Here is a 72,089-nt window from a genome sequence, read left to right on the forward strand (position 1 = left end):
TAATTTTTAATAAAAATTTATTACGTTACGTTGTGTGCTGCCAGAAGCACGTTAAAAAAATCTAACATTTTAAAATGAAGTCGTATATTATTTATATTCAGTTTAGTCAATCCAGAAAGAGAAGACCATTCACATTACGTACGCGTCTCTTTACGCGCCACGTAGAAAGCAATCACTTTCTACACAAAGTGCTATTATATGTATCTGCCGCCTCTCCAATCCCAAATCTCAACTTTCACTGTTTCCCTTCCTTATCTAAGTGGTTCCTCTTCTTTTGTTTCCACTTTCTAAGGTTTGTGTCTGTCATATATTGCTCTTCCTCTTTTAGGGTATTTGTCTTAAGCCTCTCTTATTTTCTTATTTTTATTCTTTGAACTGCGAAAAACACCACTAACTGAACCAAAATGTAGAGGTCAACGCTCACAGTTCATGTTTGATAAGAGGCAAGGAGAAGAATGAGCTTTTAGATTAGAAAATAAATTTTATAAACTCTTCAAATTTCATATTTTTAAGTCCTTTTCTCCTTCAACTCTCAAATTCTTATCTTTATTTTCTCTCCAAATTTCTAAAATTAGACTTTGTTTGAGAGTAAATTTTCAAGAAAAAAGGTAAAGATTTATTTGATAATAATTTCCTTTAGGAGTGTAAAGACAAGAATGAGATATTTTATAAATCTGTTAAAAAAAATTTAAATTCATATTTTTAAGTCTAAATTGGAGGATTTTTAATTAACCCTCCTTTTTATCTTTTTTTTTTTTCTGTTTTCTTATTCATCAAACTCTTTCTTTTTATCTCTCCGCAGATTGCTAAACAAAAGGCTAAATAACTTGAACTAAACCATTAAAAGCTCTGTGTTAGATAAATTTCATTAGTTTGTTTTTGGTCATGTGGCTGTGGGAACTACCAAATATACTCATTTCTAGATCTTCATAAAATTTTCAAACTATTTTCATTATACAGAAAATATTGTCTATACGGTTGAATTTACATCACATAAACAGCAATATGATCCTGATACCTGTGTCTCATTGTAGTTTAGTTTGACAGAACCCTCTGTTGATATCATTGGCATATCGGTGAAAAACAAAGTAGCTATAATATTAGTCATTACTTTTTATATGTCTCATTTGATATGGAAATTAAAATACTGGCAATGTAGTTTGTCTGCTCTTGTAATATAAGAATTGCAGTTTTTGCGTTATTATTATGTTCGTTATATTGACCTTCTGCTATATTATTCTTAAAGGCATTAACATTGAGACTCTTGTATGGTTCATACAGGTGAACTTGGAAGAACCAGTTTCATTTGAAAATTTCTAACTCTGTTTGACTTGAAACTCCGTGTTCCAATACTGCACTAAGTGATGACTTGTTTTACTTTCTTATTTGGTGGTAAGAAAGTGTCTTCTTCAAAACAAGATCCAGATATCGATGAAGGTAACTTAACAACAATTGATTAACTTTTAAGTATATGGTTGCATTATTGAATTAAGATGCCTATGAAAAGAAACATGAAAAAAAAGAATGCTCACAGAGCTTGATTTTAATCGAATATGCTTGTGAACAGAACTCTCAGGCATTCGAAATGTAAGAATCTATACCTACAAAGAACTAAAAGTTGGCTCTGACAATTTCAGTCCAGCCAATAAAATTGGAGAGGGAGGTTTTGGTTCGGTTTATAAGGTAACTAAATAACTTTCAAGTATTTCTTACATATCATATCAATTCGCATGATCATTATCTTTTCCTTCCTTTCCTTGTTGATGAAATGTTAACAGTATTATTGTGGATGGTTAGGGACTGTTAAAAGATGGAAAAGTAGTTGCTATAAAAGTTCTTTCAGCTGAATCAAGACAAGGGGTGAAGGAATTCATGACAGAGATTAATGTGATATCTGAAATAGAGCATGAAAATTTGGTTAAGCTATATGGTTGTTGTGTGGAAGGAAATCACCGAATTTTAGTCTACAATTACCTTGAGAACAATAGCCTTGCACAAACCCTTCTAGGTAAACACATTATAATTTTCTTATCATGTTTTCTGGTAAATACGTTTAAAATATCATATAGTTGTTATATTAATTTGTCTTTGACACTCAGCCTTACCCTAATTATTTGTGAATGAATTGTTTTCTCTTCACTTGCAGGTTCAGGTCACTGTAATATCAACTTTGATTGGAAAACACGATCTAGGATATGCATTGGGGTTGCATGTGGGCTGGCCTTTCTTCATGAGGAAGTGAGGCCACATATTGTTCACAGGGATATAAAAGCTAGCAATATTCTTCTTGACGAAAGCCTTACACCCAAGATTTCTGATTTTGGCCTTGCAAAGCTTATTCCATCATACATGACTCATGTCAGCACACGTGTAGCAGGAACAATGTAAGTGTTTTAATTTACAATCAGTACAGAAATTGGAAAGGTTACATTTTTGCTTTTCCTGTTGAAAGATTTGGGTAGTCTTCCCAAAAGTAAGACTTGATCCCTTCAATATACGAGTTTTATACTGAAAATTTTGATCTCTTATATGGAATTTAATGCTACTGTAATATGTTGAATGGTCAGAATTATATGCAATAATACAGCGAATTAGTACCTAATTGACTTATTGATTTTATTCCATATTTTATATCAATTATTCAATTCAGTTTGCTATGAAAAAATGGCTTTGAAGTTTATATTCATATTACTTTAGATCATCTTTTATTACTTCGTTTTAATGCTGACATAAGAGACTCCTTTGGTTGAATCAGTGTTATGGAAGGAGTTTTTACTCCATTAAATGTATTACACATTTACACCCAAATTCTTGCTGGTTTAAATTCTTATGTCAACTAAAACTGTGAGATCATTGACTATTTTTGATAGGGATAAGGGACGTAGTATTCAAATATATGGAAATTGGTTAATAACTTAATAGAAGTTCTTGAGCAGTTCTCTTTCTCATGGAAGATGACTCTTCTCAGGCCTTAGAAAATTTCAAAAAGCAAGATGTTACCCTCACATGCTATGCTCCCTTTTTAACAACCCACATGACCATACATTATGTGTGCAACTAACAACCTAGTTAATGATGAGAGGACATCTTATCTTATCCTTTCCAATTACCTCTCTGAATTGTACTTTCTACAATAGATATAAATTCCCGGGTCTAGCAAATATGTACTAAATTGGATTACCTCCATCCTATGTCTCGCCCTGGACAGTAGTACTAACAGTGATGACTAACTGCACTTATGTTTTAATGGAAGCATGAATATTTTCTTCAGGATGATATTGTATATTATGTCCAATCTATTCATTTATCACTTTTCCACTTACATGAGAAAGAGGAAAGCTTCTCTTTTGCAGTTTATGTTATTATCTCTGTTTTCTCACCAACTATTTATAGGACAAGGTGCTTTTGGTATTTGTTCTCTAATCAAGATTGGAGTTTCACTTTGTTACACATTAGCGTCGCAAAACTCCTATCTTAATTGGAGAACAACACCAAAAGCACCTGTAATACTGCACTTAAGTTTTATCCTTGTCTATATTAGGAATTTATTGCTTCATGTTTAATTTCAGAGGTTATTTGGCACCAGAGTATGCAATAAGGGGTCAGCTGACACGTAAAGCAGATATTTACAGCTTTGGTGTCCTTCTTATGGAGATAGTTAGCGGAAGATGCCATACAAATGCACGATTACCGATAGGAGAGCAATATATTTTAGAAACGGTATGTTCTCAGTTGTATTGATGTACCTCTTGCTGTTTAAAAACACATCTTAAAAGAGGAAAGAAAAAAGTAGTTTCTTGTGCTTGTCTTCCTATTAATAAGCAATTCAGGCATCATACATTTAAGTTACTTTCTCTTCCAAGACTTTGATAACATAACCTTCTATCCATTGGTTCTTGTTGCATGGAAAGAAATTTGGAATAACTAAAGTCTAGTGTTTGTAATGTTCTCACACCCTGTGATAATTTCCTTTTTCTCCTGCTGTAAAAGTTTTAATCATACAACTGTATATTGCATCTTTAACAAACAAGTTTGGTGAATTACTTTTAAAACATTCTCCTTGGTTAACTGCATGTATATATATGTTGTTTTGACTATGTACAGAAGATGGTGCTTTAAACAAGAAAATGATTGCAAGCCTTGGATCATTGCATAACAATACTCATTCTACAGCATTCTGAGAATTTTGGACCATCTCTTATTTTAGCTTCTGTCCTTTCAGGCGTGGGAACTTTATCAGCGAAGGGAATTGGTGGGGCTTGTAGACACATCACTAAACGGGGATTTTGATGCAGAGGAGGCTTGTAAATTTTTGAAGATTGGACTTCTTTGTGCTCAGGATACACCGAAGCTCCGGCCAACCATGTCTGCTGTGGTCAAGATGCTCACTGGAGAAATGGACATTGATGAAATTAAGATAACAAAACCAGGCCTGATTTCAGATTTGATGGACCTTAAAATCAGAGAACAAAAAGGTAATATTGGTATGAAGGCTTCATCTTCATACAATACTTCCTCTGCCTCAGACAGCCAGGGGACTACCACGTCATTAGCTGCTTCAAGCGTTGAAACTACAACCTTCACAATAAAGCACAATGAAACCGTGTAAACATCAGTCATCAATGATTTTCCTTTGGATTTAAAATTATTTTATTTCATTTTTCTGAGGCCTCTTTGCTCATGTAAATTTGCAAAGCTCCATAGATTTGTGTTAATTTTTTTACTTTTCTGCGTGTCCCTTGATTGGGAAGTTTTGAAGAATGTATATTATCTTGTAAATAGGGACCGTGGTTATGATTAAATGATGAATTTGAAGATCTTTCTATTTTCCTTAATACTTGAGTCTACGGTTACACATCTATAGTGTAAAATTTAACACATAATCCCTCAACTAATAAGACATGTAAGCATAGGCTTTCTAAATTGTAAACTGTTGGCGAGTACTTACAGAAATTGAATTACAGATGAAGTAATTGAACATAGCTTTGCAAGAAATATGAGAGTTAATTCATTTGCTATAGACTCAAGGTTTTTATCTACAAGGCTTACATGAGTTAATTCATCCGGTGTTGTTATTCTCATGTATTATCCCCCTCAAGCTGGAGAATCTATAGGATGCATCGTGAGCATGGATTGAATGACGTGGAAACTGGAAGATTGAAGGGATTTTGTTAGGATATCCGCAAGTTGGAACTTGATGGAGATTGAAAGAAGATGAATTGAGACCAGTTCTGATTTTGTCCCAAACAGTGTGACAATCCAATTCAATGTGTTTTGTCCTTTCATGGAAGGAAGGATTCTGTGTATTGCAAAGTTGTTTTCACAGTATAGAAGAATTGGTTTGGAGCAGAGCAGTTGATGTTAAGGTCATGTAATAAGTACTTTATCCATTGAATTTCACAAACAGAGGCTGCTAATGCTCTGCATTCTTCTTTGGAAGAGGATTTAGCAATTGTGGTCTTTATTTTAGCTTTCAAAGATATGAGAGAATCACCAATGTATATGCAGTATTCAGTTGTTGACTTTCTGATATCAGCACAACTAGCCTAATCACTATTGCTAAATGCCTTCAGTTGATGGTCTGATTTTGTTGGAAAGAACAGTCCTATAGAGCCGGGGAGTTTTTGATATAACTTGATATGCGAATAGCAGTTTGTAGGTGAAGATCAGTATGTGTTGAGAGGAATTGACTTAGCTATTGTATAGCATAGGTTATGTTGGGTCTAGTTGTGGTAATTTACAACAGTTTAACTGTTAGTCTGCAATACGAAGCAATCTCTGAGAGGTGTGCCATTGTCTCCTGTGAGTTTGAGTGAGTTGTTCATCAGAGTTTTAGCTGGTTTACATGCTAACAAGGATCACATCATCAACATAAACAAGAAAAGCTGTAAAATTGAAGTTGGTGGATTTTGTATAAAGGGTGTAATCGTCACTTTTTTTGTTGATACTGTATAGTTGTATATAAGGTTGGAACCATTGCTTCCAAGCTTGTTTGAGATCATATATGAATTTTTGAGAAGATAGACTTGATTTCGTTTAGTTGTTAAGATGCCTTGTGTAGGGATGTAAATGGGCGGGCCAATCTGACTTGAGTATTTAAAGCTTAAATTTGACTTGTGAAAAAAATAATAATTAAACTTAACTCATTATTTAAAGGAGATGGATTTAAAGCTTGAGTTTAGCCTTATTAATAATTTTAAAGTTTGCTTTTGAGTCTTTTGTTTATAATTTTTTATTAATATAGTATTTAATAAATATTTTATGTTATAAAATAAAGTAAAAAATAATAAAATATAATTTTATCATACTAAATGACTTCAGGTATATAAAAATAGTTTATTTCTTTTAAAAAATTATGGTTATATATTTAAAAATAAATCTCAAAAATTAAAATTAGATAAATAATATACATATAATAATAATAATAAATACTTAAATTTTTAATAAATATAATAAATAAAATTATAATTATTTGAGTACATATATATATATATATATATATATATATATATATGCTATCCACGAGCTATTATTAAGTTTATAAAACTTGAACTTGACTCATTTAAATAATTGAGCCAAACTTTAAACTTAAGTTTGTTTATTTAATAAAATAAACAAGCTTAGTGATGGCTTAATGAGTTGAGCTCAAAATACTATCTTTGGTCCTTTTTATAATAAACAAAAGACTAAATCTCTAGAATCAAGGAAAGCAATTAAGTCATTTATGTTTTCCATAAATATAAACTTTATTTCAAAAATATTCATGATATTAAATATTGTATTTAGTAATTTATACAATTAATAATACTAATAAAAGAATAGTATAAAAGATATTTAACAATTAATGCTTCTTGAATCTATCATTTGTTTCTTATAATAAGGATAAAGGAAATACTTTATTTTGTTTCTTATAAAAAGGACCGGAGGAAGTAGTTCACAAATAACTCATCTCATTTATATCCTTGGCCTTGAGGTACTTTCATATATACTTTTTCATCTAAATTGTTATGCAAGAATGCATTATTTATGTCTAGTTGATGGAGATACCAATTCTAAGCAACTACAAGGACAATGAATAATATGAGAGTTGTCATTTTGGCTATCGGTGATGAAAAGGTCTCCATATAGTTTATTTCTTCTATTTGTCTATATCTTTTTGTAATTAGCACAGTTTTGAATCTGTCACTTGTTTCGTTTGACTTGTGTTTAATTTATAAACTCATTTGCAGTTAATAGGTTTCTTGCCACAAGTTTTGAAGTTTTAGTCCTCTCTAATGCTTCAAGTTCTGCCTACATAGCTAATCTCCAACAACGATGCTTAACAACTTGAGAAAAAGTTTTGGTTTCAATGATAGGAGTAATATTCAAGGTAAAAATGATCCATATGTATGAGATAATTTATTATATGAAATAAAAGATGACAAGATGATGATAATCACGATCTGTGTTGTCGAATTAAACGATCTTGAATTGGATTACACATTACAAAAACATAATTATTAGGGTAAGAACAAGAATTGAAATAAGAAGAAAATAATAAAAGTAAAAAAAAAATAAAGATTGAAGATGACGTCACAACCTGCAAGATTAATAAATTAAAGGAACGATAATTACAAGAGTCTTGACCTTATGATAAAATCAAGAAAATTGGCTCACTCTAAAACTTAGAGTCATTCAATCTCAAATTGCATTCAAAATTAATAAAAAATACATTTACAAGAGCTTATATATGTCTAGCGTTCATAAACTAACATTAACACAAACGCTAATAGACTTCTTGTACTAACAAATCTAAATCTAAATAAATAAAATAAAACAACAAGCTTTTAATCTAAATAAAAGTTCAGATTAAGACATGGCTAACATTAAAATAACTAAACTATATATAGTAATTAAATTCTAATAAAATTCATTAGAGTCTAAGTTTTTTAAACATATATAATTGACCATCTTAAACTCTTCTAACTTCAAATTGAGCCTATTTTCAAATAGAACAACAATCATTTTCTCTAGGTTTCTTTATTTTTACCCTTGTCATTGTTTCTTAAAGTCCTTCAAATATTTTCAAGCTTTTATCTTCAATAAGTCTTCTTTGAAAAGGACATACTATTACTAACAAATTTATCTATTATTTGTTTAATAGTATGAAAAGGATATACATTCTCATAACAACATACATCTAAGAACTTGAATTTAAGGAAGAAATATTAAAAAAGTTAATGTAATGATTATCATTCAAAATGTGACCTTTTGTCATTTCATGACAATAGGTCACATCAGTTATCTTTGTTACTATTTTTATTTTATTTTTAGTCTCAAGACAAGTTTTTCTACAATATAATATTATTAAATATATTTAGAGTCTTGGCTCACAAATGAATTTTTTTTTTATTTGATAGTATAATCATGCATCATGCTAATTTACAAAATTAACAAAATAAATTCTTAAAATTTAGTTTTCTCTTAAAACTAATTTTGTAAAATCATTTTTTATTTCTAAAAATTTCTCACTAATTAAATAAATTAAACAAACATTGGTAAATTCTAGTTTGTCAAATGTAGAACTTTACTTAACAAATATGAGGACCGTTAGAGACAGTCTTAAATGAGGTTAAAATTATTTTAATCAATTTAAAATATCTTTATAATTAATCACTGAGGCAATTATTCTCTCCATTCGATTAATGTATCTACTTTATTGCAACATAGTTTACACTAATTGAGTCTGACAAATAAGTCTACATAAAAAAAAAAGTGTTACACTTGAGCATGATTGAGTGGAATGTGTCACATGATTGAGTGGAAGAACACATTTACACATCATGAATGTTTTGTTTTATTGTCAAATATTCAATAGTCCCTTGTTTGAACAAAAATTTTATTTATTTTATTTGAGATGGGCTAACCCCTAACTTTATTTTCTATTACTAATTATACTATACTAACAACTAAAGAGTTCTTTACTTTATTTTATCGCAACAAAACATAAATTTTACTTTCTGCAACTAACCTTTATTTTCTACAATTTCTAACTTCTAACGTTTATTTAAAGAAAAACTAACATTTTATATTATATTATTATACTAACTATATTATACTACACTAACTATATTTTCTGTAGGTAACCTTGTTTTTCTGTGCAAATTGTTTTATGCAAGATTTTACTGTTATTTTGGACTTGAACGAATTTTTCTTACTCATTGGATTAGGGAAGAGTAATCTCTTATTTATAGAAACATATTTTCAACAAAGTTATCTAATTTTTTGAAAATGAGTTTTGAAAAAGTCATTTGAAAAGTCAAAATAAGTTAATTTTGTCAAATTTGATTAAATTCTTGACCAAGACATTGGATGAGTCAAAATATAATCATTTTTTAAGTTCATATGAGCCATGGATGTGTTTACTAAGAATAAATATAGTTTGAAAGTCAAGTTTCAAAAAATTTAAAAAGATTCTTAAAAAATTATTTTTTGACGAAGATTTTTGTCCAAAAGTTTTAAAAGACTTCAAAATATTCCCAGGATTTTGGAACATGTAAAAAGGGACTTGATTGTAATTTTATAAAAGTTAAGGGGCTAAACTATAATTTTAAAATTCAACAGACTAGTTTACAAAGGGTTGAGAAAAATTTTTATATTCTGATTTATTTATTATATTACTTATATAAAATGATCTCATGGATCTTTGAGAAAGAAAGTGTTAAAAGTCAGTTTTATCTTTAACTACAAATTTTACTAGTATTTTAACATATAAAGATATTGTACGAAAGTAAGCAATTTTTTTGGCTGATTTTCGACAATGTAACCAATTGTTTTACTTAAAAATCAATATGATGAAGATATTAATACAAGGTTTGAAAATTTTAAATTGTATCATTATATTTGAATTGTCTTTAAAATGATATTACAACAATTCAAAATAAAATGAAATGTTGTGAAAAAAAAATATGATGAATCTTTCTTGAAAGAAAGATGAAAAGTGCACAATGATTTCCTTAGATTGAAGATGAATGAATTAGATATTACTGATAAGGTCCATATGTACTAAAAAAAATATACTCACAAGATTAATATGGATTAAAAAAACTTTAGTTTATTTATGCTTAGATACATGCGTAGAACAAATAGTGATTTGTCATGTGAATGTCTAATAAGGATAGTAAAGTATCAGATGCTAGTAAAAGATCAAGCAATGAATATAATGTTAGACTATACTGACTAGTACCAGAACATACCATAATTGATTGGAGTGTTGGCACTACTAAATGTGACCACAACAATTGTATACGTGCACAATGAAAAGTTTGATCTATATATTGAGATCAATGTTGAGACATCCCTCCTGCACTTCTCATTTTGAAAGATCTAATACTATCCATCATTATATTATTTCTTGCAACTCTATTTTTTCCTCCTTTATTCAAATATATACATTGAAAGAGATTATAAAAAAGGTTCTAAAACTAAGATACTAACAACCTATTTTACAAAATGTAGATTCATCAACCCGTCATCCTAATGGCCACCACCATAAGGACTAATCTATTTATCTGAAAACCAAATATTGCAAGGCACAATTTATAGGAAAGGAAATTTTCACCCTAAGTAAGTCAACCACGACCATAGGAGCAATAAAGGGTTTATACATTTTTTCTAGGTGTGTTGTACATTTTCTGTAAAGATAATAGTTTGATTAATTGGGTTAAAGTCTCGTTGACCCACCTTAAAAAAAAGACCATGCATTGCATGACTGGGCCTTAGTTATGCATTATGCTCTCAATTGTTTATGCAAAAGAGGCACAAAAAATAGAAGGGTGAGTATATCTAACACATAAAATATTTCGTAAGGAATATATTACTAAAGAACATAAGCGAGTAAATACTATCCCTTCTCAGACAATCAATACAAATCACCTAACAAGTTTTATGAGTTTTGATCAATTAGGTTAAAGTCTCATTTAATTTTATGTTTTGTAGTTAAGTGATTGGAAGTTTTATGCCCGTAATCTAGACAATACCACCTAGTACATCAATTCTCTCGAGATTCATTTTTGTTGTGCACATCAATATATGTGGTCACTTCTAAAGGTATACACTCAAATCAATCATGGTATACGCAAATGTAAGTTAGAATAATTTTTTGTTAAGACTTTATATTTTACTATCTCTTATGATCAAATGATAAATTTACAATTATAGTATATTTCTAGGATTTAGTATGTAGAAATTTAGATGAACTCAAATGAAAATGCATGAAAACGATGCAATGTTGCCTAATACTAATTAATAATTGACAGCAAAGATAAATTCTTTAATTTCTTTCATATTTTACCAGATATTCTTTACAATTCAAAATTATAGTTTTTTAATTTTTTTTCTTCTTTTACATCTTTTGAAGAAAAGTAATTATTTAAATATAATTTTTTTCTTAAAATGTATTAAATTTTAATTTGACTTTTATTATTTTTATTTTAGTTTTTATATTTTAAAAATGGTTAATTTTAGTCTTTCTTGTTAATATAATTTTAGAAAAAAAAGTGAACCATAGCATAGAATTGATACAAGACAACATCTGAATTAATCATATTATGTTTGATAGTGATTAAGAACTAAAATTATTAAATTTTAAAAATATAAATATTATACCCAATAATAATAATAATAATTTTGTAAATATAAAATTAAACTATAATATATTTTAGGAGAACAAAAATATATTTAGTTCAAAAGTTTTCAATCGTTAACGAGCACAAGACAACATCTTTAACTAAAGTAACACATTGATTAATTAGTGTAAAATCAACAAAGATACCAACAATATTAATATTGGTGCTGTTTATTCACTTCTAATTTTGATTTTTAGCATATATTTGTTAAAATAACTATGAAAAGATTGCCTTATTTTTATTTCTTACTTCTAACAATTAAATTAATTTTTAATTATATTTTACCTTTCCATATATTTCATAATATTTAAATTTTAAATTTTACTTATTATTTAACCTTTTTAATATATTTAACATATGTCACACAATAAATAAATTTAAACTAAAAATTTAAAATAGAAAACAGCATGGACCAACTTTTAAACTAATGGTAAACAATGGTCGAGTTCGGTTAATAAAACTCAAAACTAAAACTAATCAACAATATTAATTTTTAGGCTGATTCTGCCTCTTAAATAACTTTAGTTTCGATTTAATTACTTTTATATATATATATATATATATATATATATATATATATATATATATATATATATGATTGGGTGGGTTGATAACTACTCAGCAAATATATCAAATCGTTTAAATAATAACTACGGTAAGTGAGTATCCTCTCACGAGGATTAACTTGTCAAACAATACTTTATTAATTAAATTTGTATTTAGATAATATCAATTATTTGAATAGAAAAAAAAGTCTTAACTTACGATTAGAACAAAGTAAAGATTGAAAACTTAATAAATTTTAACTTAACAAGTAAAAGTGTAATCTCAAAGTTCAAAACATTTAAAGTTAGAATGGTTTAAAATTTTTCTTAATTTTTGTTGAATTTCTAAAATAATTAAATTAAAAATTTTAGATTAATAAAATAATTTTAAGTGAATTGACTTTAATTCTTTCACTTGTGATAAAATATAACTTCCTTGACTATATCTTAATACAAATATAGATTAAGCATAGCAATCAGTCCATAAATCAAAAAAATCAAGAAATATTTTTAAACCTAAAAATTTATGTAGTTTATCATTTGAATTAATTCATACATGATTTTCCTAACTTAAGTAAGAATCCTAGTTCAATCATGAATAATAATTCATAATTTCTACGTATAAAAACAAAAGATAAACAATTAATTCAAAAAATTTAATATCAAAAAATTATAAAGTCAATCCTAATACTCTCATTTTCAGACTTAATCATTTCTTTTAACTATGTAATTTATTAACTCATTCTATGAAAATACAAAGAAGAAAAAGTACAAAAAAATTCACAAAAAATAAAGAATTAGAAACATGAATCTTCAATCTCTCATATTCCTGTTGTTCCAAAATTGTTCCTCGACCCATAGAGCTTCTTTCCTTCATTTTTTTTTTTCGAGTTCTCCCCCATTAATGCCCTAAACAGAATTTGACGGTATGTTGTGGGTGCCTAAGCGCTGAGTGTTGGATGCCTAGCGCCAAACCACTTGATAGCAAAATGAAATCAGCAAACTTGTAGTGAAAGTTTAACACAAATCCACAAAATGTTTAAAAAAAAAGTGCAATAACATAAATAACTAATAAAAAAACATTAAAAATACTTATCAAAAGTAATTTTAAAAATATTTTAAATGATTTTAGACTCTTAAACTCAACAACTTGACAGAAAATCATAGGTTTAAGAAGTTTTGTCTCAAATTTGCAAATATTTTTTTGTCTCCTTATGCTTGCCTTTCTACAGACTCTATTCGGCCAACCTTCTTTAGAAGATTAGGAAAAGACATATGGTAGTAGTTTACTAACGAAAATATTAGCTAAAAAAGTATAAACAATTGAGCACACATGCTAAGAATAACTTTGAATACAAATTTCTTTGTCAAAAAATACGTTAAAAAACAGAAGATAAAGAGAAAAAAAAAAGGAGAAGAAGAATAAAAACACAGATAAAATCATAAAATATATGAAAGTTGTTTAATAAGGAGCGTTTGTATGGTATCTATAATAACAAGGGTCGTGAACTCTTGGCCCAACAACAAAAGAAGACCATGGCAATGACTTGACAATAAAAAGTTACTGCTACATGAAAATAATGGTTTTGCTTTGAAGTCAACTTAAAATAGTCGTAGATATGTTTAGTATTTGATGTTGAAAAAGTTAATAAACATTAAATATTGCATCAACTTTACCATCATTTATTTAACGTGGAAGCTACACGTGCCCTATATATGCATTTATTCCTCTGTGCACCCTATCCCTCCACCACTATCCAAAATATCATAATTATTACCTTCTTTTTTTCACGGAAAATTAGAAATGCAGACAATTAAATTAAAGCCTACAACACTACCATGACCTGCACTTGCATTTTCATCGTTACTTGTGCATGCAGCAAGCAAGCAAATGAGCAATGACTGCAATGTGCCTTCAATTAGTTAAGAAAATGAGAACTCATATTCAACTGAACCAACCTTTTAAATCTGAATATCAGACCCAAATTTATCTGCACTCGATCCGTTTTTGCCCACCTCAACTTTAAAATTGAGATGATCTTATCTGATATTGGGGCTACTATTCAAAACCTGAAAATGTCTTACCACTGCCTACGTCTAAGAATCAAGATTTGATGTAAAATATAATAATAATTTTAGTTTATCTTATAACGTATAGGATTGTGCAGCTGCAATGCCTGTTATAATTTTGGCTAAACATATTAGGCGTAATTATAAATTTGATTCCAATATTTAATACATTTTTAAAAGTTTATATAAAGAGTTATGAATTTTTTTTAAAGAAAAATTATTTATAGTTCGATTTATGTAGTTTATCAAAATTAGAATAATATTCAACTTAGTCATAATACACAATATTATTTTCAATTTTAATTCTTGCACTTAATTTTTGGTTCTTTAGGTCCCTATATTAAAAGATTAAAATTACAATTTAATCATTATGTTACTCTCAGTATGAAATTTTTTTTTACCCAGATTTATATTTAATTATAAAGAAAAATGCTATCTGTACAATAAAGTTTAACAACAATTTATACGCACAAGAGGGAGCGAAGAGAAGAAAAAATAAGAATACAAAAATCTATAATAAAAAATTATTATAAGAATAACATGATAAAATAAAAAGAATTGCTAAACATCCAGGAGGAGAAATACAATAAACTCATTATTATGTCATGACAAACAACTTCTACATACATATATAGCATTGTAGAGCTTTATTATACAAAATCATGAACAACAGAATACTGAATCCGTATAACTTTATTAATTCCATCCCATAAAAATGGAATATTTTTGTTATTTAGTAGCAGAAAAAAGTGAAAATCTTGAAAATTCCAAATGAATTAATCTTTTTTCTGGAAGATTACTGGGAGCTGAGACCCATCCAAGGCCAAAATAATCCTTCCATTCTCACGCAAAATCCCAGCAGTTCCACAAATAAATCTACAAGTGGGGCAAACTTCTGTGGGACACCAACGAATATTATAGATACCAGAGGTTTGTGTTTGCACAATTCTAAAATAGTTACCGTATGATCCTCTTCCATCGTCTTGGCCAGTGATAATTAGCCTTCTTCCACTTCGTGTGTCATTCTCACCCAATCTCCATTCAGTGGATTGCACGCATGTTGAGGAAGCATCAAATGCCACTCTAAAGTCCCTATTCACCCTCACATCATCTTCATCTTCATCTTCGTTTTTGCTAAATGGGGTGAACTTCACTGGCAAGCCTTGTGGCAAATCGGTGTTTTCAAGACCAACGTACAAAGGGCATGACCCGTTTCTATTGATCAAGGTGAAACGCCCTCCATTGTCTGTTATGGCTGGCCTTATGTAATATTCTTCATCACTTTCTATGGGTTCACCGTTTGTGTCAAGAACATAGGGATTGGATTGGGCTAGTGATGTTGTCACCATGACAAGAATTAACAACACACCAGAATTCAGGGATCCAAGCATTCTCATTGACATGGTTCAAGTCAGGGATTTATGGGTTTTACAGTAAACAAACAATGTGCAGGTGTGTGTTTTTGTTGTTGCTCCGGCAAGGTATTTATAGGATATGGTATGGGCATGCCCTACATTGTGACTTGAAAAGTGGTAGGTTGATGAATGAAAGTCAAACATGACTTCTCCGTTTAACCCATTGCTTGTACCTTAAGGTTGTACCACTGATCTATGATAAGATAAACAATTCTTATATTTTTATATTTATTTTCATCTTTGCACGGTATCGGTAAATTTTAGAAAGTATTTTATATTTTTTAAATAAAATATTATTTCTTATTATCTATTATTTACAAGGTATTATAGAAATTTTTTTTTCTAACACATTATTTATTATATTTCATATTTTTTTTCTCTGTCATCATCCTCTGCCTATTTTAATACCTTAAACTTGGGTTTCAAACTATAGATCTTCCTAAGACAAATCTTGCCACCGGGATGGGTTTCCTGTCAAAGCTGTGTTTTGAATTTATTGTTACACCTGGAGAATGAAAACACCCCATATGGTTTAAAAATTGAAACTTTTGCGAGTAAAAAAAATATTCATTTTAGCTTTTAATATTTTAAGTTCCCTTTACTAATTTTAAATTTTATAAAATAATATTCATTTTAATTTCTTTAGTGTAAACGATAAAAAAAATATATTGATTACAAATATATGCTTTTATAACCATAATATGTGCTTTACTGCTTAAATAATAATAGATTAACTGTAAATAAAATAATAAGATAAAAGATACAACTGATTTACATAAATAACAATAAAAGATTGTTATTATTTTTATTTTTTACAGTATATATATGTTATTATTATTGTTGTTGTTATATAACAGTATAATAATATAAATTTAGTTAAAAATATTAACTGGGTAAATTTTTACAGTATTATTTAATAATGAATGATAAAATCTATAATATTCTTTGTAATTGTGAAAGTTTGATATTTTTTTATATGTAAAATAATTCTAACCGTTAATTTTATATAAATAAATAATAAATTAATAATGTAATTAAAAGATATTAATATCTTTTCTTTTTTTAACATTAGAAAAATTATAATTATTAATTTAAAAAGAATATAAAATATCTTCTCAAAACTACATATCCTACAACAAGTACCTGAATGAATTAATATTTTTCTAATAATTAATATAAAAACTATATTTACCTTATTATAAACTAATTGATTAAAAGTGTAACAACCGTTATATAACTGTACCAAAATTATATTAAAATGTATAAATAATCAATGTGATGTATCTCATTACATAACTATTGATATTATTACTGTATATTATAAAAATGATGAAATAGATTGTGTGAGAAAAATAAGTGTTATTTCCTATGGTGACTAGAGTAACCTACTAGAAGAACATTAATAGAATCTGATTATAATTTCTAATGATACTTTTCTGCGGTAGGAATAGGTAACGTTTGAAAGTTAGAAAGTAACAATCACATATAAATCAATGTAGAAATTGAAGGAAAGGCCGTGCCGGTCCGTCACGTGCTTTAACAAAGACCGATAACGGCAGAGACAAGGTCAAGTTTGAATTTTGCGCCATTGTTAAACAAACGTGTGCGCTTGAAACAACAGGTTTGTGATTTAGCCTGTTCAGTTTTGGGTGTAGTTTAAATGAATTTAAGAATAATATCACAATCAAATTAAATTCATCAAATTTTTTAGTCTTTGTTCTTATCTTTTTTCTTTTTTTTAAGAACATATCTTCAATTTTTATATTCAAAAATTAAAAAAATATATTAACTAGAGCATTAATAGATTTTGAAATTAGAATATTAATTTTTTAATAGCTAACTTTTTATTTAAAAGACAACAGTTAGTAAATGGAAAAGTTAAAATATAATACATATAAAAAATTGTGAAAAGTATTGAACTTCGTCATAAATTAGAATTTAGTTTAAATAATAAATTATAAATCAAAATAACCATTTTTAATAAAAACTACAAATACATTAAGTAAAAAATATTTTAAATTGAGGATATAATAAAAATATAAAACTAATATATTTATGTTTTAACCTAATATAAAAATTAAGAAAAAATAGTATTTTTATTTTTAAACTTTAAGGTAAGTTTTGATTTTGTCCTCTAATTTTTTTTTTCTATTTTAGTACATTAACTTATAAAAATATTTTAAATATGTCATTTTTTGTTAAAATTTTTTATTATTTTCTATCACATATATATCATTGTCTTTTTTATATATCTGATTGCATCTCTTTTAACTCTTTATTTTTCTTCTCCTTTTTAGTTTCATGTTTTTATCTATTTTTTTCTTTTCCTTTTTCATTTCTTCTTTATCTTTATAATATAACCCTTTTTAATTCAACATCACTTTTTTTCCTTCAAATAATTATTTTCATCCAGCATCTCACCTAAGTCAACCAAATTTATGATTGTCTAACAAATTTAAGAGACATGCATAAATCTTCAACAAAATGAAGGAAAACAAAAAGGCTGAAAATATCTAGGAAATCAATGTCTAAAACTCCCAACTTTAGGATAAAAATGAAAAGTTGAATAGTGAAATTTTAGCAACAATAAAGAAAAACAAACGGTTGAAAAAAAAAGTAATTAAGGACCTAAAATTATCAACTTTAAGATGAAAAATGAAGACCTAAATAATCAAATATTTATTAAAACATGTAAAATGAAAGGGGCCGGAAGAAGATGTAAAAATAGTGTCTTAAAAATTCAATATTTCAAACCCAAATACATTGAGATGCAGTAAAGAAAAAAAGAGAGGAGGAGGAATAAAAAAGGAAAAAAGAAAAAGAAAGATAAAAAAATGATAAAAAGAAAGAAAAGAAAAAGGTGAAAGAGACATATATAAAGATTTAAGGAAGACGATGAATAATATCCATATAATATATATAATAAAAATGACAAATTTTTTTAAAAAAATTAGTATTTTAATAAAAAAATCTATTTAAAATATTTTTACAAGTTAAAAGATTAAAATAAATAAAAAATTTAAAAATAAAATTAAAATTTACTATAAAATTACAATAAAGGTGAACAACAAAAACACTAACCTTATCTAATTTTAAACATAAAAGGTAAAAATTAAACTAAACTAAGAAAAGGTTATTTAGTTTATAAACATTTTGATTTAACTATTTATACAATTTTTATTTTTTTAATTGATTTAGAATTTTAAACAATTTAAATTATTTTTGTACACCTTTATGTTGATCTACGAAGGTTTATGATGTTATAAATCTAAAAAAAGTAAGAGTCAGATGTGATTTAAGTTTGTCAAAAATAGCTTTAAATTAATTATCCTTTTGATCTGGATTTGTATCATGAAACCCAAGACTAATTCTAAAAATTGAAAAGTAAAAGTATCAAAAGATTTTAAGAAAATAACTCTTATATAATTAGTTAATTAGTCACTATTTTTAAATAAAAAGATTTTTTTTATTATGTCACACTACTTCTTTTGACTATTTAATTTTATAATTTGTATAATTTTTATTTATTTTAAATATTTATTTTATTTATTTTTATTTTATATTTATATATTTATTTTAAAAATTAGTATCAAATATATTTCTAAAAATTTTATTTTAATTTAATGATTTTAAGTGGTACTTTGTTAATGGAAAGTATTAAATAACCAATATTTTTTTTTTTTTGTCTTCAATGAGTTTGATTTATATTTTATAGATATTTTTAGATTGAAATAAATTTTTAATAGAAAATAGTTATATTATACAATTTTCTATAATTACTAGAAAATAAATATTTTAAATATTATTGATAAATATTTTATTCTATTAAATAAGACTAAATTAAATTAAAATAATTTTTAAATTATAAAAAACTAACTTAAAAATTTAAATTAAATTAAATTAAATTAATAAATGTTCATTGTTTAATAAATAAATGAAAAGTCATTTGACACAACATGGAAATGGACAAAACTCTTCAAATTTTTCTCAATTAAAATAACTCATAAAAATATCTTATTAAATTTCTTAATAATACCTTTTGATTAGATTCTAATACAAGTATTCATATGTCACATGTTATAGAATAATTTTTTTCTTTGACTCAAAAAGAATTGAGAAGTTTTTAAGTATGGATAACACAATAAAAGTACAAACAGAAAGAATTAAGACATATAAATTAATTTTGAACAATGACTATTATTTAGATCTAGAAAAATGTCTTTGTATTCTTATATATGCTAGGAATTTAGTTTCTATTTTTTTTAACTTCAAGATTTACATGATGATTTTCTCTTTTATAAAAAATATGAACTAGCATAATTTTGGTGTTTTAATTTATACTTTATATCATTTCAATTTTAATATTAATTTTGTTAAATTTATGTTTTATATTGAACATAATATTAGTAGTAAATATAATGTGCACAATAAAAATTTTGTTATCTTCTAACAAGAAAAATTAGGTTATATATATATATATATATATATATATATATAATATGTTGAGTTTAGTTAAAAAAACAAATGAAATCTTATTTATTTCAATTGAATTTTTTTTTAATGAGATATGTTATGAATTATTTTAATCAAGTTACAGTCAATTTATAGACTTAAACAAGTTTATTAACAATGCTATCTTAAGTTTAACAATATTATTACATCGTGTAGTTTTATAAAAAAAAAAAGCTATTGTTGATCAGTATATCTACATAAAAGTGAATAGAAGTAAATTTATTATTTTGGTCTTATATTTTGAAGACATTATTCTTATTTCTATTGATGTTGGCTTATTATATAATATAAAAAAGTTTCTCTCTAAAAATTTTAAAATAAAAGATATGAAAAAAAATTTTATCTGATAAGAATAAATATTTGGTGATACATCATAAAGAGTTTTAGAATTTTATCCAAAATGTTATAGTAACAAAGTATTGAAAAGATTTAGAATAAAAAAGTGCTTATTAAAAATAGTTTTAATTCAAAAGAGAAATAAATTTAATAAAATATATTGCCCTAAAAATAATTTAAACGAATATAAAGGAGATTATTTTTTATGTATTAATAACTAAGAGTTTAATAGATAGTTGAATATCAACTATCACTAAAAAGTTGTAAAAATATTTATTAGGTGTTTATAATACATCAAAAATTACATACAAGATTATATTGTCTTGAAATGATTAGCTACATAAATTTAGACTATATTGAATGTTTCATTCTCATTGGATGGAGCTGTAATTTTTATGAAAGAATAAAAAATAGCTTATAATTACTATTTTTACTGTGGAGGTTAAATCTATGGTATTTTATCTTAGTGCAGGTATTGTTTGTAGTATAGTTATGCCATCAAGAATTTATTGAGACAAATTTGCATTCTTCTCCAAAACGAAAAGTACTTAACGAGGGCAAACACATCTTGAATTTCCGTGTTATGAGAAATCAATACAGTATTGCCCAAAAACAAAAGATTATTAATTTATTATTATACCTGAAGCTGAAACGATTGAAAAAGGAGCAAATTTAGAATTATACCGTGCAGAAAGGCGAACACAACAAAAAAATGAACTTCATATCAGTAATTTACTGCAACAGCATTACCAATGCTGCTAATGTTTGAGCACTTTGTAATGTAATTCCAACAGGAACAGTAGTTCCCCTGGTTTGGGCGGAATAAATTCAAACATATATGTGTTATTAATTCAACGATTTTTAAACTTAATTCAAGAAACAATAATGTAACAATTAAGCATTGACAATTTGTATAGACAAAAACTAACAGCTCAAGAAAATAAACAAACTTCAGAAAGAGACACATATAATGTTACCCTTGTCAATTTGAAAACTATCGTCTACACCCTTTTTTTTTCTTTTCTTTTTTTCCTGCTAACTCAATTTGGTCACAATAATGAACAATTATCACATACTGTCAAGAGTCTTCGTCCGAAGATTTAGAACACTAACGCAATGCATAAAAAGCTATGAAGAGTAAAAATACAACAAACCCAAATGATCTTCAAAAGTAGCTAACTCTGCAATTCCCTGATATGATTAATAAACGATCAGAGTTAAAAAAGAAATAGAAAAAAAGCACTAACTACCACTTCTACACTTTTTATCTTCAGAGGCAACAATTTTGTACTTCCCAGATTGCTGTTGCTGCACCCATAAAAAAGGGACAAATTTGGTTAAACACAGAATCTAATCCACCTGTAAACTTGTTTCACAAAATACCAATCTATCAAACAGAAAAAAAAATGTTTTGGATTGATTGAATTGACAAAAAAATTCTCATTTTCAAAAGTATAATGAAAAAGGGAAAGACTTGAATTGATTCATAAACTAATTTCCCGACTTAGCAATTTTATTTTCTCACCCTTAACTAATATAGGTAAAACAGGAAAATAAAATAGATGAAACTATGATTTAATTACAATTTTAGTTCCTATATTGTGCAATTTTAGTTTTCAAATCATTTATGTTGAGTCCATTTATTTTTTCAAATGCTCAAATTAAATCTTCTATTCCAAAATTAATATTTTTATTAATTTTTTTATATTTTTACTTAAATATTTTACACATGTATTTATTTATTTATATAAATTAATAAAATATCATGCTTGTAATACATACATGTAAAAGCGTCTAATTAAGAAACACTTAGAAGTAATATTAAATCAGCCTAAAACCACTTCAAAACCAAATTAATTAGGAAAATTTGCACTTCCAAGCATAAATGTTTAATCTAACAAGATGAACCTTTCAAGGAAAAAATACAAACACCAACGCATAATTCACTCACAATTTATAATACGAACACGAGTATTTCTCAAGTTAATACAGAACTTACGAACACAATCAAATAAAGGTTCAATAAACACTAAAATGGTAATAAAATTCTTAATTAAGATTTTTTAAAATTAACGTGATACTTTTTACTAATCATGTATGCTACTCTTAGAAATGCACTAGACTCAGCAGAACTATACCAAACCCAATTTTTAAAAAATAAACAAATAAATTCAAAAAGATGAAAAAAAAAAAGGAAACTGACGTTACCTTTTCCCACAGTTGAGAATGGGTTTTGCAGAAACCGGCAACGATGGTAGCACCATTCTTCCCTACCTTGTACTCAATGCAAAGCTCCTCCTTAAGACCACAAGTAGCATGAAAAGCCAAACCACACTTAGGCTCAGAGCACACCAAAGCACACCCATCACAACACCCACAAACGTAGCACTTCTCCAACCACCTCTTCTTAGGAACCTTAGAGCAATCTATCCTCTCTCTCCCTTCCGGGTCCCAGAAAAACACCTCCGGCACCAACACCGCACATACCACGTGCGCCCAACGCGCGTCCGTCGTGCGCTTCATGGCACCCTCCTTCACCGGACACAGAGCACAACAAACAACGTTGTTATTATTATCATTGCTGTTGGTATTACCCTTACTTTTCTCTCTCTGGATGAAACGACAGCGTTCGCAGAACCAGTCACCCTCGGGGATTCCCTTGGACAAGGGGTTACCGTAGCAGGAAGCGTGTACCATGAGGTCGCACCCGTCGCAGAAGACGATTGGGTCAGAAGGGTCACCGTCGGTGCTTTGGCACACGCAGCATAAGATCCCGTCGTCGTCGGTGTTTTCTTCTTGTTGGGCCGGGGAGTGGGCCTGGGCTTTTTCGTGGGGGGATGGGTTGTATTCGACGTTGAGGTCGAAGGGGGGAACGGCGTCGTTTTGGGGGTGGAGTGCGCATACTCTCTTTTTGGCGGGGAGTGAGTAAATGGTGGGAGAGGGATGAACGGGTGATGGTGGGTTTCGTGATTCTCTGCGTTTTTTGGCTGGTAAGGGAGAAGAAGCACTGTTTTCTTGTTGCTGTTGTTGTTGTTGAATGAGTCTGAGTCTCTTGTGAGGTGGTAGATCGTTGAGGAATGTGGTGGACTCCATTTCAGGGTGTGATTGAGGATTTGGGTTGGGACTGTGACTTATTGATTCAGAAGAAAAGAAAACATTAAAGAGCTGTGAGTGAGGGAAATCAAAATTTGGGGTTTGAATTGAATTTGGAAGCGGGTGAACTGAAAAGGGGAAGGTGGGAAAAAGATGAACGGAAAATTTTCGATACTTGAAAATAAGGCGGGAGATTGAAACGGCGGTCGTTTACTGCTTAATTGATTTCAGAACCCGCGCTTTGTTGAATTATTATTTTGTATAAAAATAATTAAAATAAATATTATTATGTAAAGTCAATTTAAAATATTATTTTTTATTTATTAGTTAATCAAATAAAGTCGCACACGTGTTTTTGGCGGCGTTGTGTCATCAGCATCAAGTGAGAGCTGGCAAAGCAGAAGATGGGAATTAGGATATATGAAAATATAATTAGCCTTGAGCCCGGATTTTGTGGGAACCTAATTTTACATGAACACGAGACTCAATTTATAACTAGTTAATCAATTTTTTTATTCTGTGTACCATTAAATAATTATTTTATTTTTAAGTAGGACAACCTTAACTTAAAATATGAATAATATTTATTAAAAAATTCTATAAATAATAGTAACCAAATATGTATTTAATTCCTATAATGTCTTTATTTAAAGTAAAATATAATTAAGTTAAATTAATGATTAAGAAAATGCTAAAATATTTTTAATATAATATAAAATTAAAATTAAAACTAAGACAAGTATTATGCATAAATATATACATTTTATAAACCTTGAGTTAATTAGTCACAATCTTAATTTATGTTACAAATTTTAAAATCCTTATAAGTTGGTTTGTAAACTTTGCGAAGTGCATTCTAAGAGATATTTTTTTAGTGAAGTTTTAATTTTACCTTTTAATCTTCCTCCTCTTTTGATTTTATTTCTCGACATGATATAATAGTCATTAATTGTGATAATAGCTTTTACTACCTCTCTTTCTTAATTCTTAATTATTTATGACACTGCTACAATGTATATCAACTTTCACATACCTATTTTAAGAATTTTAAGTGGAAGATAATGTATATTTGTGATGGATAGAAACTCTCCTTAGCCTTATCTCTCGTAGTCTTTGTTTTAATATTTGTTGACAAGATAAGACTTTGTATCTTCCTGTCTATGAACATAGGTTAAAAACTTATGTTGATTTGTGTTTTCTTTCTTTAAGAACTTTCTTTCTTTTTAGGGTTAATAGAGAAAAAAGGAATTCTCAAATACATTTAAAGTGTTTATTGATTTGCATTGTCTTTCTTTGAGAGTGCTCAATAGTAAATCTGGATCTTCTACAATTTTAGCAAATTGTAGAACCTACTATGCATTTTCACTTAAACAAATCTACATGCAATTACACATAATGTTTGTGTTGCCTTTGGCATCATCCAATGCCTAAATAAGAGCTTTTGTTATTCTTTTTTCTAATCATGAACGCTCAACCTTATTCTCTGGCATAGGTTGAGCATTCACTTATCATGCCATGCACTTAGTTATATGGCCTCCAATCCACTTTTCTAAATTTTTTATTATTATTTTTTCCAATGCTTGCCTTTTATCATTTTTTCCAACAATACCCCTTTATGCTTGACCATTAGATTTATGCTTAAGTCCACTAATTTCATAACTTCCTCCTAAGATTTTATTTATTTTCTTCCTCCTTTCCATTACCTATCTCTTCAAGCCATTAGGAAAGGTGCACTTTAAATTCATGTCATAATTGCTTCATTTTGAATTCAAATTTCATCTAATGGTTGGCCTCGTGCACTTATTTAAGGCTACAATATTGAGTCTTTCTTTATTTGTCTTATTACTTCTTTTCCTATTATTTGTGCATTTGATTGTACCACCCTTTAATCTTCTCCCTCATAACTCACACTAAACCTACCAAAGTCACTGGTAGTTCTAGGCCTTTAAAATCTCATTGAGATTTTGTAACCAACTCTGCTAGTTCTTCTCACGATCTCCAACCTCGCAATATCTTTTTTAATGTTTAGGACTCTTCCTTCCTTAAAAACTACTAGGAAGCTGCTTAAGGATGTTTATTCCTTTTCTTCTCCTTAACTAAAATATATTTTTGGGGGAAGTTAGAAGCATCCAATGGCCCTAAAGATGAGGTTATTGCTGGAGAAGACCTATCTTTGCCATGCTGCTATCACAAGTTGGCTTCTTTTCTGTTACATTTTTCATTCACATGACAATATTTTCATTGCTCATCTTACTTATTTGTTACCTGTTAGTGTGCCATTAGTGTGTTGGCGTAGTGTCACTTACACCTTTATTGTTACATGGGGGAACTCACATCAACTTAAGATAATGTCATTGTCCTTACTTATATTTTGATTTTTGGAGATGCTAATCTTTCTTGTTTGCATTCCCCCCTCCCTCATGTCATTGACAAAGGGCTTTGAAATGAATGAATTAGAAAACATAACTATGAACACTTTTTATATACAAACATAACTATTAACACATTCTATATATAATAATGAAAAAATGATTTTTTTTTCTTTTTTATTTTTCCAAACTAATCAAAAACTATGAATTGAAAATGTGATGCATCAAAAAAAAAATCTAATCAAAATCTAAGGATGAAAATGGAAAGAAGAGTGGAATTAAAACTTAAATTAAAATAAAAAAGGCAAGACAATAACAAGAAAGAAATAAAAGTTAAAAGAAAAGAAAAATTGAAAGTGAAAAAATGAAGATTAATTCAAATAAATGCGTAAATTCTATTTGATTTGCTTACATATGCACAACACTGATAAGGAAATTAATCCTTTTATTGAGTATAGCTCATATTGATCCTATAAGTGTAACATAGTTGCAATGTCATGATCCTACACATCTACACAATTAAGGCAACATTGGGTACGATATTCCACTTGGCAATGTCACTTTTATTCTCTATTTGAGTTATTTACATTCTAGCTCATGGCAATTTGGACACAAATTAGTTGCATTTTTGTTAACATCATAGCTTGCAACCTGATTTACTTAGTTAATTTTCAACATTTACATAAAAGAGAAAGCAAAATTTTACATATCTTAATTTGTAACAATGAGATAAAAAATATCAATTCAATTCAATCTTCTAGATGCTTGATAAACATTTCAACATCCAATCATAAGTTTCCTATTCAAGGAAACTACTTAAGTTCCATTTACACAACTTAGATTAGTGAACATATTATTTAGCTATGCAAATGAATTTGAGCAACTCTCACTTGTTCATAACAATTATTGCATAACATATTATTATTTACATTCACTATATTGAACAAATTCATCCATATATCAAGAAGATTAAATACTATTCTATACAATCTCCTATCTACACAAATTCGATAAAGCATAATTAATTAAGATAGTGCATACATCTAGTTACATTTATCCCATAATATTTGTAAAACTCATGTGATAGGCAAAGTGAGAATAAATGACTAAAAATTATGCTAACGCATTCATTACAACATCAACACAAAACATTAATTCATAACAATTCCAATGGTGGAATACTACGACAACGAGATGTGGAGTTATTGGTCACCATCTGATGGATCCTTTTCTTCCTTAGAGTTTGAGCAATTCAGTGGTATGAAGGAATTGGTGGAATGATCTGGAGGTTCATACATGCCTCTATTACAATGGTGAAGGTGTCGAGATAGGGTGATTGATAAATCTATGAATATAGTAGATTTATAAGGTTTAATTTGTAAAAAAATTGTATATAATAGAATTGAAAATGTATAAAAATGATGCTTATATATGTAATTTTTTTTAATGATTGAAAAAGAAAATAAATTCACAACTATATTTTCTTGAAAAATTCATGTTTTTTTAGGATTTAGATTTTTACAACAAAATATCAATTGTTTAAGTGAATAAAATAAACTTGGAATGGAGAAAATCAACAAGAAGCTTGAATGTAAATTATGGTATTAGCATTACAATGCTGATTAAAGTGTCTCAATGCTCATGTAAGGAAAAGTAGAGTCGCAACTAAATACTAAGCATTCTAACGCTTGTTGTGGGTATTCCAATACAAAACACCTAATTAATAGAGGAACAAAATGTTGCATGACCTTGGGTGTTCCAAGGCCTAATGCTCGAGCAACAGACTTACATATATGTTGCAACACTTAATCTCAACGTTACAATATTGGCATAAATTTTCAATAATTAACATGTAAGAGTTTTTGTGCGTTTCAACGTATAAGTATGGTAGAGTATGTTTATGCTTTAGGAGTGATGAACTTATGTTATATGGTTACAATGATGCAGATATGACTGGTGATGTGGACTTTAGAAAATCTACTTTTGGCTATATGATGACTTTTGTGGGTGGAGCAGTGTCATGACAGTCAAGGTTATAAAAGTGTGTTGCTTTATTTTCTACAAAGGCAGAGTATATTGTTGTTACAGAGGCTGCAAAGGAACTCTTGTGGATTTAAAAATTCTTACAAGAGCTAAGTCTTTCTTAAGAGAAGTATGTCTTTCACTGTGATAGTCAAAGTGCAATCCATCTTAGCAAGAACTCAACTTTTCATTCAAGATCTAAGCACATTGAGGTTCGTTATCATTGGATAAGGGATGCGTTGGCGATGAAGCAATTATCATTGGAGAAAATCCATATCGATGAGAATGCTTCAGATATGATGACAAAGACTTTGCCTACTGAGAAATTTGCCACTTGTCAGAGGAAAGCGGGTTTGGTTAATCGTTGTCCCACTTGATTGGTGAGGGGAAGATTTGTTAAGTGGGTTACTATCAAGTGGGCCCACATTGATTTTGTAAAAAGAAAAAAAAATGTAGGTGCGCATGGTGAATCCTAGGTGTGCAGTGATGGCTACGAATCCCTAGGGAGGGCTTGGTGACGGTATGAAGACGGATGTCCAAAAACAAAATTATGAGGGCTTAGGCCTAAACTGGACAATATCGTATTAGTATGAAGATGTAGTAAAAAGTCCATACTTGTTCTAACAAGCGGTATCAGAGCCTGAATCCCTAAGTAGTACCACATAGATGTGGATGTGGGTATGAATGGTCCCAGGTAGTGCCATATGGATGATGTACGGTGAATCCCATGTGATGAATCTCTCAAATAGGGCTAGTGAGGGCCCTGTGCGGCGAGGGTTCCTTGAGGGCTAGGAGTGGGCAAGAGTGCCTCCAAGGTGGGTGCTGGTATTAGAGGCCTAGCTTTAAAGGACTTCGTTTGAGGGAGAGATTGTTGGGATGTGCAAACAAAGTCCCATATTGACTAGAATCAGGAAAGATCAGAGGCATATAAGTATGGTAGATATTTCCATTAGTATGAAGCCTTTTGGATGATGTCTAAAAACAAAACCATGAGGGCTTAGGCTCAAAGTAGACAATACCATATTAGTGTAGAAAAATAGTAAAAAGGTCCATACTTGTTCTAACTCTAAGCATACTTGACCTGAATCCATTACAATAGTCACACAAGTTAAAATTGCATCCACATAGCATAAAGTTTTGTAGCTAAGCGTATGTTTTGTCTTTTTTGGACCTTGTTATGCATGGTCCAACTCATAGGAGATAAACTTGGCTCTATAAGGTGAATGCTTGGTAAAACTAGCATGTGTGGGTTTCTTCTCCAAATTTGTGTGTCAATAACATTTTATGTCCTTTTTGCTAATCTTTTGGAGTGCATTCTAAGAGGTGTAAAATTTGGTCCTTGAGTTTTTTGGTTAGTTTGCATGAAGAAGATGCACTTGCCAAAATTTACGTGGAGAAGTTGAAAGGGTTAACTAGTTTTTAAAAATTTTCTTTATTTGATACTTGGGTATTGTTGCACCTATCTCAACCAAGCAATCGAGAAACATAAATATGTTTATCATGCAACCCTTAAGCTTAACATATGATATGATCATTTATGAAGATGTCTAACTTTTTAAAAATGTATTGAAGAGATTTAAAGTAATAGAAATTCATATCTTGAAAAATGACAATATCCCTTTTTTATAATAAGACATAGAATGATAATGAAAGATTTTACTTTTTAAAAGTCAAAAAATAGAGTGTTACAACATTAGCCTCTGTCCTCCCAATCCTTTGAGCTATTAAGAATAATATTTCTAAAAGTCTTTATTTTGTACTTTCACAATAATAAAGTCTAAACATTTTTATCTACCGATCCAAACAAAATTAGTTGAGTTATCACTTTTTTCTTGAGTTGTCAAAATTTTTATGAATTAAACTAGTTTGATTGCACTTTTGATATGACTAAAAACTCAAACTTATTACATTGTACTCAACACATAAATATCTTTAAATTAAATTATCTTTTAAAATAAATAACTAAAATTACTTAACATGATAAAAAAATATTTTTTAAAAACATTCGTATTTTATAAATACTCATAAAAATGCCCCAATTTAAAAATTATTTAAAAAACATATTTGTTTAATAATTTGTACTTACAATTTATATATAGTAAGCACATTCTATTTAATTTAATATTAATTTAATTTTTTATTTTTCATAATTTATTTTAATATAAAATTTATTTTTTATTTAATGTAACATAATAGTTATTATTAATAATTATAATATTAATATTTTTAAAATTTATAAAATTTAAAATAATCATGAAATATTTTTTAATTATTTATTTAAAACATTTATGTTAATTTAAAGTTAAATTATAAATTTAATCTCTATATTTAACACAATTTTTAATTTCGATCCCTGTATGAAAAATCTACAAGTTAAATCTTTATATAAATAAATATTTTCAAATCAATTCTGCTGATTTAAAATTTGTTATAGGTGTTAAAATTTTGATGACATGGATTGAAAAGTGCTTGGTGTCATTTGAAGATTAGATGGTATGTATGTCCAATGCGTGTTCATTACGCGGTTTCACAATCTCTGCCTTATCTTCCTCTTCTCTTTTCTCTTTTCTCTTGCAATTACTCACAACTATAAACATTTTAAGTCATTTACTACTTAAACAACACAATGCAAAACACATCATCTTCATCCCACCGATCCAAGTCAGCACATCTTCCATGCCCTTCTTACATTGTCTCTCTCTGATACTCACTCACAAAATGCTCTCAATTTTGATCTTAATTTCGTTCCACAAAGCATACCCATTATCGTTGACATGACATCGAGCATGACCTGCAAGGCGATTGGCGTGGTGAAGGACCAAACCAGCATCAATGCTTGTTTGGTCACCATTTCCTAGAGGCTTAGAAAGACCCGTGGTTGGATTGTGGCAGTTGAGTCACTCGTGCTTGTTCACAGGCTTTTAGTTGATGATCACCCCGTGTTTGAGGAAGAGATTGTGCATGCCACTCACAGAGTGATGAGGATTCTCAACATGTTTGATTTCAAAGACGAGGCCTGGGATCATGCAGGTTTTGTTAGGCTTTATGCATTGTCTCTTGGTGAGAAGGTTGAGTTTGTAGTGTATCAGAGGAAGCTAAGAGGCGGTGATGGTAGTGTTAAATCTGGGGATGAGAAAGAGGATAGTAGTAAGATGAGTGAGGTTACCCTCTAAGAGAAATGAGAGCTGAGGGAGTTTTGGATGAGTACAAGTTTGATCGTCAAATGCAACCGAATGCTTTTGAAGCCATGTCATCAAATTTTTAACACCGTTAATAGATTTTAAAATGATAAGAATTTGTTTAAAAATATTTACTTGTATAAAGACTAAATTATAAATTTTTTTACTATTGGGAACAAATTAAATAATTTGTATAAGTTTAGATACTAAATTTATAATTTAATCTTAATTTAATAATATTCATGTAATATAAAAGAAAATACTAATTTGTATAACAAGTTTCAGAGTCACATATTAGTCATGATAGAAAGTTTTTAAAAGTATAATTCAGTAAGTTTATTATATTTATTACCTGAAAAGTTAATTTTAAAATATTAACTTTATCTACACAATTTTTTTCCATTAGGATTTCTTATGTTTTATATACTAATATTATATTGTTTTTTATTTATTCTTTTATAAACTTGAATTTAAAATATATTATACTAAATCTATTTTATTTACACTTTTATAAGAAAAATTGATATTATTTTAATTTGTGGTTTATAATTTAATGAAGTTGTAATATATGGTAAGATTTGATCTAGTTAACCAATTATTTTATATTTAATTTTATTTAATAAATATTATATCAAATAAAAAATAAACACTACAAAAAATTATGTGCTAATTAAAAATTTTATTCATATTCATAATCTAATTAATTAAATTTCATTTATTAATAAAATATGAAAAATATTTAATCTTATTTAAGTTACGAAACATCTATTTATAAAAAGTTAGCTAAAGGTAGTAATCTTTTTCTTATTAATCTTAGTCAATCTCTCTAGAATGATTATCAGTCCATCTTAGATCAGGAAGAGTCTTTCTGGTTCCATTATTATAGAAGTAATTAGATAACTTTAGGAGATAAGAATACTAGTTTCTTTCATAAGACTGCAATTTCTCGCAAAAAAAAAAAAAATATTATAGAGACCCTTCAAAATGATCAAAATGTTTGGGAATATGATCCCTCTAAAATTAGACTTATTGCCCTCAATTATTTTAAAAGTATATATTTTGACCTTGATCTTGTCAACTCTGACCTTCCCAACGTTAGCTCTTTTCCTCTCCTCAGAGAGGAGGATAGAAATAGGTTAGATTCTCCTGTTTCTCTAGAAGAAATTAAAGCTTCCCTTTTCAGTATGGGTAATTTCATATTTTCGGAGCCGAATGGGCTCCATGCCTTATTTTTCAAAAATTAATGGAATTTTTTAAGCCTTTTTATTCATAATTTTGTTTTAGATGTTTTCAAAAACTCTTATAAAATTGCTGATGTCAATGATACTTGTATTTCTCTTATTCCTAAGATTGATAATCCTAAACATATTAGGAGTTTTAGACCTATTTTTCTTTGTAACATGAGTTACAAAATCATAACTAAAATTATAGCTAATAAGCTTAGAGATTTACTTTCCCATATTATCTCCCCAACTAGTCCAGTTTCATCCCTGGGAGGCAGGGCATTGATAATTCTCTAATTTTGCAAGAAATGTTGCATTCCTTTCACAAGCTGAAAGGTAAAACTGGGTATATGATTATCAAACTTGATTTAGAAAAAATATATAATAAGCTAGATGGGGTTTTATTTCTGATTCACTTAATCTGTAATCTGGCTCGCATTAATTCTAGTTTGGCATAGTTGATAAACCATTGTATTTCTTCTTCTTCTTTGCGTATTAAAGTAAATAATGTTATGTCTTCACCTTTTTATCCTTCTAGAGGTATTCGCCAAGGGGATCCTTTATTCCCCTACTTTTTTGTTATTTGTATTGAGAGGTTGGCCCACCTCATTATGGATAAAGTTAGGAACAGTGAGTGGAGTACTTTTTGCCTTGGGGTGGATGGTCCTAAAATTTCTCATTTATTCTTTACAACCTTTGTTCAACAAGCTTCTCTTATTAATTTTGTGGTAAGGACTTTCTGTTCTGTCTCTAGCTTGAATATTAATACTAATAAATCTTTCCTTTATTTCTCCAATAACATTGATGTTGTTTTAACTCAAGCTATTAGTAAGGAATTGGGCATCCCTCCCTCTAACTAGTTTGAGAGGTATCTAGGAATTCCTATTAGTCATAAAAAACCTAATAGGCAACAATTTTCATATCTTATTGATAAAATTAGGAGGAAGTTATCCCTTTAGAAAATGAATTCTCTTTCTATAGCTGGGAGAGTTATTTTAGCCCAATCTTGTCTTAGGAATATACTTTCATATACTTTGCAATCTATTCTCATTCCTATCTCTGTCTGTAATGAGATTTAAATTATGTAGACAGTTTATTTGAGGCTTCTTGGGAAGGAGGAAATGTCATTTTATTAGCTGAGAAGTCATTTGTAAACCTAAGATAGAAAGGGGTCTTGGTTTTAGAACCCTCCATGAGTTAAACTTGTCTTATATCATGAAATTATGTTGGAGGTTGGTTTCCTTCCCCATGAATCTGTAGGTCCAAGTTGTTAGGAGTAAGTATAATTTTGTTCTTGGAAGGACCCCTATTGTTAGAAATAAGAGTAATGTTTCTCATGTTTGAAATAGTATGTTGTCTGTTTGGCCTAATCTGTTGTCTATCCAGATTTGCTATAAATTCTATCCCTACCCTTGAACTTGATTTCCCTGTAGCTTTATTTTCTAATAAGAATGGTTGGGATTGGGACAAGATTAACGTATTCTTCTTGCCCCAATCGGTAATAATATAGCTCAGGTTCTTTCTCTAGATCAATCTAGGGGCTCTGATGTTGTTTTTTGGAATCTTTCAACTAATGGAATTTTTTCTATTAAAACTGCATATAAATTGTGTGACAAAGTTACTCATATTCCTAATCTTGATCATAATATTTTTATATACTTATGGAATTGGAAAGGATCTCCTAAGATTGCTTTTTTTTTTTTTTTGGAAATTAGCTCACAGTAAACTTCTGACAAATGAGGAGAGGTATGTTAGAAAAATGACTAGCTCTCCTATTTGCTCTAGGTGTGGTGAGGCACCTAAATCAATCATGCATATGCTTAGAGATTGTTTCTATGCAAAGGAAGTTTGAGAACATGTCATTTTTTCTGATCAGTGGGTCAAGTTTTTTAGCTTGAGTATTATAGATTGGCTGATTTTGAATTTTGCTAATAATAGTTTTAGGAAATTCTCTAATTGGTTTAGTCTGTTTGGGTTTACTGCTTGGTATATATGGAGAGATAGAAATTCTTTCATTTTTCAGTCCTCCTTTGTTCTCCTCATCTGCTAGTGTACAAGGTTTTTTGTGAATTTAATTTTTGTTTCAATTGCTGCAGGGAAAATATCAAGCCTCTTTTCAACCTTGCTAATGACCATAGCAGAGTTAGATGGATTCTCCCTCCTCATGGCCAGCTCAAATGGAATGTCGATGGAGCAATTTCCTCAACAACTAGGGAAGCAGCTTGTGGCAGCCCCATTCGTGATGAACACGGTATTTTTGTCTTTGATTTTTGTAGCAAAATTGACTTCTGTTCACCCTCGGCTGCATAATTATGGGGGATCTTGCTGGTTCTTCAAATGGTTTCCCTTAAGGAGATTCACACTATTTAGGTGAAAAGTGACTCCAAGGAAGCTCTATCCCTGGTTCTTCAAATTCAACACTCCTCTCACCCCCTGTTTGACTTTATTTGTAATATTAGAAAATTAATCAGGTCTATTAGGTTTATTCGTTTTGCTTATATTCATAGGGAAGCTAATTGTTGTGCTAACAAAATTACTAAGATAGAGTTAGAGGCTTCATTACCTTTCCATTGTTTTGATATATCTCCTTCTCAATTGTTTCCATTTTTATGTTTTGATGCTTGTGGTAGTTGAAATAGTAAAGCTCTCCTGTATGTTTGGTTTGGGCGTTTAACCCCTTTTTATAACAAAAATAAAAAATAATATGCTAATTTAAAATTTTATTCATATTCATTATCTAATTAATTAAATTTCATTTATTAATAAAATATGAAAAATATTCAATCCTATTTAAGTTACGAAACACCTATTTACATTAATTTAATTTTAATACTATTTTTAAACCAATTTAAATCAAATTATAAATTTTATTTATAATCAGGTTATTTTTGTACGAAATTAAATTCAAATCAAACTGTCAACCTTGCCATTCATCAAATCATTTCAACTCATGTTTTTTCACCAGTTTTATTAGGAATAAATTACTATGACAGCAAACTCCCTCCAAATTTTCTTCTCCCTTGGTTTTCACAACCATAAAACTCGGTCCAAATAGCTTGAATTTTACTTTCCTTGTCCTATACATGAGAGCATACACAAACAACACACACAGCTTCTACTTCCCATAGTTTTGAGTTTTAACCAAGTTTTCCATCACTTGATGGCGACCACAGAATGCCCGTGAGAAGCCTTTAATTGGCTTTGAACGGTGCGCCAGCTTTCAAATTCGACACAATTTTAAGTAAGCCCCACAAACCTTAATTACACTCAAATTTCAGCAATGGCACTAGCGGTGGACCTCATATGAAGCATGCCAACCCAATAGGGAAACATGCATGACTTTTATTTTCATTATTCCACATTAATTACCAAATATATTCAATCAAAAGATTCAAAACAAACCACTCTCCTCCCTTGCCATTCTGAGTTCACTTGGTACCACTTAAAATAGAAAAAAAAAAAAAAAAAAACATGGAAGCTTTGTGGGATTTGGAAGACAAATTGAAGGTTTCAACACTAGGTGCTATTCTTCTACTTGCATGTGCAAGTTTTGCACTAGTTTTCCTTTGCATTTTAATTATACTCAAAAGGAAGACAAGGAACAATAAGATTGTGCACCAAGAGTGTGCTATAGATGATGAGAATGAGACTATTACCTCAACTACTACTACTACTACTTCCAATACTATTACTGCTGCTACTACTGCTGCTGCTCCTACAGAATGGTCAGAGCCAAGTTGTGGAGGGTGGATTTCGGTGAAGAGGGTGTTGATGGGGTCAATGTTGTGGAGCAAGGCAAGTAAATTGGAAGAGAACAATGCATGGCAGAGAGAGAGGGGGTCCCCATTGCTTGGCTTACAAAGGCAGGGTCTTGAAAGTGGATGGCAAAGCCATAACTCAGAATCACCGGTGTGGCAAAGACCAATACTGAGAGGGGAGAAGTGTGAGTTACCAAGGTTTAGTGGCCTCATTCTCTATGATGAAAAAGGAAGACTTCTTCGTGATTCAGAGAACGAAACTCACTGCATGGACACTTCAAAACAGGTAATCAATTACCACATCGGGTACTCATTATTGTAATGAAATTCATACATGTAGATATAGAGTGACCCTTCCTATATAGACTATATTAGTTTTGAGACTAACATGATAAAATTTGAAAACAATGATATTTATGTCCTTTTTCAGTGTAAAAAAAAAATGAGAAGCACTTTTGGTTGGGTCTTTCAGTTTGTTTTCTGCATGCAGTCAGAGTAGAGATCAATGTATAACATGTAAACCTTAATGACAAAAATTCCTCAAAAATAACTTGTTCGTAGCTGTATGTTATGCATCATGAACCTGGCCTCAATTCAAATATGTCAGATTGGACCAATTACCGATACAACAGCAGGAATGAAGCAACTTTCTTATCTTGCAATTACCATTTTGAAGCACAGTGGACCTCTCAAATTAATGCATAAATACACAAGAAAAAAAAATAAAGTTTTAACTTTATTAACAATCCCAACCTTCTGCCACTCTCTGGGATGCAACAATAATTGCTCCAAGATCAATCACAAGAATTTTGCAGTTTCAGACAACATTTTTGCTGAATTTGTTTATGTCTGACTTTGATTCTGTTTTATGCAGGAAAAAAGAAATGTTACAATGAGGACTACTCTAAAAGATTTGCTTTAGTACTTATGTTACTGTTTTTTTTTTTTTCTCTTGTAAGTTGTATCAGACAGACTGTTTCACAGTAATGACAAGATGTGATCAGTTCAAATATGCAGTTTTCCCCTTGGATTCAATAATTCATTTTCCATTTCACTGGCAATAAATAGTTCCAAAGTGAATGACACCCTTCTCTGTTTTTTTTTTTAATGAAGAATTAGGGAAGCAGCAAAAACCAGACAACAAAAAAGGAAGTTTATGGCCATCTGGAAAATAAGGAAACATACCCAAAGCAGTATTAACTACCATGTTATCAAGTGGGAAATCATTTATTTTATTTTATTATTTACAATTTAACACTTGATTTACACTAAAATCCTATTTGTATGAAGCTAGTCAAATCTCTAGTCTCAACATTATTTTTTATGGTGCTTCCCTTCACTCACCAAACCTTATTTTTAACAATATTTAAAGTGCACAATTCCTACACGTGCAATTTGGCTATACATTCTACATTAACATTGCATAAAGATGTAGTTATAGAATAATCTTTTTGCAAAAGTGCAATACATTCAGAAAATTGATGGTATTGTAAAAGAAAATAATTTTCACTTAACTGGTACAGAAGAGATTCAATATCTGAAGTAAGTAGTTTAAGAGTGTTCAGTGGTACTGTTTTTCTCTTTATGATATCAAGGTGGAATTTAACATCATCCTCTAATTGCAATGAATTCATCCACTCAATTCATGAAATTCATCAATTCTTACATAGTAACAATAAAATGTTGACAAAAAGACAATGCCAGATATTGAATTAAAATACTGTGAAAGGTTTCAATTCAAATGTCCTCATAAATTGCATGGAATCAATAATCACAACCATATATAAACTCATTCAACTCATGGACATTTTATACACAAATAATGCTCATGACTAACTTCAGAGAACCATCTCACATTGATGTGAAGACCATAAATCTTAATCACAAATTGTGTATTTGCCTTTACCTTCTCTCATTCATACGACACTATCAAGGGTTCTCTGGAGTCTTCTCTGGATGAACTCTTGAAATAGAAGTATAATACCAATTGTACCATTCCTAAAACAGTTCCTATCCCATTTGGTACCTACAAAATCAAACACAAACGTAGGGATACAAATAAAAGCCAACAAAATAAAAACATGAAACTAGAATGAGTATTTCAAGAAGTAATAGGAAACAAAAGAGATGAAAGGACTTACATATATAAAGGCATCATTACTGACCAATCCATAAAGAAAGAAGGAGGCACTCATTAGGAATGTGGAAAGTGAAAGATAAAATGGCATAAACTCAACACTCTTTGTCCGAATGACCAATTTCTGGGAAGTTATATATACACACAAAATACGTAAACATAAACAAATTCACCAAGCTAATAGCCGAAGAAACTATAACAACTCAATATGAAGTAGATGGAAATCTAGGAAATAATAGGCATACAATTATAAACAATGGTGAGGCAAACATTGAAATGAGAGAAGCACAACTCAAGAATCCCACAAACATCCTGCGCATTGTGATGTCCTCCATTTGCAAGCTCCCAACTAATATGATCACAAATATGCCCACTACTGCCAGCAATAATCCAAGCATTCTCACCTATCAAATGGCATTTTAGAGCATTCATCAAGTTAAATATTGAAACAATGTGCTTTGTTTGTGCTTTAATCATAAGTTTCCCAATAATATAGAAAAATAACCTTTCTTGCTTTTTCAGCATACATCAAGAAGAGGATTATGTACACAAGCTGAAAGACAGCTCCAATTGAATTAACAGTCGTAACCAACACATTATCAGGTGATATCAGAGGTGTACCATACCACAAACAGATCAAGCAGTTCAAAAGAGAGTAAACATATGGCAACCCTGAGAACATTTCTGTTGACCCATTTCTGATAATTCTCCTAAATGTGGGTCTACAACTCAGAACACAACAAGAGTTAGGATAAACAACAAATTCTTCAGTGATCAATTATTGTCAAAATATCCATATTAAAATGCTTACATGGGGGATACAAACAACCCAAAAGCAAAGATGTTCCCTGCAAATTAACAAGCATATATTGTGATCAAGATAAAGATATGCGTTCTTTCGGTCATCAATCAAAAACTCAAGAAGAAAAGTTTTCTTTTTTGGTAACCAAAAGAGAAAAGAAAAAAACACCCCAGAAACTGAGGGCAAGAGAAAGTACCAGCAACTCCAGCTGCATCCTTGCCAACTTCACAGATAGAACAAGCATTAAACAGAGACATCAATCTTCAATCAACAAAAGAAACTGAACCCTCAGTTCATATACTTCATACCATATAAATAAGCAGCTAATTGATACAATATGTTTTTTCTCTCAATTTCTCTCAAGTCAAAATACCCACGTTTGCTAAAAGATATCTCTCTAAATTTAACGATAGGCTAGGGGTTGATCAATGTTAAGAGAGGCGTGTTGAAAACACACTCATTATCATATTTTTATTAATATATTTTTAATTTTTAATTAAAATTTATTAAAAAATAATATTAATGAAACTTATTTAATTATTTTTATATTTTAATCAATAAAAAGTATTCTAAAAAATATCAATTTTAATCTTTAAAATTAAATTAATTAATAATAATAATAACACAATTTTATAATTTAATTTAAATAAATATATTTTTAATAAAAAATATTACTTTTAAGAATTTAAACTTAATTTTAAATATTTGAATTAACAGAACTTATTTTTTAAAAATATATAAAAGAGTATTATTTACTTTCTTATACTAAAATTTGCATAAAGACCTAAAATAATGGTATAAAAATGTCAAAATACTGTTGTTTTAACATCTATTTTATCTACTTTATGCTTATACCATTCACATAAACTGAATATTAAAATAGCATTAATCGGCGTAATGCCTCCACCACTGGCCGCTGTATCTGATTGTAATTAACCGCAGGAAGGGATAAAGTATCCAATGGTATCTGCAAAAATTACAAAATTTACTTTCAACGGTTAGATTATTTACTTGCAAAACGAGAAGTAAGATTAACACTTTATTTTTTATAATTATTAATAATTATATAATTATATGAATTGTTTCATAACTTATTTTATTTAAAGTTATATTTTAAAAGTGCGACTTACATAAAAAAAAATTTAATCTGTCACTTTTCATAAAATTTAAAAACTAAATATAATAATTTTTAAATAAAATTTTTTGTTAATATTCTTATAAAATTTTGATTAATATAAATATTTTACTATTTATTTTATGTTTTATATTTTTTATTTAGTTTAAATTTTTTATAGACTATAATTATTTTTTTTAATAAAAAAATTTTATATTTTAAATTTTTTAATAATATTGTTATTTAATTTATAATTTTTTGTATTTAAAATTTTTTATGCAAAATAAAAAGTTAAAAAATTTAATATAAATATTTATATTACTTAAATAAAAGAATATATATTAAAATATATAAAAATTAATCTAATTAAATTTTTTTATAAAATTAATATAAAAATATATTTTTTCAATAAAAGAAATTATAAAAATATTTTTTTTCATATTTTTTAAAAAAATTATTTACTATTTTATACTGTTTAACTACATTAATATAATTTAATTATTATACCGTTGATATAAAATTACATTTTAAAAAAAATTATTTATATATAATACATATAAAATATTTAGAAATTTAGTAATTAAAATTATATAATATTATATTAACTTAAATTAAATAAGATTTTTTATTTATATTTTTACTTTGATATAGATAATAATAAATATAAAATGTATATAAAATAATTCTTAAATAAAAATTTGACATATTAAAATATATTTAACACTTATGATTTTTAAATATTTATTTTTTATTTATATTTAAACATCGTTTAATAATTATATATTAAATTTTTATATTATTATATTATTTATATAAAATTATATAAATAGAATTTTTTTATAAATATTTTTTTTAAATAAAGACGGATATAAGTATGCAATAATTAAAGAATAAAAATATAATATAAACTAATTACAGTATTTTTTAAAAATATAAATACAGTAATGATATTATAGTACCTGTTGATACCTATCCATTTACATCCTTAGCTGGCATTTAACAGAATGACTCGTCAAACAAAACGTTTTTGCGCCATAAACTCTGAAACCAAACACGTGGATATTATTGTTTCTACAATTGAGTGTAAAATATTTCTTTAAATAAAATAAATAAATGAATTGAAAAATGGGATTTAATTTCTTATATAAAAGATATTTTCGGTCGTTAACGTTTTTTACTTTCATTTTTATTAAGTTACATAATTTCCTTTTTACATTAATTTTTAGAAAAATATTTAATTTATATTTTAAATCATGAATACTAATTAACTTAAAATATATAAAATTAGTTATTTTCATATTTCTCAGCTTTAACTTATTTTCCTTTTTAATTTAATAATTTTAAAAATATTTTTTGAGATTCATAATTTTATTATTATTATTTCATAATGAATACATTTTTTAAAATCTAAAAATATTGCTATAATATAAAAAACATGCGATAAAAATTTAAATATGATTATTTAATATTAAATAATTTTATTAAATTGAAATATTTATTATATAAAAAGTATACAAGTTTTATTAAAAAATTAATATTTATTTTATAGAAAATATATAAAAACAATCAGCCCAAATAATTAAATCTGTACGAAAGATACAAGTTGTTGGGACGTAGCGTGCAAGGGAATGCGCGTATTTGTTGTTAATTTGTGTGAGGGAATCTTCGAAAGCAATCATGTTTTGGATGCTGAGCTGTCGGGATGTGGACAACCTGGGACACAATGGACATAGATATTATAACATTGACTTTGAATAAAATTTTAAATAAATTTATTTTTAAAATAATAAATAAAATATTTTGTAATGTATAAAAAACTTTAATCATGAAAAATAAAATAGTAAAATATAAAATGCAATATTCAGTTTTATTTTTCAATAGTAGAAATATTACATATAAATATATTCTATATTTTTTAATCTGTTTTTATAGAGATCCATCAAAATATCAATAAATAGATATCTATTTATTTTAGTTTTAAATAAATTCAAACTGTAATATACTTCAACTAACAAACAATATATCTATATTTAATTTTGAATATTGTGCACCTTCTAGCTTTTTCTAGTAAAACATAATTAGAACGTTGTAAAAGTTAATGAATATTCCTCATCCTGACTGCGAGTGGGTTTTACCAATAGATAATTGTTTTGTTTCGTGATCCTCATCGACCATCTGATATGGTGTCAATATTCTATCTATTCTAGAAAAGGGATTGTATCTATAAAATTATCTTTTATATGCACCGGGTTAACAGATATTTATACTTTTTAATATTTTTAATAAAATATAAAATTTATTAATTTAGCTATTAAATTATCTTATATTATTTTTATAATTATATATGAATTTAAATATTAATATATTATTTAAAATTTAATATTTATTTTAATAAAGATTAATTTGAGTGACAAGTGATTCAGTATCACTTAAGTAAATTTTTAAATTTGAGTTTTTATATATGACAAAAAAATTTAATAATAAATTCACTTACTATACTTAAGTGCGTGATTCTGATCAAATTTAGATTAAATCGGATAAGAAATAAAAAAATAAATTTAATATTTATTTATATTTTAAAAATATAATAATTTATAAAAATAAAGTATTTATTAATTTTATTTTTATATAAAATTTTATAAAATTAATTTATTTGATAAAAATCTTCAAATAATGAATGGATTGGTGTATATACATATAAACATTTTTTACTTAAAATATGATATCTTCAAACTTTAAAAAAGAAATATAAAAATATATATAATTATTTTAAACTCTTTTCCTATTACAGAGACATCGTAAATTTTTATATTAACCTAATTATTATTTAAATTCTTACTATTATTATGATAATTTCTTCCATCATTAATCTGCAATATTAAAGATGTTCTAAAAATTATTAATTTTGTAAAATTTATTCATATAAGCTCCTTTTTCGTCTATCTCATTTAAGACTCTCCTTCCCTTTTTTTTTTTACTTTTTCTTAATTTGGATTTTAGTATATGTTGGCTAAGGTGTTGTTTATTTTGGGCTTTTAAGCCCCTCTCATAGAAAAAAAAAAGATATTTATTTATAATAAAAGGTTTAAATTTATTCAGCACAAGTAACTTAATACTAGGTTAATAAAAGGATTAATCTTAAGAATTATAAGAGTTAATTATGATGAAATATATGTTTAAAGCATTTAAAAAACTGAATTTTAGTCGTTTTAGACTATGAAAAAAACTGACATAAAAATTGTGGTAATAATTTAGTGACAGTTATGAAATTAAGGCAAAAGTTAAAGGTAATGCATGTTTTTCTTTCTTTCAGAAATATAATAATCGGTTCAATTTTCTAAAATTAGAGATTTATTTTTAAAATAAAATAATAAATAATTTAATTAACATGTATTAATAATATAAAATTATTATCCAAAAATTTGTGAGAAACTTGGTACTGCAAAGGAGAACATAAACTTGCTATTCTTAATAATCACAAGCTTCCATATGTGAAGAATCTTAACATTCAAGTTTCAATTATGTTTGACAAGAGAAATGCTTGCAGGAGAAGCCAAGAGAAACTTCTAAATACAATCAATCTAAGTAACGAACATAAAATTATGAAACACAATGTATGACCATAAATTGAAAATGAAAGACTAGACATTTAATGAGATTTGTTTTTTCAAGTAGCATGTGCATGAATTAATTGCCATTGAAGTAACAAATAAAAACCATGTTTTTTTAAGATAGAAAAAGATACATGTAGAAAAAATCTAAATATAAGTCATGCATTTTAAAGAAAACATAATTTGAATAAGTGTAATATTGACATTCATTTTAATCCCTTAAATATGCAGTGTAGTTGAAATCAATCCTCTAAATTTGAAATTTTAAAATTGAATTTGAGATGGATGAGAAAGGACAGTGAATTGATCATCAGGACCCATTCGAGAATGAAGTAGTTGACCCATTTAAGAATGACCAGTAGTTTTATATTCTGTTGCAGTAGGATTACCCTTTTTATATCATTTATTTCTCATTTTAACTTACTTAACTTTTGAGAATGATGTGGGATGAATGTAATCGAATTTTTATCTTAGAATAACTAAACAAATTATCAGAGCATGAGACTAAGAATACATAATAAAATAGATGTTACAAATAATTGGAATTACTCAAATCCATTTGCTCATTTGAATAAAATGTTCAATAATTTGAATTGGGTAAATGGAACTAGAGACGTGTTCTTGTATGAAAGACTCATGGTTATATGTTGTGATGTCTACTAGATACCCAAAAGATTGAATTGATTAATTGTAACTTGTTACAAATTAAAAGGTGTAAAATTTTCATTTGCTCTTTATATAAATGCTGAAATTAACTGTGTAAATTAGGCTGCAGTATTTGGCATGAATTGAGATAAAATAAAAAAAAAGGACTATTTTTCTTAAATGCCTTAGCTAGAATGTAAGTGACAAATTTTTTTTAAAAAAATTATATTACATCATTAACCATGATATTATAAGTAATGTAGCTGTTAAGGCGCGTAACTGTTAGTTTTGTATAGATTGAATTGAGACAAAATTTGTCTAAATCTATTATAAATTTAATTATATGAATTACATTTTAAATTAATTTATTTTTTAAATTGGTTTTAAAATTTATATTTAGTTTAAAACTAGTTTAAATCTAGTATTAGTTCAATCTAGTTAAATTTAATTTTAGTTTAAACTAATTTTAAATATAATATGTTGTGTTAAATTAAGTTTAAATTAAGGCAAAAGCAATTTTAAATGTATTTATTGTACCAGATAGGATACTATTCGATCATCTCCACAAAAAAAGAAATTGAATATCTTTTCGGCCTCATATTTGGACGAGAGGTATCAACACCCCTTCGACTGCATCCTTGAACAAAGAGGTACCAACATCCCTTCGGCCTCACTCTTGGACAAGAGGTACCAAATAACCTCTCGGCTCTATCATAAGGGTACTAATACCCCTTCGGTCATCTTAAAGTAAAATAACAATTAATTAAGGTAAGTAGCTAATAAAGAAAGGATTAATTACCTAAGTTATCAAAATGGTAATATGGTTGACTCATTAAGCCTATTAGCCCAATATGATGCCTATAAAAAGATAGTAAGATAAACAAGTAAAAAGGTTGATTTTAGAATATTTAATAGCATTTATTATTGTATAACGAATACTTACTTGACCGTTGGAGTGCCATTGCAGGTACCCCACCCCTTTTTACGAATAAGGAGAACCTAAAACATTCTTCAGGAAGGACTACAGCAAAACATGAAGATAGAAGAAATAGAGGCACAGTGAATAAGTGTATCCTTAACAGGAATATTTTGACGCCCACTGTGGGGCTCAAATTGCTTCAGCCCCAAGTAGACATGGTACAGCCTAGGAGTCAACAAGAAGGCCCTAGCCAGCAATGGGGAATGCCTCTAGAACATGTAGGACTTATTCAGAATCGACCTATACCAGAAGAAGTTCACATGGAGAGAGGAGAAGACGAGGACTTATCATTAGTTGTTAGACAACTAAAAGCGGAGATGGTAGAGATGCAGCGCCTCTGAGAAAAGGATGCTCATGAGTTATCCGCATTGCAAAGGGAGAATGACAACCTAAGGAGTGAAATTAGAATCTATATCCCCTCCCAAGTTATACCTTTTGTCCAGGAGCAAAAAGAATCATCAGCCTTACAAGAAAAGCCAAGAACCATTCAACAGGAGACGAGGACAAGGCCCTCGATTGGGAGGGATAAAGTCTTAGGCCGGAGTTCCTTCACCTAACAAATACTGGAAGCGAGGTTACCTGACACTGGATATTCCCTACATCGACATATTCACCATCCAAGTTGACCTTTACACTGATAATGATGTCCTACTATGTCGGATATTCCCGACATTGCTCGAGGGATCAGCTCTCAACTGGTTCACTAGATTACCGCCCGCTTCTATAGACTCGTTTGTGACGCTTATCACACGCTTCAATTTGCAGTTCACCACCAATCGTCCTCATCAACTGACCTTAGTGGCTTTGGTTAATATTCGTCAGGAAAAGAAGGAAACACTTAGAGCATTTATAGAACGTTTTGGGCAAGTGGCCCTCTCTATCCAAAACTTAGATCTAGTAGTTGTGATGAACCATTTCACAACAGTCCTTAGACCGAGCCATTTGTCAATAGCATCTGCAAAAAATCCCCTATCAACCTAGATGAACTACGCTGCCGTGGAACTAAATATATGCAGATAGGAGAATTGGCCAAGTTCATTAAGCAAGTCTGGATAGAGCAGGTGTCCAGTCGAAGAGAACCTAAAGGGGATGAACAGACAAGGAACAAACAAGGAAACAAGGACCGAAAGATCAGAGCTGAACGCCTCCCGAGGGGACCTAGGTATGCAAGTTACACAATGTTAAACATTAATCGGTCTATAGTACTTGAGAAGGCTTCAGCAACAAAAATATTGGCAATGCCCGCGAACACTTCTCTCGGGTAGACAAATCCAAATCATGTCAATACTATCAAAACTGGGGGCATACTACTGAAGAGTGCACAATCCTTAAAGACCGCATTGAAGATTTAATAAAAACATGACATCTTCAGGGTTTTGTAAATTAGCATAGGGAAAAGTTGATAGACTGAACTGCTTAGATGGCGTGATAACAAACAGGGAGAATGACGTCGCAGTAGATCAAGGGAACGACCACAATAGCATCGCGACGAGCGCGAGAATCAACCTCGCCGAGTTATCAATACCATTGTAGGAGGATTTACTGGAGGAGGTTCCACCAACTCCGCCCAAAAAAGACATCTACGGCAGGTCCAGTCAGTTAACAACATCTCGTTGGGAAGTGGAGTCCAAATCCCACCCACAACCTTCACAGACAAAGATTTCTAGGGAGTGGACCCGATACAGGATGACTCAATAGTCATTAGTGTCAATATCCACAACTGTACTATCTAAAAAACTTTGATCGATCAGGGAAGCTCGATTGACATCTTGTATTGGAATACCTTCAAGCAGTTAGGCATCCTTGAGGAAGAGTTAAAGGAATATGATGAATCGCTTGCCAGGTTTTCAAGTGAAAGAGTAGAGACTCGTGGATGCTACCTCTTCAGTTCTGAATAAGAGGGAAGGCACATCAAGATAACGTATTTGGTGGCTCATGAAAGTACCTCGTAATGGTAAAAAAAGTGAATAGGAAGTGGAGGATGTACACTGACTTCACAAATCTAAACAAAATATGCACCAAAGATATCTATCCCCTGCCTAACATCAATGCTTTGGTGGACGGAGCAATAGGCCACAAACTTCTCAATTTTCTCGATGCATACTCTGGATATAACTAAATCAGGATATACCCACCTGACGAAGAAAAAATAGCTTTCATCATTGAATCGACTAATTTTTGTTATAAAGTTATGCCTTTCAGACTAAAAAATGCATGAGCAACTTATCAGAGGCTAATGGACAAAATTTTTGCTAAGCAACTTGGGGGGTGCATAGAGGTGTATGTAGATGATATGGTCGTTAAATCTACTTCCATTGATGAGCATGTGGTGAATCTGACTGACGCCTTCTCGGAAGCGTGAAAACACGGAATGTGCTTTAATCTCGACAAGTGTACATTTGGGTATACAAAGGTAAGTTTCTAGGTTTTAGGCTCTCCCAAAGAGGCATTCAAACGAATCCTGATAAGTGTCGGGCAATAATTGAGATGCGCAATCCTCACAACGTCAAGGAGGTGCAAAAGGTAATCGACCAGATTGTCGCTTTATCTCGCTTCCTCCCTAAAATGATAGAGAAGTCCCTACCATTTATAGATCTCCTTTGAAAAGCGCAAAAATTCAAATGATTTAAAGAATGCGAATTTGCTTTATGGTAATTCAAGACCATATTGACGATGCTACCCGTCTTGACTAAGCCCAAGCCTAACCTAGACATGATCATTTATTTAGCGGTGTCGGACAAGGCCGTCAATTCTGTCCTCTTACAAGAGATGCCAAAGTAGACATCAGTATACTTCATCAGCGACACATTGCATGATCCCGAAACCTGTTATCAGGTAATGGAAAAAGCAACTCTAGCATTAGTCTACACGGCACGACGGCTGAGACACTACTTCTAGTGCTATCGAATAGTAGTATGAACTAATTGCCCAATTGCGAAAGTGTTGCACAAACTAGAACTAGCAGGACAGATGATGGCATGGGCAGTTGAGCTGTCATAGTTTGATATTCGTTTTGAGGCACATGGGCCTCTCAAAGCTCAAGTCCTCGTAGACTTTGTCAACAAATTTTACCTGCAGAAAATATCTAACACCGACATGTGGACTTTACATGTCAATGGGTCATCAACTCTTCACAGTAGCGGAGCATGGGTCATCGTCAAGGGACCAAACAAGGTAATCCTAGAACAATCAATACAATTCGGCTTCAAGGCTTCCAATAATCAATCGAAATATAAGGCATTGCTTGCCAGCCTTAGGTTGGCAAGAGAGATTGGAGTCAGAAGAATTACATGTTGGAGCAACTCCCAAGTGGTAACTGAATAGATCAATGACTTTCAAGTAATAGACCCCATCATGCTACAATACTATCAAGAATATAAATGGTTGCACTCTGAATTCGACAAAGCACATGTCCACCATACTCTGAGAGGTCTGAATGAATTGTTCCTTTTTCTTTTGGTTTGGCTTTCTGGAAGAGGGATGTCAGCAGGCCAAGGACGTGCTTCAATAATATCTGGTACTCAGTCCAACTGTGGATTACGGTGCTTATCCGCCGAAGTACCCTCAGGTGCTCAGTTTCGCAGCGCTTATCGGTATGATAAGTCAGCTCTTTTCTGTGCCATTATATCTACAATGAAAACATATAGTCAAATCAATAAGTAATGTCATATAAGCGAAGAGGGACAAAAACATACCATTTAAATCCAAACGTGGCTTTGAGGATTTAGGCAAAAGAATAAGAGAGCCTAGGCATGAAGTTCTTGGGGGAATGATTTTAAATACTCCAAAGTTGACACCTCTTCTAGAGTTATCATGTCTTTGGAAAAAACATCATAATGTTGAGGCACCCTCATCCAATACGAAGGGAAGAAAGGTCTTCTTTCATTTTCAAAAAATATTTCTTCCCAACAACTGGATTGATCCTCATCTTGAAAAATCTGGTCTTGAACCATTTAAAGGATAAGGTATACGGCTTGAAAAGAGGCAGATATGTTTGTCTTATTAACGATACTCACCTCACCTTGTCAGATGGTCGAGTACAAAAAGAATGAAGAAAGAGGTCGACAGTCAGCTCAATATAATGGAATCTACACAAAATGTGAAAGACTTGCATGGCTGTCCACCCGTTCGGATGCAATTGAGTAGGGGCAACATTTAAAACCCTAAGCACTCCATTTGAAAATCATCAAATGGTAACACCACTCCTAATTTCCGAAAGAAGCACTCTTACGTATAGAAAGAGTCGCTTATCCTGCCATCCTCACCAAGAAATACCGAATCTAGGTTCGCTGCTTCATCACCCTGACAAGGCCTCAACATTATAGGATATGGATCTGAATCCTCCCATAAAGCATTCTATTCATATCAACAAAATTCTATAAGTAGCCCCTATGCTTATAACATGAGTAGTATGCCGCCACCTCCCCGTTTACCCATTCATACCCAGGAATGGTACAAGGAGGAAATTTAGGTCTCTCAGTGATTGGGCTGGCATTAGGCAGAGATTCATCTGACCTTGAGTCTACCTCTTCAGTATATAACATTTGGTTATGATCTTCTGAATCACCCACTATTTCCCTTGACTCAATTGTGACTTCGTTAAAAACTAGAGTCGATAACTCTCCCCCTTCAACCACTAATCCACTAGTGGCTTCATCCATTGACTCATTCTTCACCTTGTTGATTGAATCACTATTCTGCTCCGAACTATCACTCGACCCAGACGATGATAAGGAATCCTCCCACTCAATTTCCCTCTCCATATAAAAAAAAAAAAACCAAGAACAAACTCAAAAATACCTAAATGCATGTACCTGTAATACAAGTTGCAAATGACTCGGACTGTAATAAAGTAGACCCCCTCGGTGCAAAGCAAAATACAGATATGACACCTTACCCCATCTCTTGTTTTATAACACACAGGGCTTCAGGTAGATGAAGGGTCGCCACTCTCCCCAACCATCAGATCTCCTTTGCATCAACGGTTGTAAAAGTACAACCCTTTGTTTCACAGCACAAACCACGAGGTGACATTGCCTTTGTACCTACTCATTTTTAATGAAACCCTAATTTAATCCCTTACGTCATACTTCCTCAAGTTTGGGGAGCAAGTGTACCGGATATGACACTATTCGGTCATCTTCACAAAAAAAGGAACTGAATACTCCCTCAACCTCATCCTTGGACGAGAGATATTGACACTCCTTTGGCCGCATCCTTAGACAAGAGGTACCAAATAACCACTCGGCCCTATCATGAAGGTACTAACACCCCTTCGGTCATCTTAAAGTAAAATAACAGTTAATTAAGGTAAATAGCTAATAAAGAAAGGATTAATTACCTAAGTTATCAAAATTGTAATCAGGGCTGACTCAACAAACATATTAGCTCAATGTTATGCCTATAAAATGATAGTAAAAGAGACAGGTAAAAAGGTTGACTTTAGAATATTTTATAGTATTTATTACTCTATACCAAATACTTACTTGACTATCAGAATATCATTGCAGGTATCCCACCCCTTTTTACGAATAAGGAGAACCTGGAACATTCTTTAGGAAGGACTGCAGTGGAACACGAAGATAGAAGAAATAGAAACACAGTAAACAAGTGTATCATTAACAGGAATATTTATAAATTTAATTTTTAAGGTAAATTTTATTTAAAATTTTAAATCTATCTCTAAGAATCAAGATTTTGAATCTAAAATAGTAAATTATGTCTCTTATTTTTTGTCAAAATAACAAAAATAGATAATAACAGAAAGATTGGGATACACTAAAAATTACCAGGTTGAATGGACCCTTCCACAAGCTTTCAAAAGCTTATCATGGAATGCTTGAACTCACAACAACATCATCTCTGGCATCTTGTTGGCATCAAACATGGCCAGGTTCATTGCCCAAATATTTGAGCATCTTCACTTAACCCAAACTTCATCCTCAGGGCCTCCGGGAAGAGGAAAATATACTAGGAGGCACAAGACGCATTGAGTTGTTCCACTTGGGTTGCGTTGATTTCTTTGCAAAGCCAATGTTATGATTAAAAATTAACATACTGGACCAAAACAATAAAGTGAGTTAATTATCTGATTTTATTAAAAAATCTTCAATTAGACCTTTATATTCAGATTTTTTTTTTTTTTATCTAGCTCTACTATGAAAACTGTTTACGATAATAGTAATGCTTGGTAACAAAATAATTTGATTAAAATATAAAATGTTAAAGGTTTATAAAGTCTAACATTAATAGATATTTATAAATTTAAGAACTAATTATTTTATGTTTTTTAAATTTTTAAAAATTCTTATTCTCTCAAACTTCTTGAAAATATTTTCTTTAGAATCATAATATCTTTTTATTCTTATATTATAATATATTTTATATAATAATTAAATAAAAGTATATTAAAATATATTAAATAATAGTTTATTTTGTTTATTCATAAATAACTTGTATAAAGAAGAGTACAATTACTATTTTAAATTAAAATTATAGTTGACAAAACAAGTCTATTTTAGGCTAGCCTTATAAAATATGAACTTTAGATTTTAAATGAAAAAATAATAATAATACAAGAGATAATATTTTCATAAGAAAATATGTAAATATAATAAATAAATAAAATATATAAACTTATTTAAAAATACAAAAATACTACAATAAATAATAGTTGTATTTCTTAATTATAATTAAAATAAATTAAAGGCTAAAATAAAATACTTGAACGTGGTAGATAAATTAACCATTAAAATTTTTTTATATACACAAATACTCAATTCAAAATTTTATATAAGTAATATCGAATCGCTTATCACTCATACTATCTTCTATTAGTAAATTTTTTTTTTCTTTAACTAATTTCCTAAACTCCCGTGGAATCCACACTCCTTTTGTTTTTCCCTTTTTTCTTCACTCACTCCAACGTATAACTAACCCCCTCACACATGCACGTCCTGTGGACTTTTTTTTTCCAATTCTCTCACGCATGGACAGAATGGTTCATCTGGGTAAACAAAGAACATTTTGTTATCTGAGGTAAGACAATGTTAGTATGACTAATTTCACAATGGTTACCAAGCGTTGTCCTTCTTTTCTTTGCTCTTCACACAACCCCACCATCTTATTCTATTATTAATTTTTTGTGCAGATTTTATTTCTAACATTTTAAAAGATATGTAATTTATTTTTTGTATGAAAATTAATTTGTCGTGATGTAAACATATAATTTCTTTTTATAAAAAATATGAATACTAAAAATGTGATTAACTGATATACTTGTTTTTATTGAACATTCATTCTTATTCCTAACATTATCATATGATAGTAATAAATTTAATTTTAATAATTGTGGCAGAAGGAAAGAACTTTCAACAAAGGCAAAATTGCATATTATCAACCACTTATATTAAAGAAAAATCATGAAATTAATCTATAAATAACATGATTATTTTGAATCAACCTTTCTTTTTAACATTTTTAAAGTAATTCTATATTTTATTTTAATTAATTTTTTTGTTTTCTCCAAAAGTAGCACCCTTATTTTTTTTATAGATTTTACTATTCTAATATACAATAATCCTAATTTCATTCATTTTGCATTTAAAATAAAAATTAAAGGAATAATAATAATAATAATAATAAAATTTATATTTTTACATTAATTAAATACTAATATTATATATCAATAACTTGAATATATTAAGTATGTAATTTAACTATATTATAACTAAACTACAATTATTTCATATCACATTTAGTTTAGACATATGTTGATTATATAAAAATTATTAAATATTTTCTAATTCAAGCATTATTTAAAATTAAATTTATTATTAAATATAACATTTTAAAAAAGTTTATATGAACACAAAAAATATTCTAAAAATAGCTAAACAATATTAAGAATTATTATTATTTTTTAAAAATATATGAATAAATATAAACAATTAATTAACAAATAAGCAATAATTAAAAAATTAACTAAATTTTTTAAACAAACGCAGCCAAATATATCTCGTGTGAAAATATCGTTCAACTGCATAGTTCATATAGATTTTATTTTCTTTAATAAAACAGTATACCTACATCTTATTATACAAAGGGCAAAAGGGGACGTTTTGGCAAGTGTATAAAGCAGAAGATGTATCATCTCTGCCATGGGCGATAATGGTATTGCCTATGTAGGAGATTACTACAATATTATTACACTATGTAAGTATGAGATGAACATCACAATTTTCATTAGTAATATGTTTTTGATTTACCCTAAATAGGGAACTAGTTTTTAAATTTGTCACGTTTTGCCAAAAAAAAAGCACAGGGACTCTCACTTAAGTCACATGCACTGGACCTCACCTACCTACACTTTGAATTCACCTTTTTCCTTTCATTTTTTCTCATGGATGCACACTAACACCTCCTTTGGCCATTTTCTCTCACCTAACAAAACACAGACTCACTTTTTTCTTATGGACGAGCACAAGAAACTCATTTTCACGCATAGAAAAAGAAAGCACAAGATTGTAACGGGAAAAAGTAAGTTGCCATTGATTAGTATAAGATAATTGATTCCAATCAATTTTAAAGAGGAAGAACACCTTCGACTCAAGAATTTCAAGGTACATTTTTTTAACTTGTTACACTTTATTCTTATTCTCATACCTTTTTTTCTTCTTCTTCTCTTTTTGAATGTATTGTCTTAGTGAAATTTCCTAGTTTTTAGATTGTAATGACACGTCGCGTATTGCATTTCCATTTCTTGTGAAATGTCTGTCACATTTACTGATAAATAATATAGCTATGCATGCTTAAAAGCATTCAAGCATGTTTTAATCGATCCCAAATTCCCAATCAGTCCCAGATTTATTAAATACATGAACAGGAAATTATGTAAATTTTCAAACAATTTTAATTAATTGAGTTGGAGGGAATAATATCTTGAAATCTTCTGTGGCCATTAGCTTAGTTGAGGTGGAGGGGATTGATAGAAAATTTGGGTGGTTAATTGGTGGGGTTGGGCCTTATGTTAATGATGAAGATAAAATAAACCAAATTAAAAAAAAATCATTTTTTTATTATGGCTAAATAAATTTATTTTTTTATTAATATTTTGTGTATACACTAAGTTATAGATTTTTCTTTTAAAACTACATATTTTTTATTTTTCTGTTACATAAAGAGATATGTAGGAACAAAAATCAAAATTCACAAGGTTCATTTATTTTAAAACCTCTTTTCTTCTCTATTTTATTTTAATAAATAAAATATTAAAATTTATGAATAAAATAGAACTTTAATATTTATATAATTTAGAGTAACAGATTTTATGAACATCATGGGAGTGTGCTAATACATTTTCTACGGTAATTAGACTCTTAAACTTGAATTTTGATACAGATTATATTTTCTAAGTTTTTTAAAATTCTTTAAAAGTCTCTCCTATATCCATTTTTTTTTCACGACTCCATTGCAACTTTATATAATCATCTACGTAGAACTTAAGAGTAAGTTAAGAATTATTAACATTTTTCACGAGAGTACTTCATCATTGTGAGTCAAAATAATACTTTATCACGGTGAAATTTGTTACTGTATCAAGAGAAAGTTACATTTTGCAGAAACTATTACTGACTAAAAAAGTGACTCATCAAGGGAGAGTCAGAGATCACCTGAGAGAGCACATACATAGCAATTGCAACAGGTTACAAATTTCTCATCTTTACATGCCAAATAACCAGCTACACTTGTTGGACAAAGATGTGTACCAAATCTTACAATTTCTGAAAATGAAACTAATGGTTAAATCATTTTACAAGTTCATATGCCAGAATCCATTGAAGATAATGAAAGGAATGCATGTGTGCAAATGAGATTCCTTTTAATGTCATGAGAAATTCTCAATTTGTCTAAATGGTCTCACCTATTAACAACGAACCAAAAGGCTACAAATTTCTTAGACGAATGCAAGAGAAACTATTGAGGAGGACTTAACTTTGGTCAAGGATACTCTATATTTTAATGGAGTGTCCCTTTTGATCAAGGTGCTTGTTGGAAACAGCAAAGAAGCAATGTTTATGTAAGCTGAACTTTTCAGGGGTTGAGAAGATTGGGCTTGCCATTGCACAATTTTTTTTATCAAAGCCATGGAAGAAGTAGGCCCATCCAATTTACTACATGTGGTGATGCCAACACAGCCAATTGTAAGGCAGCTAAAAAATAAATTCACAAGGTACACAAACACACATTTTCTGGTCTCCATACGTTGTTGCCTTAAATTTGATTTTTAAAGATTTTTCTGAAAAAATTTAGTGGTTTAGAAATACATTCAGACAAGAAAAAAAAAAATGTAGTGAAGTATTATCTTAATCACTCTCACTCTAGCATTGTTAGAAGATAAGAGACTACTTGATTGTATAGATGCTCTTGCTACCACTATAGTCTTAAACAATCGGAAAGAATGGGTAAAATAGGGAGCTGAACATACAATAAAAATGATAGTTCTGGTTGCTGTAACAACCGGTAGTCAATTTTTTTTGGAGGATGTTGAAAATATTATTGAGATAACCAAGCCTATTTATTTGTTCATTTAATTTTGTGAAGATGAAGGCTAAAAAATAGGAGAATTTTATGAAGAAAAATCATGATGCTTGGTGTATACAAGTAGAGGTGTTAATATACATCCATTTGATCAATTATTACTTCAACTTAACTATGCAAATTTATTATAATTTTAAAAATATTTATTTACTCTCTTAGACAATAATTTTTTACTATTTTATTTCTAAAGAGAAGATTTAATTACTAAAAATATTAATTAATATTTTAAAAATAAAAAAATATTTTGGTTAAACAAATTTTATTCTCACACTTATGTTATAGAAAATTTAGATTCACATAGTTTTATATAAAATATTGTAAAATTAGTTTGTTAATTCAAATATTGTGTAAAAAATAAAAATAATCAATTTAAGATTAAATTTATTTTTATAAATTATAACAATTATGATACAAGTTAACATAATTATATATGTTATCTTAGATAAAGAATGTAGAATACGAAGATCAAATGCTTGTATTGCAAATTATTTCAAAGGCTAAAAAATATATTAATAATTGAAAAAATATTTTAACTTTTTAAAAATAATATTTAAGTATATATTTTAATTCAAAAATTTATATTGGAAAGAATTTAAGACAGTGTAAGTTATATGTATCCTTTATCACTTATTCAATAACCAAAGACAATATAAATTACATGTATGAGTCTTAAGGTAATGTAGGTTGGTTTTTTAGTGTAAATACAAGAACCAACTTCTTGTAGTAAAGTGCTGAGTGAGTGCCGTATCACATGGAACAACAAATTTAAATTCTCTCAAGTATTTAGCTCTTTAGTAATTTACAACAAGGGTGGTCTTGAAGTGAGTTTTCTTTAAAAAATCTTGTAGTTAGAAAAAAGAAGTAGAAAAAAAAAACTGCAAAATAGGATTCAATTTAGAATTAAAAAGCTGGAATTGAACTTAATCAATCTTCCTCTGCTATTATTTCACTGATATATAATAATTCAATTCACAATCTTATTGCTACTCACAATTTTTATCTATATTGGTTCCTTAAATACAAAGTTCTAAGATAAATCCATCATCCCTTGATCTCTCAAGACTACAATAAACCATCCAACATGAAGTTTAAGTGTTTTGAGACAATTAACATATTGATATCTATTCTAGACTATCAACACATCAAAATCTAAATCCAAGAAACATTTTCTAGTTATAACTTAGATTTTAACATCAAGAATATACTGATCATATGGATTCAAGCATTAAAAGTATAATAAGAAACCAAGATCTGCAATATTGAATATCATATATATGTGTGTGTAGTTAAACTTCAGAATACATCAGAGGTTGATGATTACATTCAATCCCAAGAAAAAGATTAGCTATTCATGACAACCATCACAAGATTTCCACTGGTTCTATGATCAATACAAGGTGAATAATAAATAATTTTAGTATTTCTAATCTTCTCCTTTGACTTCTTTGTGGTTTCTCCTAAAAAAATCTCGGGAATCCCTTTACTTTAGTTGTAGGTCACTTTAAATAAGCCTTAGGGCAAGTAGACTCTCGCTTGGGCACCAATTCTCGCTTAGACGAGAAGAAAACTTCATCTTAAAGAAAGGTTCCTCGCATAGATAAGACAATCCTTGCTCAAGCGAGGATATGGAAGCAGAGAATCTGTCCTCTATCATCATTTTCACTCAAGCGCAGCATAAATCTTCTGCTCCTGGTGAGTCTCTTGCTCAAGCGGGAGAGGCTTGCTCAAGCAAGTTTTGGCGGCAACAAATCTCTTCTTTTCATTTTAATTCACTTACTAAACAATATTTTTCTAGATCAAATCTTATTAAACTCACGTTCAACTCTTAAAAGCATGTATATGACTATAATTACTTACAATTAAGAGAATTAAGGTTTAAATACATACAATCAACTGCAAAAAACACCTCTATCTAATACAGGTTTTTACTTAGGATCAACACCTATCACATACAAGTCTCAAAAATTTAAAAGTAGAAACACTAAGTTAGATTTATAAATTATTGCATTAACAAGATAAAATGATATAGTTCTAATTGATTCATGTACTCGATGGTATAAAAAGAATAAATTTAGAAGAATATACTTTAATATAAATTATTTAATAATTAAAGTTAAAATATGATATAATTTAAAATAAATTTAAATTGCATGAAACTTAAATTTATTCTACCTTTATGCATGCACAACTTTTTCTTTTTTTTTTGTGTTTTATTGGACCATTGTTGTTGCCACCATTTGCATTGTCGTCACGACCATGTTCAACAAGGTCATTCACTCTAATTATTTAGGTATGCTTCTTTCTTGTTGTTCATCTCTCTCGACACTCTCTACTCCTTGTACTCACTCTCACCAATATGCATAAAGTGAACAATGCATCCTCCTCCCTACTATTATTATGATATATAATTTGAATTTATTTTGATTTTTATTAATGTTTGAGCTTGTTTATGTACTCTGCTTTCAATATTCATAATACTTAAAACATACACACACCATGAACATGAAAATAGTGTATGCCAAATAATAATACTAAGCCCATTATGTTTAAAATATAGTCCATAAGATACCTAATACATATAAAAAATAAAAATAAGAGGAAGTAGTGTAGAATAAGCTCAAAATGATAACTAATCACTTTACTCCAACGAATTTCACCATCCAAAAAAAGTCATAGTGCCAAGCCATCAAAATCTCCCTTCCCTTTTACATTTTAATAGCAACTTAACTCATATATATATATATATATATATATATATATATATATATATATATGAAAGACATCTCTTATTCCTTTTTTTCTAAGACCTATCTCTCTCTTTGAAAGGCGCCATGTCTTTAACAAAGCCGTGACCCCTATAGCCAACACTATAATAATGAGCATGATCCTTATCCAGTCTAGATCTCTCCAGTGCGACCTCTAGTGATAAGAATAGTTACTATTAAGTTTGTGCTTCATGTCATTGGTGTAGATGTAAACTCCAAAATTAACCCTACTCCCTTTTTCATTATATTTTTTTTCTTAATCTCCAAGGTCCTAGATTTAAGCTCACGTTGGTTGAAGGTTTTGGGTCTTTTTGACCCACCATTTCATTACGTTGCTTTATTTTATAACAAACACTACAACAAATAAATTCTTATGTCGCGGTTAAAAAGTGTGGCCATTAGTTATAAAAAAGTGGCCTTTGATCAATGGCCATACTTTTAGGCTTAAGGCCATGCTTCTTCTGTCATGACCTATAAAGTTGTATCCTATTTTCTATGGCCATACTTGTCCTTAGCAAAGGCCACGCTTCCTAAGAAAATGTGGCTATTGACGTTAAAAGCGTGATATATGGTCAAATTAATGACGACGCTTTTATGAGTACTAAGGCAATATTTAGTAGTAATGTTGTCTATGATTTCAACTTAAGACCATAATTTAAAGTGTGCCCTTTTATATAAACTAAATGTCACCTTTTTGAATCTTGGCTATTGCTTTGAACTTATTGCCATACTTTTCAACCATGACCTTTGCTTTGTTCACTTTAAGCCACACATTCGACTATAGTTTATTTTGTACCCTAACTACAATTTTGAAATGATTTAAATTTTTATTAAGCAAAAATTGTTTGAAAAATTAATTATTTAATAATAATTTGTTACTTTTAATTTTAACGCATAAACAATTCTAAAGTAAGTTAAAATAATTTTCAATTATATACATATTCATATACTTCAAAGATGTATTTTTAAAATAAATTGTTCAAAGATTAATCATTAAACAAAAAAACACATTTATAATTCATTAACATTGTCTAAAGTAATACATTGACAAATTTTGTAGTCTACACAAGTACTAGAAATTAATTAGTTTAATATATAAATCTAGCAATTAAACAAGATAAAAAGATACATATAAGTCGCAAAATCTATGAAACACCATGATCTCCATAATCATCTGTTCACATTACCAAAGATTAGAATGCTCCATTGCCATCAAATACATCATTCACATTATCCTACAAAAATTAAAATACAAATTAAAAATGGTATTAGTATATTTGTGTGGTATAGGATTAGTGGTACAATAATTAAAAGCAAACTTCAAAGATGTATTCTTAAAATAAATTGTTCAAAGATTAATCATTAAACAAAAAAACACATTTATAATTCATTAACATTGTCTAAAGTAATACATTGACAAATTTTGTAGTCTACACAAGTACTAGAAATTAATTAGTTTAATATATAAATCTAGCAATTAAACAAGATAAAAAGATACATATAAGTCGCAAAATCTATGAAACACCATGATCTCCATAATCATCTGTTCACATTACCAAAGATTAGAATGCTCCATTGCCATCCAATACATCATTCACATTATCCTACAAAAATTAAAATACAAATTAAAAATGGTATTAGTATATTTGTGTGGTATAGGGTTAGTGGTACAATAATTAAAAGCAAAAGAAATCAGAAAAACTAATAGAATTTGCATGCAAAATGCATAGTAATCACAAAAACTAATAGAAAGTTAAGGCTAGGAATAATCAACAATTAATCAACAAGATTTTAAGTGCCCTATTTCTACATAATCAAGAAGAATAGCTAGATAGTGTATATAATCATAAAATTAGAAGACTTACATTTCCACTAATTGGAATATGACTTGATCTAGAGGAGCTAGGAACATTTCTTCCTACCATATTTGGTGCACTATTTGCATTAGGTAGAGAAATCTGGGCAGATTATAGTAAAGCTTCAATAGCCTTTGCACTCATTCTAGGATTGTTTTGCTACATTACTTTCATCAAATTACATCATCCATCCACCCTTTGCTGCATTTGATCAAGGCCATTTTGTAAAGATGCAACTTTTTGGTTGTATTGTTATTTGATTTGGAGGGTTTCTTCACCTTTTTTTAGATAACTTCTTGTGATTGATCTTTCATAACAACAAACTCGACCATGTTGCTTTTTTTCAAAAATAGATTCAAATGCATTTTTATCATTTTCTCCTACATCTTGGTGATTTCAAAGTTTCTAGCTGTTAAAAGAAACCATCAATTTTAGTCCACGCAATCAGTTTCACTACACTTTAATTGTCAAACAATATCATCAATTATCAAGCAATAAGGTTCCAAAGTGCTTGTTGTGTTCCTTCGTGCTCAATGCTATTGTATGATAAAATCATCAAAGCCACAAACAATTCAAATTGTAAAGAATATAGGTATTTAGATGCCTCTGACAGGCTTTAAATTTCAACGGAGTTAGATCATTGCATGCAAATTGATATGAATTTGATGGAATGAACTTTATATGGTACAAATATAAAAAGACAAGCCGAACCTATTTATGTAAGAAAGGTACTTATAACTAAATCCTATTGCTAGAATAGCGGTGCAAAGAAATGTACTCATAATTTCTTAAAGATTTTGTTTCTAAAACTTTATTTTGTTTTATTCCGTCTACTATGTTTAGCAACTCACAATCATAGTCTGTGTTTTGGAATCAACTTCCTTTCTTTTCCTATTTATGCGAGTTGCAATGAACAGTTCAGATTGCGTTTTTTCTTCATTATTCTCTTTGGTTGCATGCTACAATATGAAAAGAAAATTTTACATAAAAAAGTGTGGCAAAGCTCCAATTGAACTCCAGTTAAAACTAATTATATAAAAAACTACCAATTGAATAGCCAAATTAACAAAGAAATAGAGCAGATTTGACAATAATAACAAATAGAATAAAATTACAACAGACTAACACTAGAAAAAAAGACCATAAAGAAAAAAAAAAGTAACAAGTCCAAGCATAAGCACACTAATAACACAAACCTTCCATTATGAAAGCCAAAATATCTAATTATCAACTTGTTTGCCAAAATATCCTAAGATAGTATTAACGAAGTAAAAGAATAATACCAATTCCATGCACATTATTCCAAAATTTATGGGTCCCATTCGATGCCTCCACTTTTTTTTTTTTTTTTTTAGAATTCTTGCAACACATGGCTTAAGTTAGAGAAATTGTAAAGTGATCAAACATTAATATTTTAATATAAGTAAAAGTTAAAAGTTATTAGAAAGTTTAAAGAAAGTACCATCATCACCATCTCCATGATCAATATCATCAAGCTCATCTCTTGCATGAATAGGTGATTGCATATGCTTATCTTATTCATCTTCTTTCAATTGTATCCCTTCCTTTTGAAAAAAGTGGTCCAGACTCATTGCTAGGAAAATTAGTTTTTTCTTGACCCTCTTTTGATTGTGCTCATCTTGAGTGCATGCTTTGAGTTGGTCCTTCCCACCATCAATAATGTTGTTCTGCCCTTGTTTTTGACTAAATATTTCACATTGTGCCTACTTTTAGTCTTAGGTAAATTATCTCATTCCTGCCTTTAAGAATATGCCATAGCTAGTTGTATTTTTCTTTATTGGTAGCCTACTATGCCCTTGAGTTTCTATTGCCTTATGAATTTCTAGTGTTGTCTTTTTTTTTACTTTGTTGGACTTTAGCTTTAATGCTATTCTTCTTGGTTTCTTCTGGTCACTTTTTTGTCTTAATTTGATATAGTTTCAACAATTCTGCACTTAACCTACTATTCATTTTCATTTTAAAAATTTTGCCTTCCTTTTTCTGGCTTAAGGTCGACACCATTTTTCTTTTACGAGTTTCTTCTTTGTTCATTCTATGTACAAGGAAAAATAAAGGAAAGGAAAGTCAATACACATAATAGGTGAGCATGGCAGCGTAAGCACAAACGCATTGGGTGCAACAAAACTATTTCTCTACCTAAACAATTTTTTACAATTAAAGAAGAAAAAAGGAGCCTACTTTCAGACCAATCAATCATATCCAAACCAAATTGTCAAGAGAAGAATTTCATATTTTTCATATGGAAGCATAATATAAACTATTTTCTACCAATGAAAAAAAAAGCTTACTTTTAGACCAATCAATCATATCCAAACCAAGCTGTAAAGAGAAAAATAAAATAAAAAAACTTACTTTTAGATAGCTTTTGCAAGAAAAAAACAGGTCAAGTGTTAGAAAGTTCAACAATAACAATAATGGGTCAAGAATAAAAATTATAGAGCAGCAATAAATTACCACAACAACTCAACACCTCAAGAATCACGTCTAGATGCTGGGTTTCTAATGAGTCTGCAACACTTGGTCTTATATTGCTCTTCAGTCAGAGATCTGAGCAACACTCCAAGCAGTGAAGGTGCATTAATAACGACGAAAATACATGATATAAGCGGACGACATAACAGAAAGGACAATGATGAACACAGATGCAGATGAATATATAGATGCAGATGAATATACAGACGAGGATGAAGGGAACGCAAATGATGAAAAGGAAGGAAGAGGAACAAATGCCCTATGAGAGAGAAAGGAAGAAACAAGGGAGCTTCAACAAAACATGCAATCTAAGAGAGAGAATGGCAGCGATGAGTTTTTTTTTTTTTTTCAACTATGGGTTTTACGCAAGAGAGAGGAGATCAATTTTCAAGCAAGAGAACGAAAAGTAATAAGGTGATATTTTGTTTTAGAGAAGCAATAAGCGAGAGACATTGAGTACCTATTTTGTTTCAGTAATTAGTGGAAATAGTAAAATTATAGCGAGAACCTATAGTTCAAAAATTTTAAAGCGTAGCTCAAATGAAAGATAGAAGCCACAACCTACAATTGTGGTATATTAATAGTGTAAATGTAGCTGATTTACTCTAAATAAGTCACGTTTAAGACGTGTGGTCTTTTCAATCTATGGCCACATTTTACAGGTGTGACAATAAAAGCATGGCCAAAAGTTATGCCTTAGTCCACTCCACTAAAAACGTGGTCTTTGATAGTTATAGGTCACGTTTTCTAAGCGTGAACTAAAATAGTGTAGCCGAAGACCATATTTGTTGTAGTGAAAAGTGATTAGGACTGAAACTTTTTCTATTTTCCTCTCTTATACTGAAAGTTATCCTATCTACTTTATACTTAAGCACAAAATATTGAGTTCTCTAACTTAAAATCAACTCCAATGCTTAGGACAAAGACTCCCTATGAAATTAATCAAAATTTTCTAATATTTAGGTGAGCTAAATTAAAATATGCATTATAGTTCAAGAACTCAAAAGACTTGACAATCATTGAGTAAATGTTTCAACATCATAACAATTGTATCAAATCATTCAGTTTAGACTTAAAACCAATCTTTCAATTGCAAAATTAAGTCTAGGATCATCTTATAGTTGGTTAAACTAGAGGAAGCATTATAATCTAAGAACAACTCAATCAATTGCAAAAGAAAAATTAAATAAAAATGATATTTTATTAATAATATAGGAGATTTAAATAAAAATTCTTTCTTTTCTAATCTAAAATAAATTAGCTACAGATAAAACAAAATAGAACTGAGATAAAGAATTAATAAAGTTAAATAGAGATTTGGAGAGACACAAAGAAGTCTTCCAAATGCCTAAGAAATGAGAGAAAAGGAAAAGAGAAAAATTCCTAAGCTCAATATCAAATTATAATTTAAAAAATATTACTATATATATAAAAAATAACTCTTATGATATCTATCTATAGAGTTTAGAGTCATTATAGACATAAAGACACTTGAACATGAAGATGTCTAGTGTTGGAATGCTCCTGGGTGTTGAAATACACACATGAAAATGTTAGCTCAAACATCGGGCATTAGAACACTTAGATGTTTATTGCACTTCAGTCTTTTCACTATTGGGCTTCATGTTCTTTAGTTGATGTTGGGTGGTGAAACACACCCATTATGTTGGAATGCTTAGATGTTGGCTAAAGTTTAGCCTTTTTGCTATTGAGCATTGGGATGTTTAGAGTTCAAAGGCTTCATGTTCTCAAACTGATATTGGGTGATGAAACACTTAATTTTAAGTGTTAAAACACTAAAAGTAAAATTTGTAACTTTTAGATTTTGTGTTTCTTGACTTCTTTAAGCATAAATTTCATTTCAATTTATTCTATAAATAATGTAAATACATAAATTAGTACCATTGTCCTAAAAGTTTGATTAAAAACCTTAAATATTCAATAGTTTAGGCAAAAATTATAAACATTGATTATTTACAAATTTAGTTAATAAATCAAGTAAATTAAGGTTAGATAGCCTCTAAAAAGTGTTAAAATACTCTTTCAGTTCTTTTTATAAGAAACAAAATAAAGTATTTTCTTGATTCTAATTATAAGAAATATATGATAGATTTTATATGTATTAACTTTTATACTTTTATTTTATCAGTGTCATTGAATATGCAAGTCACCAACTATACTATTTAATACCATGAATACTTCTGGAATAAAATTTATATTTATAAAAAACATAACTGATTTAATATTTTGTTTCTTATAAAAAAGACCAAAAAGAATATATGATAAATAATAGCTTAATTGTGACTTTTTTTATTATTAATATTCATATGGCTATAATAAATTATAAAGGTCTTTTCTTTAAAAAATAAATGAAATCCTTCAAACTTTAGGAGTTTTTGTAACAAAAATATACCAAATAAGGTCCAATAAATTTTAGAGAAAAAGATCTAGATTTTAAAAAGTATTGGACTAGTAGAGCAAATTGACATGAGTCTCTCTCTCTCTAGCATGACCTATTTCAAAAAAAAAAAATTGCTAAATTTGTATTAAAATTAAAAATTAAACTTACAATCTTAGACTTTTATCTTTCAACTTTATTTAATTTAAATATTTTTTCATTTATTTAAATAAAATAATAATAATTATAAATAAATAATAAATTATGAATTGTCAAAATCTGATGATTAATTCTCTTTCTATTTATTATTTGTTTTTGAATATTTTAGAATTAAGTTAAAAGAAAACATAAAAACATATAAAGGTGAACCCATAAGCTTTAAGTTCTCTTTCAATTACTAATTAAAAGTGTGTCTCTTTACTATTTTTAATTAGTTCATTTACTTTCCAATGCATCTCTTAAATTCAAACAATTAAATCAATACTTTCTCAGTATTTGGAAGCAATCTTTGTGGGACGATAATTTAGAAACTTAATTTAAAAATTCTTTATTACTTCTCGATGAGTACACTTGACCACAAACAACAATAAAACCTAATTTATACATGCTAATTAGGTTATTAACTAATCAAGAAAAAGTTTGTAACCTACATGTCTACTATTTCATAACATAAAATTCATTGATTAAGAATAATTTTAAAAATTGCACTTTCAGAGTGCCTTAATCCATTATCAACATTATTAGATATCAAATCTTCAATATTCTTATTTAATAAGTTAGGATATTTAGCAACACCCATATATTCTTCTAAATAGGTGGTCTATCTTTAAAGGATCTCTTTATAAATTTAGAGACCAATCTTAAATTGGTTGAATTCTTAAAATTTCTTCCATTGGACTTCCATCTTTATATTTTGTTTAGATTTCTTAATGAATGATATTCATTAACATTAGAATCTCCTTATTCTTTTCATTTTTCTCATCTTTTAAGTTTAGATCCTCATCCATAATTTCAATCATATGTTTAGTCCTATTCTCTTAATTTTTAATAAATTTTCTTTGATTCATCTTCTCTTTTTGGTACTATTTACTAAATACATGTTGTTTATTAAGATTTGGCTTTCCAGCCAATTGAATTGAATTAGTCACTTTATCATTCTTATTAGAAAGTTCTTTTGGATATTTGATTTTATTATTTTTAGATTTAGGTTATGTTTCAGTAGAGTCTTAACTCAAAATCTCAAATCTAGACCTTGATACTAACTCTTTATTTATCTGGTTATTTAGAATTTTCATGACCTCTATTATGAGTTAATTTTCTTCTTTGAAGTCATTTTAGTAGCATCTAGGAGCCAAAAGCCTTTTGTTCATTTACATTTAGCCTATTTGATATATTATGATCATTAGCCATTATTAAACTATCTTTCATGTTATCTTTATCTTCATTCCTTAAATTTTTCTTCTGATTTTTTAGAGAATTAGACCTATTAATACTGTGCTCATCACCTATCTTTTTAGAACATTTCTTTTTTCTATGATCATATTTAACATAACAAAAATAAATAAGGTGAAGATCCTCATATTTAATTTTAAAATCTTGACCCAACAACTTAAAGAAGGAACTAATCTTCTTAAATTTAATTCTACACACCTAGCAAAATCTTCTTAAACTTAATTCTATACAAATCCTAACAATTTTACCTTTTGCTAGAACAATAGTATTATTATCAAACTTGAACATATACTTAAACAAAATCTAACTTTTCAAAGAAATTTATTATTATATAACTATAAAGAAAGATTTAGGAGCTCTAACCCAAATTGTAACCTTTTTAAAAGAATGGTCATTAAGTTGTACTAACAAGTAGTGATCTAAAACTAACCAAGATCCCTCAAACAAACATTCTTATAATTTTCTATATGATTAAATTTGAATAAATAAAATCTTTCATTCATATCTAAGATCTTATATTCCCCATTCTTACCCCAAATATGTTTTAATTTGTTATCCAAATATTTTAAACTAATATTTTTCCTTTAAAATTTCACTCTTCAAGTATTCTTTCAAGGAATACACCAATTCTTAATCTTTTAAAGAAACCATAATTTTAGGACAAATATTTGTGTCATTTAAATCAAGAAAGTTCTCATCTTTATCAATATTAAAATTAAACTCTTTTAAAATAGAATTAATAATTTCATTGTTATCTAACACAATATTATAACATTCAGGCTTTAGAATTTTGTTTTTATACTAAAAAAATAAAAGAATAAAAGGATCATAAAACACGATCTTTCCCATTTTAAATCATCATACCCTAATTCAATACCCTTTAAAGGAATTTCATTTAGTAAGACTTTTCTTTACTTGACTTGAACTATCAACATCTCTTTCATAACATCTTCTATCTTCTTTGCTTTCATAATAATTTTTCTTGTTGAGTCATTTTTTTTTCAACAAGTTTGAACTAGTTGCTATCATCTTCGTTTAACCCTTACCTTTTATCATAGTGAACCTGATTTTCTAATTTTTTTTATTTATAATATCTTAGATATGTAACATGCTTTCCGATTTTTAAAACTCAAGCAGACTTCGATAGGAGAGAAAAAAATTTCTCTGAAGTCAAATGCAAAATAGGATTTTTGTTAAAATAAAAATAATATTGATAAATTAATTTTAAACTGTTACATATTTTTAAAGGGTGTATATAAAATAATCTGAATCATACGTTGAATCAAATATATATTTTAGGTTAAAAGGTAAAAGAAAAAATATTCTCTAATTAACGCGGAGAGTGGAGCCCACAAACCGAGAGGGGCGAGCATGTAATTGAGGGGTGGAGGCAGGGGCGTTTGCGTCATTCCGGGGATCCCCTGGCTCTCCGTAAGTGTCTCGGTTGTCACACGTAAAAGCATACATATATACGATTTCACAGCTTCACCATTTCCTTCTTCTCATCACCACAAAGAGGGAAACTCATACCGAATCTTCCACCTTTTCCTTCTTCCACTGTTGTCTCAAAACTCTCTTTCTTCTTTGATTTTGGTTTGCTTCCATTTTTGTAAGTTTTACTTTCCCTTCTTTGTTTGTTTGTTTTTTTTGTTGAGTTTTTGTAGTGGGTGTTTGTGAATCCTAGTGATGCCCATTTCCTATTTTTTGAGAAAAGAATCGAGCTTTGTGAAAATGAGTATTTTTTATAATATGGATGTTGCTCCTTTTCGATGGATTTGTGGTGATTTTCAATCTGATGTTTTTATCTGTCCCTAACTGTGGTGCTTGATTTCCACGTGAGCACTTCAGCTGCTGGTAGCGTAGAAGTTAGATCTGTGTTGGATTTGTATTTCGGGGGTTCTTACGCATGCTTCAGCATGTCCAATGTGTTTGATTATGTTGAAAAAAGTGGTTGCAATTTGTAGTGTTTGTGAAGAGATTTAGTTTTTCTCTTGGGGTTGAATTTTGTGCATTACATGTTCTGTATCGTTTTGTTTCTCCGTAGATGTTGAGGAGTGGAACCTTTTTCTAGGAATTCATTGATGAATAATGTAGCCATTTGTTTGTTTGATTTACATTTTGACTAACTAAATCAAGAAAATGTTTTGTTTTGTTTTACGCTTTTCTATCACTTGGGACTCATAACAAGCATTGGAGCTGTAATTCCCTTATGGTTCTTTTCTCTTGTGAACTGATAGCGCATAGATTTGGAAATTGAAACTACAAACTCCTGCTAAATCCCCCCAAACTACATATCATTAACCTAGTCCTTGTAGTTTAATTTTCTCATAGATCTGTACAATTTCTGTCATGTCTAGAGTATGCTTTTATTTTGCAATGATCAGATTTTGTAAAATGATATTTTGATTAATTTCTATTTGTGGTTCTAATTGATGTATTGTAATTTGTCTTTGTTTTCGTTGTAGAAGTTGCTTAACAACATGGCTTCATATACTCCAAAGAATATCCTCATTACTGGTGCGGCTGGATTTATTGCGTCTCATGTTGCGAATCGGCTTGTTCGGAGCTATCCTGACTACAAAATTGTTGTGCTTGACAAACTCGATTATTGTTCTAATCTAAAGAACCTCCTTCCTTCTAAATCCTCTCCCAACTTCAAGTTTGTGAAGGGGGATATTGGTAGTGCTGATCTTGTGAACTACCTTCTCATAACCGAGTCCATTGACACTATCATGCACTTTGCTGCTCAAACCCACGTTGATAACTCGTTTGGTAATAGCTTTGAGTTCACCAAGAACAACATATATGGAACTCATGTCCTACTTGAAGCCTGCAAAGTAACTGGCCAGATCAGAAGGTTCATCCATGTGAGCACTGATGAGGTCTATGGAGAGACGGATGAGGATGCTGTGGTTGGAAACCACGAGGCTTCTCAACTTCTTCCAACAAACCCATACTCTGCAACAAAAGCGGGGGCAGAAATGCTTGTGATGGCATATGGTAGGTCATATGGGTTACCTGTTATCACGACTCGTGGAAACAATGTTTATGGGCCCAATCAATTTCCGGAGAAGTTAATCCCCAAGTTCATCCTCTTGGCTATGCAGGGAAAGAATCTTCCAATTCATGGGGATGGTTCTAATGTAAGGAGTTATTTATATTGTGAAGATGTTGCGGAGGCTTTTGAAGTCATCCTTCACAAGGGAGAGGTTGGCCATGTTTACAATATTGGGACAAAGAAGGAAAGGAGAGTTATTGATGTAGCCAAAGATATATGCAAACTTTTCTCATTGGACACAGAAACTATGATAAAATTTGTAGAGAACAGACCATTTAATGACCAGAGATACTTTCTGGATGACCAAAAGCTGAAGAACTTGGGTTGGTCTGAGAGGACCACTTGGGAAGAGGGCTTGAGAAAAACCATGGATTGGTATATCAATAATCCTGATTGGTGGGGTGATGTCACTGGGGCATTGCTTCCTCATCCAAGGATGCTGATGATGCCTGGTGGGATGGAAAGGCATTACGAAGGATCTGAAGAGGTAAAACCTGCATCCTTTGGCTCCACTAATACCAAGATGGTGGTTCCATCATCCAAGAACAGTGGCTCTCAGCAGAAACATCCATTTAAGTTCTTGATCTTTGGTAGAACAGGTTGGATTGGAGGTTTGCTGGGAAAATTGTGTGAAAAGCAAGGAATTCCATATGAATATGGAAAGGGACGCTTAGAGGATCGCTCCTCACTTTTGGCTGATATTCAGAATGTGAAGCCAACCCATGTTTTTAATGCTGCAGGAGTGACTGGCAGACCCAATGTTGATTGGTGTGAATCTCATAAAACAGAAACCATTCGCACCAACGTCGCAGGTACCTTAACATTGGCTGATGTTTGCAGAGAGCATGGTATCTTGATGATAAATTATGCTACTGGGTGCATATTTGAGTATGATGCAACACATCCTGAAGGCTCTGGCATTGGTTTTAAGGAGGAAGACAAGCCCAATTTCATTGGCTCTTTCTATTCAAAAACTAAAGCTATGGTAAGTGCTTTTTACATGGTATGACTTTATTTATTTTCACTATGAATTATCTTAGATAATAACAACCTTTATGTGAACATTGATCAGGTTGAGGAGCTATTGAGAGAATATGACAATGTATGCACCCTCAGGGTTCGCATGCCAATTTCATCTGACCTGAGCAACCCACGCAACTTCATTACAAAGATTTCTCGTTATAACAAAGTAGTTAACATTCCAAACAGCATGACTATTTTGGATGAACTTTTGCCTATTTCAATTGAGATGGCTAAGAGGAACTTGAAGGGAATCTGGAACTTCACAAATCCTGGAGTTGTGAGCCACAATGAGATCCTTGAGATGTATAGGGATTACATTGACCCCAACTTTAAGTGGGCTAACTTCACACTTGAAGAGCAAGCCAAGGTGATTGTTGCTCCCCGAAGCAATAATGAGATGGATGCATCCAAGTTGAAGAAGGAATTCCCAGAATTGCTTTCCATCAAGGAATCACTAATCAAATATGTTTTTGTGCCAAACAAGAAATAAACAGCTCTTTTGTTGATCAGACATGGCAGCAGTAATGTGCTCAGGCTACTTAGATCACTCATTATTCCATTGTTAAATTCCATTCAGTTAATGTGTCTAGAAGGTGGATAGCATTTCAATTGGGTTAAGAATGTTTCCTAAGTTTTCAGTTCCACAATTTTATTCAAGTTCTCAAGTGTCTGTCCTCTTGTACTGGCAGATTTAGATAGATGCCTTTTGTGGTTATTTACAAGCTTGGGATGGGCGACTTTTGTATCAAGTAACGCTTGTATTCTTTTATTGCTCATCTAGAATGAAATATTAAAATAAGAGAAGTTATTATAATTTTTGTCATTATCCAGATGTACTTAGATATTTATATGCCACATTGAAATTTTGGAATAAGAGCTGTTAATTATATTTTAAACAAAGAAAATGGTAATGTTAATCTCATGGATCTTATTTAATCTAATTCATTCTACAATTTCTAATTCCTTGGG

General features: G+C 29.4%; 6 protein-coding genes across 14 annotated transcripts; 3 read left to right on the forward strand and 3 right to left on the reverse strand.

Annotated features, from left to right (window-relative positions):
• Positions 1–230: 230 nt before the first annotated feature.
• On the forward strand, positions 231–4,831 carry LOC113865412 (cold-responsive protein kinase 1-like). Of its 2 annotated transcripts, XM_027499933.1 has the most exons (7): positions 231–292; positions 1,282–1,437; positions 1,568–1,683; positions 1,798–2,008; positions 2,147–2,384; positions 3,570–3,720; positions 4,223–4,831. In XM_027499933.1, the coding sequence occupies exons 2-7, from the start codon at positions 1,365–1,367 to the stop codon at positions 4,607–4,609; spliced, it is 1,176 nt and encodes a 391-aa protein (XP_027355734.1). In that variant the 5' UTR covers positions 231–292; positions 1,282–1,364; the 3' UTR covers positions 4,610–4,831. The 2 variants fall into 2 exon arrangements, with proteins under 2 accessions (XP_027355734.1, XP_027355735.1); XM_027499934.1 differs by lacking the exon at positions 231–292 and having other exon boundaries at positions 1,213–1,437; positions 4,223–4,830.
• A 10,226-nt stretch (positions 4,832–15,057) lies between these two features.
• On the reverse strand, positions 15,058–15,704 carry LOC113865731 (alpha-amylase/subtilisin inhibitor-like). Its single transcript, XM_027500458.1, has one exon. It carries the CDS (start codon positions 15,682–15,684, stop codon positions 15,058–15,060), a length of 627 nt encoding a protein of 208 aa, XP_027356259.1. The 5' UTR covers positions 15,685–15,704.
• A 6,082-nt stretch (positions 15,705–21,786) lies between these two features.
• Positions 21,787–23,637, reverse strand: LOC113866105 (protein Jade-1). The gene is made up of 2 exons (XM_027500994.1): positions 22,753–23,637; positions 21,787–21,852 (listed from the first exon to the last, which is right to left on the reverse strand). The coding sequence occupies exons 1-2, from the start codon at positions 23,635–23,637 to the stop codon at positions 21,787–21,789; spliced, it is 951 nt and encodes a 316-aa protein (XP_027356795.1).
• Positions 23,638–35,901: 12,264 nt separating this feature from the next.
• Positions 35,902–37,151, forward strand: LOC113864468. Its single transcript, XM_027498208.1, has 2 exons — positions 35,902–36,474; positions 37,063–37,151. The coding sequence occupies exons 1-2, from the start codon at positions 35,902–35,904 to the stop codon at positions 37,108–37,110; spliced, it is 621 nt and encodes a 206-aa protein (XP_027354009.1). The 3' UTR covers positions 37,111–37,151.
• Positions 35,937–39,516, reverse strand: LOC113864467 (bidirectional sugar transporter SWEET2). 5 transcript variants are annotated; one of them, XR_003504852.1, is made up of 8 exons: positions 39,324–39,481; positions 39,137–39,173; positions 38,831–39,047; positions 38,571–38,729; positions 38,330–38,449; positions 38,095–38,214; positions 36,942–37,049; positions 35,937–36,463 (listed from the first exon to the last, which is right to left on the reverse strand). XR_003504852.1 is itself a non-coding variant. In XM_027498206.1 (7 exons), the coding sequence occupies exons 1-6, from the start codon at positions 39,382–39,384 to the stop codon at positions 38,101–38,103; spliced, it is 708 nt and encodes a 235-aa protein (XP_027354007.1). In that variant the 5' UTR covers positions 39,385–39,496; the 3' UTR covers positions 35,964–36,452; positions 38,095–38,100. The 5 variants fall into 5 exon arrangements, 4 of the variants coding, with proteins under 4 accessions (XP_027354007.1, XP_027354008.1, XP_027354006.1 ...); XM_027498206.1 differs by lacking the exon at positions 36,942–37,049 and having other exon boundaries at positions 35,964–36,452; positions 39,324–39,496; XM_027498207.1 differs by lacking the exon at positions 36,942–37,049 and having other exon boundaries at positions 35,973–36,463.
• A 28,996-nt stretch (positions 39,517–68,512) lies between these two features.
• Positions 68,513–72,032, forward strand: LOC113864906 (trifunctional UDP-glucose 4,6-dehydratase/UDP-4-keto-6-deoxy-D-glucose 3,5-epimerase/UDP-4-keto-L-rhamnose-reductase RHM1). Of its 4 annotated transcripts, XM_027499135.1 has the most exons (4): positions 68,519–68,648; positions 69,508–70,218; positions 70,282–71,082; positions 71,170–71,986. In XM_027499135.1, the coding sequence occupies exons 2-4, from the start codon at positions 69,520–69,522 to the stop codon at positions 71,608–71,610; spliced, it is 1,941 nt and encodes a 646-aa protein (XP_027354936.1). In that variant the 5' UTR covers positions 68,519–68,648; positions 69,508–69,519; the 3' UTR covers positions 71,611–71,986. The 4 variants fall into 4 exon arrangements, with proteins under 4 accessions (XP_027354934.1, XP_027354936.1, XP_027354933.1 ...); XM_027499133.1 differs by having other exon boundaries at positions 68,513–68,648; positions 69,505–71,082; positions 71,170–72,032; XM_027499132.1 differs by having other exon boundaries at positions 69,508–71,082; positions 71,170–71,942.
• The last annotated feature ends 57 nt before the right edge of the window (positions 72,033–72,089 follow it).

The sequence above is a fragment of the Abrus precatorius genome, unplaced genomic scaffold (assembly GCF_003935025.1).
Source record: "Abrus precatorius isolate BTA unplaced genomic scaffold, Abrus_2018 Scaffold4, whole genome shotgun sequence".
Taxonomy (NCBI): domain Eukaryota; kingdom Viridiplantae; phylum Streptophyta; class Magnoliopsida; order Fabales; family Fabaceae; genus Abrus; species Abrus precatorius.

Coding starts and splice junctions, on each gene's coding strand:
- LOC113865412 (XM_027499933.1), top strand. CDS start 1,365: ATGACTTGTTTTACTTTCTTATTTGGTGGTAAGAAAGTGTCTTCTTCA. Junction 1,684..1,797: donor GTTTTGGTTCGGTTTATAAG/GTAACTAAATAA, acceptor GTGGATGGTTAG/GGACTGTTAAAAGATGGAAA. Junction 2,385..3,569: donor ACACGTGTAGCAGGAACAAT/GTAAGTGTTTTA, acceptor GTTTAATTTCAG/AGGTTATTTGGCACCAGAGT.
- LOC113865731 (XM_027500458.1), bottom strand. CDS start 15,684: ATGTCAATGAGAATGCTTGGATCCCTGAATTCTGGTGTGTTGTTAATT.
- LOC113866105 (XM_027500994.1), bottom strand. CDS start 23,637: ATGGAGTCCACCACATTCCTCAACGATCTACCACCTCACAAGAGACTC. Junction 21,853..22,752: donor ATTCTCAACTGTGGGAAAAG/GTAACGTCAGTT, acceptor TTATGGGTGCAG/CAACAGCAATCTGGGAAGTA.
- LOC113864468 (XM_027498208.1), top strand. CDS start 35,902: ATGGAAGCTTTGTGGGATTTGGAAGACAAATTGAAGGTTTCAACACTA. Junction 36,475..37,062: donor GCATGGACACTTCAAAACAG/GTAATCAATTAC, acceptor TGTTTTATGCAG/GAAAAAAGAAATGTTACAAT.
- LOC113864467 (XM_027498206.1), bottom strand. CDS start 39,384: ATGTCTCTGTTTAATGCTTGTTCTATCTGTGAAGTTGGCAAGGATGCA. Junction 38,450..38,570: donor CCTCACCATTGTTTATAATT/GTATGCCTATTA, acceptor ATAACTTCCCAG/AAATTGGTCATTCGGACAAA. Junction 38,215..38,329: donor GTAATGATGCCTTTATATAT/GTAAGTCCTTTC, acceptor TTGATTTTGTAG/GTACCAAATGGGATAGGAAC.
- LOC113864906 (XM_027499133.1), top strand. CDS start 69,520: ATGGCTTCATATACTCCAAAGAATATCCTCATTACTGGTGCGGCTGGA. Junction 71,083..71,169: donor ATTCAAAAACTAAAGCTATG/GTAAGTGCTTTT, acceptor AACATTGATCAG/GTTGAGGAGCTATTGAGAGA.